This window comes from Salvia splendens, chromosome 6 (assembly GCF_004379255.2).
Source record: "Salvia splendens isolate huo1 chromosome 6, SspV2, whole genome shotgun sequence".
Lineage (NCBI taxonomy): Eukaryota > Viridiplantae > Streptophyta > Magnoliopsida > Lamiales > Lamiaceae > Salvia > Salvia splendens.
The window spans coordinates 22,647,159-22,719,247 of NC_056037.1; the positions used below are offsets into that span (position 1 = coordinate 22,647,159).

The window sequence follows — 72,089 nt, forward strand, 5'->3', positions numbered from 1 at the left end:
GGAAAACAAACTGCATGTACACACACTGCGTATATTGCACATAATACAAACGCTATACACAAAATATAAACACACACTATATACACAAAATACACACAATCACATTGCACACCCACTATACAGACAATACACAATTACATTGCACACACACACTATACACACAATATAAACACACACTATATACACAAATTATACACACCCTAGACATTTTACAAGAAAAAGCAGACAACACACACTGACACACTACACAAAATACACGCGTACACAAAATATAAACACAGAACACACTATAACCAAACTATAAAAAATACACACACTAGACACACGCTATACACAAAATAAATGCACAATACACACACATAAATTAACACGGAAAACAAACTGCATATACACACACTGCGTACATTGCACATAATACAAACTCTATACACAAAATATAAACACACACTATATACACAAAATACACACAATCACATTGCACACACACTATACAGACAATACACACAATACACGCATTAGCCATGCACAGAAAAAAATACGCACTGCACACAATATTGAATGTGTAACACACTGCTTCAAATTGCTACACAAACATATATAACAAAAGACTAACACTACGTACAAAGTATTTAACTATGCACACAACACATACCAAAAATAAATATATGCCACACACAACAAACACAGTATACACAAAATATACGCATTGGACACTCACTATATACAAAATACACGCTCTACACACAAAATACGCACAAAACACATACATTGCACGTAATACGCACGCTAAACACAAAGTATGAACACAAAATACACATCGAACACACTATAAACTAAACAAACGGACTCGATACACTAAACACACACATTATATACAAAGTATACAAATATAGAACATTTACATATGGGAAACATAACACACGAGACACAATATAAACAAAATACATGCACTATACACACAATATACACACAACACACATACACATAACACAAAATATATTCTCATGGCACATATAATATACACACTATACACAAAATATAAACAAGCACTTCAGACAAATTACAAATGAAACACACACTATAAAAAACTACATGCTCTACACACACAAAACACATAAAACATTGCAACTATACACAGACCAAATAAACTTATACACAAAACACACACGCACAATATATACACTACACATACTATACACAAAATAGGCACATTATACCCTAGACATTTTACAAGAAAAAGCAGACAACACACACTGACACACTACACAAAATACACACGTACATGTACACACAGAACACACTATAACCAAACTATAAACAATACACACACTAGACACACGCTATACATAACATAAAAGCACAATACACACATAAATTAACACGGAAAACAAACTGCATGTACACACACTGCGTATATTGCACATAATACAAACGCTATACACAAAATATAAACACACACTATATACACAAAATACACACAATCACATTGCACACCCACTATACAGACAATACACAATTACATTGCACACACACACTATACACACAATATAAACACACACTATATACACAAATTATACACACCCTAGACATTTTACAAGAAAAAGCAGACAACACACACTGACACACTACACAAAATACACGCGTACACAAAATATAAACACAGAACACACTATAACCAAACTATAAAAAATACACACACTAGACACACGCTATACACAAAATAAATGCACAATACACACACATAAATTAACACGGAAAACAAACTGCATATACACACACTGCGTACATTGCACATAATACAAACTCTATACACAAAATATAAACACACACTATATACACAAAATACACACAATCACATTGCACACACACTATACAGACAATACACACAATACACGCATTAGCCATGCACAGAAAAAAATACGCACTGCACACAATATTGAATGTGTAACACACTGCTTCAAATTGCTACACAAACATATATAACAAAAGACTAACACTACGTACAAAGTATTTAACTATGCACACAACACATACCAAAAATAAATATATGCCACACACAACAAACACAGTATACACAAAATATACGCATTGGACACTCACTATATACAAAATACACGCTCTACACACAAAATACGCACAAAACACATACATTGCACGTAATACGCACGCTAAACACAAAGTATGAACACAAAATACACATCGAACACACTATAAACTAAACAAACGGACTCGATACACTAAACACACACATTATATACAAAGTATACAAATATAGAACATTTACATATGGGAAACATAACACACGAGACACAATATAAACAAAATACATGCACTATACACACAATATACACACAACACACATACACATAACACAAAATATATTCTCATGGCACATATAATATACACACTATACACAAAATATAAACAAGCACTTCAGACAAATTACAAATGAAACACACACTATAAAAAACTACATGCTCTACACACACAAAACACATAAAACATTGCAACTATACACAGACCAAATAAACTTATACACAAAACACACACGCACAATATATACACTACACATACTATACACAAAATAGGCACATTATACCCTAGACATTTTACAAGAAAAAGCAGACAACACACACTGACACACTACACAAAATACACACGTACATGTACACACAGAACACACTATAACCAAACTATAAACAATACACACACTAGACACACGCTATACATAACATAAAAGCACAATACACACATAAATTAACACGGAAAACAAACTGCATGTACACACACTGCGTATATTGCACATAATACAAACGCTATACACAAAATATAAACACACACTATATACACAAAATACACACAATCACATTGCACACCCACTATACAGACAATACACAATTACATTGCACACACACACTATACACACAATATAAACACACACTATATACACAAATTATACACACCCTAGACATTTTACAAGAAAAAGCAGACAACACACACTGACACACTACACAAAATACACGCGTACACAAAATATAAACACAGAACACACTATAACCAAACTATAAAAAATACACACACTAGACACACGCTATACACAAAATAAATGCACAATACACACACATAAATTAACACGGAAAACAAACTGCATATACACACACTGCGTACATTGCACATAATACAAACTCTATACACAAAATATAAACACACACTATATACACAAAATACACACAATCACATTGCACACACACTATACAGACAATACACACAATACACGCATTAGCCATGCACAGAAAAAAATACGCACTGCACACAATATTGAATGTGTAACACACTGCTTCAAATTGCTACACAAACATATATAACAAAAGACTAACACTACGTACAAAGTATTTAACTATGCACACAACACATACCAAAAATAAATATATGCCACACACAACAAACACAGTATACACAAAATATACGCATTGGACACTCACTATATACAAAATACACGCTCTACACACAAAATACGCACAAAACACATACATTGCACGTAATACGCACGCTAAACACAAAGTATGAACACAAAATACACATCGAACACACTATAAACTAAACAAACGGACTCGATACACTAAACACACACATTATATACAAAGTATACAAATATAGAACATTTACATATGGGAAACATAACACACGAGACACAATATAAACAAAATACATGCACTATACACACAATATACACACAACACACATACACATAACACAAAATATATTCTCATGGCACATATAATATACACACTATACACAAAATATAAACAAGCACTTCAGACAAATTACAAATGAAACACACACTATAAAAAACTACATGCTCTACACACACAAAACACATAAAACATTGCAACTATACACAGACCAAATAAACTTATACACAAAACACACACGCACAATATATACACTACACATACTATACACAAAATAGGCACATTATACCCTAGACATTTTACAAGAAAAAGCAGACAACACACACTGACACACTACACAAAATACACACGTACATGTACACACAGAACACACTATAACCAAACTATAAACAATACACACACTAGACACACGCTATACATAACATAAAAGCACAATACACACATAAATTAACACGGAAAACAAACTGCATGTACACACACTGCGTATATTGCACATAATACAAACGCTATACACAAAATATAAACACACACTATATACACAAAATACACACAATCACATTGCACACCCACTATACAGACAATACACAATTACATTGCACACACACACTATACACACAATATAAACACAAATTATACACACCCTAGACATTTTACAAGAAAAAGCAGACAACACACACTGACACACTACACAAAATACACGCGTACACAAAATATAAACACAGAACACACTATAACCAAACTATAAAAAATACACACACTAGACACACGCTATACACAAAATAAATGCACAATACACACACATAAATTAACACGGAAAACAAACTGCATATACACACACTGCGTACATTGCACATAATACAAACTCTATACACAAAATATAAACACGCACTATATACACAAAATACACACAATCACATTGCACACACACTATACAGACAATACACACAATACACGCATTAGCCATGCACAGAAAAAAATACGCACTGCACACAATATTGAATGTGTAACACACTGCTTCAAATTGCTACACAAACATATATAACAAAAGACTAACACTACGTACAAAGTATTTAACTATGCACACAACACATACCAAAAATAAATATATGCCACACACAACAAACACAGTATACACAAAATATACGCATTGGACACTCACTATATACAAAATACACGCTCTACACACAAAATACGCACAAAACACATACATTGCACGTAATACGCACGCTAAACACAAAGTATGAACACAAAATACACATCGAACACACTATAAACTAAACAAACGGACTCGATACACTAAACACACACATTATATACAAAGTATACAAATATAGAACATTTACATATGGGAAACATAACACACGAGACACAATATAAACAAAATACATGCACTATACACACAATATACACACAACACACATACACATAACACAAAATATATTCTCATGGCACATATAATATACACACTATACACAAAATATAAACAAGCACTTCAGACAAATTACAAATGAAACACACACTATAAAAAACTACATGCTCTACAAACACAAAACACATAAAACATTGCAACTATACACAGACCAAATAAACTTATACACAAAACACACACGCACAATATATACACTACACATACTATACACAAAATAGGCACATTATACCCTAGACATTTTACAAGAAAAAGCACACAACACACACTGACACACTACACAAAATACACACGTACATGTACACACAGAACACACTATAACCAAACTATAAACAATACACACACTAGACACACGCTATACATAACATAAAAGCACAATACACACATAAATTAACACGGAAAACAAACTGCATGTACACACACTGCGTATATTGCACATAATACAAACGCTATACACAAAATATAAACACACACTATATACACAAAATACACACAATCACATTGCACACCCACTATACAGACAATACACAATTACATTGCACACACACACTATACACACAATATAAACACACACTATATACACAAATTATACACACCCTAGACATTTTACAAGAAAAAGCAGACAACACACACTGACACACTACACAAAATACACGCGTACACAAAATATAAACACAGAACACACTATAACCAAACTATAAAAAATACACACACTAGACACACGCTATACACAAAATAAATGCACAATACACACACATAAATTAACACGGAAAACAAACTGCATATACACACACTGCGTACATTGCACATAATACAAACTCTATACACAAAATATAAACACACACTATATACACAAAATACACACAATCACATTGCACACACACTATACAGACAATACACACAATACACGCATTAGCCATGCACAGAAAAAAATACGCACTGCACACAATATTGAATGTGTAACACACTGCTTCAAATTGCTACACAAACATATATAACAAAAGACTAACACTACGTACAAAGTATTTAACTATGCACACAACACATACCAAAAATAAATATATGCCACACACAACAAACACAGTATACACAAAATATACGCATTGGACACTCACTATATACAAAATACACGCTCTACACACAAAATACGCACAAAACACATACATTGCACGTAATACGCACGCTAAACACAAAGTATGAACACAAAATACACATCGAACACACTATAAACTAAACAAACGGACTCGATACACTAAACACACACATTATATACAAAGTATACAAATATAGAACATTTACATATGGGAAACATAACACACCAGACACAATATAAACAAAATACATGCACTATACACACAATATACACACAACACACATACACATAACACAAAATATATTCTCATGGCACATATAATATACACACTATACACAAAATATAAACAAGCACTTCAGACAAATTACAAATGAAACACACACTATAAAAAACTACATGCTCTACACACACAAAACACATAAAACATTGCAACTATACACAGACCAAATAAACTTATACACAAAACACACACGCACAATATATACACTACACATACTATACACAAAATAGGCACATTATACCCTAGACATTTTACAAGAAAAAGCAGACAACACACACTGACACACTACACAAAATACACACGTACATGTACACACAGAACACACTATAACCAAACTATAAACAATACACACACTAGACACACGCTATACATAACATAAAAGCACAATACACACATAAATTAACACGGAAAACAAACTGCATGTACACACACTGCGTATATTGCACATAATACAAACGCTATACACAAAATATAAACACACACTATATACACAAAATACACACAATCACATTGCACACCCACTATACAGACAATACACAATTACATTGCACACACACACTATACACACAATATAAACACACACTATATACACAAATTATACACACCCTAGACATTTTACAAGAAAAAGCAGAAAACACACACTGACACACTACACAAAATACACGCGTACACAAAATATAAACACAGAACACACTATAACCAAACTATAAAAAATACACACACTAGACACACGCTATACACAAAATAAATGCACAATACACACATAAATTAACACGGAAAACAAACTGCATATACACACACTGCGTACATTGCACATAATACAAACGCTATACAAAAAATATAAACACACACTATATACACAAAATACACATAATCACATTGCACACACACTATACACGCGTACATAAAATATACACACAGAACACACTATAACCAAACTATAAAAAATACACACACTAGACACACGCTATACACAAAATAAATGCACAATACACACACATAAATTAACACGGAAAACAAACTGCATATACGCACACTGCGTACATTGCACATAATACAAACTCTATACACAAAATATAAACACACACTATATACACAAAATACACACAATCACATTGCACACACACTATACACACAATACACAATTACATTGCACACACAAACTATACACACAATATAAACACACACTATATATACACAAAATGCACGCAATCGTATTGCGCACACACACTATACACACAATACACACAATACACACATTAGCCATGCACAGAAAAAAATACGCACTGCACACAATATTGAATGTGTAACACACTGCTTCAAATTGCTACACAAACATATATAACAAAAGACTAACACTACGTACAAAGTATTTAACTATGCACACAACACATACCAAAAATAAATATATGCCACACACAATAAACACAGTATACACAAAATATACGCATTGGTCACTCACTATATACAAAATACACGCTCTACACACAAAATACGCACAAAACACATACATTGCACGTAATACGCACGCTAAACACAAAGTATGAACACAAAATACACATCGAACACACTATAAACTAAACAAACGGACTCGATACACTAAACACACACATTATATACAAAGTATACAAATATAGAACATTTACATATGGGAAACATAACACACGAGACACAATATAAACAAAATACATGCACTATACACACAATATACACAAAACACACATACACATAACACAAAATATATTCTACATGGCACATATAATATACACACTATACACAAAATATAAACAAGCACTTCAGACAAATTACAAATGAAACACACACTATAAAAAACTACATGCTCTACAAACACAAAACACATAAAACATTGCAACTATACACAGACCAAATAAACTTATACACAAAACACACACGCACAATATATACACTTCACATACTATACACAAAATAGGCACATTATACCCCAGACATTTTACAAGAAAAAGCAGACAACACACACTGACACACTACACAAAATACACACGTACATGTACACACAGAACACACTATAACCAAACTATAAACAATACACACACTAGACACACGCTATGCATAACATAAAAGCACAGTACACACATAAATTAACACGGAAAACAAACTGCATGTACACACACTGCGTATATTGCACATAATACAAACGCTACACACAAAATATAAACACACACTATATACACAAAATACACACAATCACATTGCACACACACTATACAGACAATACACAATTACATTGCACACACACACTATACATAATATAAACACACACTATATACACAAATTATACACACCCTAGACATTTTACAAGAAAAAGCAGACAACACACACTGACACACTACACAAAATACACGCGTACACAAAATACACACACAGAATACACTATAACCAAACTATAAAAAATACACACACTAGACACACGCTATACATAACATAAAAGCACAGTACACACATAAATTAACACGGAAAACAAACTGCATGTACACACACTGCGTACATTGCACATAATACAAACGCTATACACAAAATATATACACACACTATATACACAAAATACAAACAATCACATTGCACACACACTATACACGCGTACACAAAATATACACACAGAACACACTATAACCAAACTTTAAAAAATACACACACTAGACACACGCTATACACAAAATAAATGCACAATACACACACATAAATTAACACGGAAAACAAACTGCATATACACACACTGCGTACATTGCACATAATACAAACGCTATACACAAAATATAAACACACACTATATACACAAAATACACACAATCACATTGCACACACACTATACACACAATACACAATTACATTGCACACACAAACTATACACACAATATAAACTCACACTATATATACACAAAATACACGCAATCGTATTGCGCACACACACTATACACGCATTAGCCATGCACTGAAAAAAATACGCACTGCACACAATATTGAATGTGTAACACACTGCTTCAAATTGCTACACAAACATATATAACAAAAGACTAACACTACGTACAAAGTATTTAACTATGCACACAACACATACCAAAAATAAATATATGCCACACACAATAAACACAGTATACACAAAATATACGCATTGGACACTCACTATATACAAAATACATGCTCTACACACAAAATACGCACAAAACACATACATTGCACGTAATACGCACGCTAAACACAAAGTATGAACGCAAAATACACATCGAACACACTATAAACTAAACAAACGGACTCGATACACTAAACACACATTATATACAAAGTATACAAATATAAAACATTTACATATGGGACACATAACACACGAGACACAATATAAACAAAATACATGCACTATACACACAATACACACAAAACACACATACACATAACAAAATATATTCTACATGGCACATATAATATACACACTATACACAAAATATAAACAAGCACTTCAGACAAATTACAAATGAAACACACACTATAAAAAACTACATGCTCTACAAACACAAAACACATAAAACATTGCAACTATACACAGACCAAATAAACTTATACACAAAACACACACGCACAATATATACACTACACATACTATACACAAAATAAGCACATTATACCCTAGACATTTTACAAGAAAAAGCAAACAACACACACTGACACACTACACAAAATACACACGTACATGTACACACAGAACACACTATAACCAAACTATAAACAATATACACACTAGACACACGCTATACATAACATAAAAGCACAGTACACACATAAATTAACACGGAAAACAAACTGCATGTACACACACTGCGTATATTGCACATAATACAAACGCTACACACAAAATATAAACACACTATATACACAAATTATACACACCTTAGACATTTTACAAGAAAAAGCATACAAAACACACTACACAAAACACACACTGACACACTACACAAAATACACACGTACACAAAATACACACACAGAACACACTATAACCAAACTATAAAAAATACACACACTAGACACACGCTATACACAAAATAAATGCACAATACACACACTGCGTACATTGCACATAATACACACTATATACACAAAATATAAACACACAATCACACTGCACACACACTATGCACACAATACACAATTACATTGCGCACACACACTATACACACAATATAAACACACACTATACACACAAAATACACACACTATACACACAATACACAATTACCTTACACACACTTACACACTGCACTTACTACTCTAAATCCTAAACCCAATATACACGTATATACAATTATACATTATACACAAAATATGCATTACACACTGTATACAAGATACATAGACTTTATACACATAGTTTACCCACGCTATACTTCACATACTATAAAAAAAACACAAAAATAAACTATACAGAAAAAACACAAAAATAAACTATACAGAAAATACGCACATTATACACATTGAACACAAAATACACACAACTTACAGAAAATGCACACACTAGGCATGCATACAGAAAATACACACTACACATTATACTCAAATTACAAACATCTACACACATAAAATACGCACAGTACATATGATACAAAAAAACACACTCTACACAAATATACATGTATTATAAAATACATGTGCATAACACACTTAAAACACATTATACAAAAATTACACGCATTAGACACACACTATACACACCGCATAAATTGCACAAAATACACACTATACATAAAGTATAAACACAAAATGCGCAAAATACACATTGCATAAATTATAAACAAAACAAACGGACTAAATATACTATATACTATACACTATACACTATACACTATACACTATACACTATACACTATACACTATACACTATACACTATACAGACTCGCTACACAAAGTATACACAAAGTACACACATTACTGCGGTACACACGGCGCATACTACAAATTATACACACTATATACATACACTATACACAAAATACACGCATCAGCCATGCACAAAAAAAAATACGCAATACTGAATGTGTAATACACTACTTACATTATAAAAAAAATACAAATAGCTACACACTACATATATAACAAAAGACTCACACTATGTACAAAGTATACAAATACGAAAAATATACACATAGGCAAACATACAGAAAATACACACTACATAAAACAATGAACAAGCCATAAAATACAAACAATCACTACACACAAATTAAACAGGACACACTATATACAAAATACATGCACACGGGAAATGCGGTCCTGCAGACAATACATTGGAACGATGCACAAACCAAACAGACTAATCAAACTATACGCAAAGCACATACATTATACATAAAATACACACACCACACATATTATATACAAAATACGCACATTATGCACACTCTATAAACCATACACACACATTAGACATTATACAAAAAATATAGAAAGCTACACACAAAAAATACACAATACACATGTATAGAATATACACACAAAGCACATAAACACACTATACAAATAATACACTCACTACAAAAGCTATTCACAAAATATAAACACACACTATACACACACTGCACTTACTACCATAAATCCTAGGCCCTATATCTATATACACTATGCACAAAATACTCAGTAGGCAAAATACACACACTTTACACAAAATATACACACACTTCCCACACTACATAGAAAACAAGCAGACTAAGCACACTATACACAAAACACACTTTACTTACACTATACACAAAATACACATTACACGTATACTACTAACCACATACAAAATACACGCACTATACATAATAACAAAAACACACACTACACAAAACACAAAATACATACATTGTACACAGTACAACAATACGCACAAAATACACAATGCACATTCTACAATTATTATACACAAAATAAACATGACGCACACTATACACTAAATATGCATATTTTGCACCCACCTTATACAAAATACTCACGCTACACACAAAATACGGACACTCCACACACTATTCACAAAATATTCAAACCGCACACACTATACACCAATTGTACACACACTATAAACAAAATATAAGCGGTAAACACAAAATACACAAAACGCACCCATTACACACAAAATACACATACTTCACACAATACACATGTAGGAAAAAACCACACTGCACATATTACACTATATACACAAACTATACATATTATACTTAAAATTCACACATTACACATATATACACAAAAAATAGATGTTGCACTACACACAAAACACACAATATACAGACAATAAACTATAAACATACGCGCGCGCATACACAATATAAAATATTGCAATACACAAATACACAGAGTACATGCACGGCAAACATATGTACACACAAAATATACCATAATCTAGGCAGAGTACTTCACAATAAGCTCTTTCTATAATAATACAAAAAAATAGTTAAGTAGAGAATTTACCTCGTGTTCACCTACAATAATACAAAAAAAATAGTTAAAGTAGAGAATTTACCCGTGGTCATTACTCCTCTAGAAGATTGAACCACACCTGAGATTATTGTAATGACAAAGGTCAAAACATATTCCTATAAAAAACATAGAATATTACTATAATTCACAGTATATAACTATAACAAAAATCAGATACCAAACTTCTTTTGTCTTACATCATCCGCTTTTCTTGACACCTCTCGAATGGTCTCATGCAAACCATTTAAATAACAAAGATGTCAAAATAGCTAAATTGGCAATTAAAACCAGCGAGATGTAGATGGAAAATCTTGAAATAGTTAATTTGTCAATAGCCTAGCTGCCAAGGCTGAGAAAGCTTTGGCTGCATCCATCACATCAGGTGTTCCATCATTAAGGGAATGATAAAATGACTGATAAATTATCAGATAATTCGACTATTAGTTTCAGTTACCTACATGGAAATATATTCCGTAATTACTACAAAATCAACTAATTTGGCTTACCTATTGTTTGAGCCAATAGATGCATGGTTACTCAAGGTACAAAAAAGATGTGTTCTTTACTATGGTTCGTACAACGAATGTTCTTTATCCAGCTTTTAGACCTGAAACATGATAGAAGACAATAAAAAAATTAAAAAATGGGAAAGCGCAGAATAAAAGGCTAGAAAGTAAACAATATACTTCTAAGCACAAGGAAATGATATGATACGATTTAGAGGTTAAACAACAGTTCTTAACTGAAATAAAGGTAGATCATACCTTCAACAATGTCAGTTAGACTCAAGCATCCAGACTTGTGCATTGTTGAAGGGTTTGGGTAAGGACTGCCATTGAATTAGGTTTCTTCTCCTTCAATTTCTCCTACACATCGTCAGCCAAAATAAGCTTAGATGCATTTACAAGATCAGGGAGTGACTGGACATAAATTATATCTTATACTAATCTCTAAGAGCTATAGGTATCAGGTACATTCCAAGTTACATTGCAAAATTATCAGGAAAGACAATGTTCAAAACAATAGTAATAACTATGCATTAACTTACCACAACTTCCTTAGCTTAATAAGATTTTGAATACAGGTTGAGATATTAAATTTTGTAAAAAAAAGAAATTCAATCCAATTCAAAACAATCAGAACCACTTGCCATAGACATATAGCTCAAAAATTCATAACAAGAAATAAAAGTATATCACATAGACAATTAACACATCAGTTACCTTCTCAACCAAGCAAGGAAGAAAGATGGGTTGCCTCTGCTTCTGTCATAGGTGTAGCCCTCATTTTTCAACAGATCCAGAAGCCCAGGATGAAATTTAAGTACCTTATCAAAGTTACAGAAGCTCAAAAGTTAAGAATTATCAGAAGATGTATATACACCGGCTATAACATCATTAGAGAGCTAGATATTAGAGAATCAATAAAAATTTGTAATTTTAGCAATTCCACAAACAAGCAGAATAAACAAATGTTCTAATATTGAGAATACTCATCAAATATGCTACCACTCATTTCCTTTTCAGTGAATTCAGTGAGCAAGCACACAGGCATACTTAATTCAGTGAATTCAGTGAGCTTTAATTCAGTCAGCAAAGCATACAGGCATGCTGACAAAAAAACAGGCAGATTAATAAAATCCTATTTACCATTAATAAGCATGATGTGTTGGATTCACAAAACCTCACAAATTAAGAGTATATCTAAGACTTCAATCACCTCCCTTCCCATGGAGGAAGAGCCTGTATATCATAAACAAATCGAAGGTTAAAAGAAAATTTCAAGTTACACAATCAAAACTAGAATTTATGTTGAAAGAACCTTCTGCAACATCTCAATGCCATCAATTTGACATCATAATGTTTGAGAAGTAAGCAAAGTCACTTACTAACATATCTATAAATAATGTAACATATGATCACATGCAAAAAAATTATATAAGCCACACAGATGCCAAAACAAGTCCAACACTAATGGTCTAACAATTTACCCAAACCCAAAAGCTGAAAAAAGTTCTAAAATGTTGTATGAAGGCCTCCTCTGTGGTATAGAAAAGCTAATCCCACAAAATTAATAAAGAAATCTTAAAAGAGAAACGAAACCTCAAAACGAAAACTGAAGATCTTGAATGTGCTCTATATGCAATTCTTCGAATTTGAATCTGCAAACAATAATCATTTCCCTGTCATCCTGCGAGAGTAACACTGAGTTAATAATCTACTTTTTTGGCATAAAATATACGGGCACTGTTTGCAGCCTGCAGCTACCAAAATATTTGCACCTTATTGCCCTAAAAAATAAATCTGTACCAACCTTGCTGATCAAAACTCGTGACTGAATATCGATGTCTTGAACAGACAAGATGGATTCTTCCATGGATCCCTTGTTAGGTGCAACTCTCTAAATAAACATACGAAGGTGCATTTATACTTCCATGCCAAGATTCGCGGTCACCATGACCATTTTGTTTTGCTGTCTTTAGGATGCTTTCTGCCGTGATGCTTAACAAAACATATCCACCAGATTCATAATTATCTGCAATGGATATGTGACACGAGAAAAATCAATAAAATGATATGGAAAAGTAAAATAAAATAAAATATTTTTTATTAAGAGATAAGTGAGTTAATGGAAAGTAGCATAATACCTTGAAAAGCTCAATATGACTTCAGTTGTTTGCTAAATAGCTAAAGCAGAACCTTGTATATCTCTCAAATTCTTGGATACCTATAATGGGAGAGATATAAAATAGATGTGGTGCAATCTAGCAGCTAAAAGAGTCAGCAAGCCTCGATCAAGTAATAAAAATTATGGATGTCCATACCGTTTCTTGTCGACAAACCCTCAGTACATTAAAGTATGCTTCAGCCACTTTACGAACATTTGCTGATTTATCCTAGCGTCTGTGAGAACAGCTGAAATACATGGTAGTGGTAGACACAACAAAAGATGAGGTCAACAATACTCAAAACAGAAGTTCGAAAAACACTATTTTCCAAATCGACTACAGACCATTTTATTGGGATGAGCAGAGCCAAGTATCTAAGGTACTCAATGACCACTCACGCATATGTACAGCTATTGGCTTTGAGGAATTCGGAATTTGTTAAATGATCCCAAGTATTTATAATATTGGGATTGTGAATCTCAGTTAGTTAGCGCAAGAGACTCTTAATAAACCAATAATTAATAGTATAAGAGAGCACCAATTGTGGATAAAGTAGCAATAATCAAATTTGCGTTAGTGTCGTGTAGACGCCCTTTTATAGCTCCAAATAGATCTCCTAAAACAAGAAAGAAAAGAGGGCACGTCATGTAGATAATTATTTACTCCATATACAAAATTTGAGACTAGTTTTTTCAAATTTTCGACTGACGTACCAGTTCCAGCCAGCAGAACACGTTTGTTCACCTCTTCCAGAATTTTGGTCACACTTTCAATAGATTCCAAGCGGACCTAGAAGAAGATAAAGTCAGATTGATGGCATGCCCTCTTAAATCATTCAAAGATTTGATGATTAACAAACATATACTCCATATAACAAACCTTCCAATCAGAACTCTCTAAAAGAAAGTGGGGGTGATCTTTTCACTGATATCTTCACATGGAAGACAATCCATGCCACCAGTCACCGCAGATGATGTAGAATAAGCTACTTTAACAACCTTCTTTGGAGTGCAGATGCCTGCAAAGAGTAATATTAGTAAATTTGAATTGAAGAACAAACTTATATTGGGAAAACTGACAGTTTTACACCAAAAAGAATTTACCTCGTAGTAAAGCAGGTTTAATGCAGAAATGCCTTTATATCTTCAAGAAAAGCAAAAACCAGTAAATTCCTCCAGATGCAGTTAATTCCTGGATGCAGCACCTGAACATTTTTCTCATTCCAGCTAGGAATAACACAGTAAAAGGATCAACATCTCAACAGATGGATCCAAATTCGTTTGTTATTCAATCAGACACAATAGCTGAAACAAAAAACTTAGTAGCAAGATAACAATTTTGAAAAAGCAGCCCCATCTGCCAATGCAATTCATAAAAAAGAATCACAGTAAGCGCAATACTCTAACATCAAACAACCAAAGACAACATGTAGTAATATCTAGCATATTTAGAAAAGACCAATAAATAAAGGAGTATATAAATATTCACCAGATGAAGCAAAGAGAATATCAAGAAAAATAAAAATAAAAAGGCATGATATGAGGATTAATCTACTACTTAGATACTATTTCGCTTCAAACAATGGCAAAGGAATGGATAAAGATTTATCTTGAAAGCAAAAGAAAAATTCAAAACAAGCAGATTTCTTGATTCCATAAACTTGTAAATAATGGACAAATAATAACTAAGACAGAACATTACCATGTACTTAAGTTGCTAAATCTATAAAATATTTAAGTATATTAACTAACCAGAAAATAGAAAAACAAACAATTTCTTAAACAAGAGCATATTAACTAACCAGAAAATAATTCCTCATGAAATACAAAGGAAGGATAAAATTATATTGAAAATGATCATCTATGAAATGATCATAAGACACCAATTGACTTACAAAAAAAGTGGGCTACAATGAACCCACAATGCAAAACCATAAATTAGGGGGGGGGGCATACAAACACTAAGAGTGAAGCACCTACATAGATCTCCAAAAGTTAAAACAACTATCAATCGATTAAGTAAGACTATGCAAATGCTTTCAAACTATGCAACATAACTTTCTTACAGAAGGAAGATTCACTACATCAATAATATAAGAACAATACATAATTAAAAGAAAAAATAAACAAGATAAAACATATCAAGATATATTACATTTGTGAGCTTGATCAAACATTTAACAACCAAATCGCAGAATTTCTGGTTTCTGATTGCTAGAGACTCATTTGATGCTGGAGAAGGCCATCTTAATGGATTCAAAGGTCTTAACAAATTTATAAGCACAACAAATGATGAATTATGCTATGCATTATCCTGCACGTGCAATCCGGCCCCACAACAACAATTATATTCACAAGAAGATAGGAGAAAAACTAGCAATGCTTGCCTCATAAGTTTTATAGTGATAGTTACCAGAACCTTTAACATCAGAGCATCATCCATCCGTGGAACCCTATCATCCAAAAGCCATAGCAACAGTTTCGTGTAAGATGAGACTAGTACTCTCCTTATCTCCATAAGCAAGCCTCTTGTTCTAAAAAGTCTGCAACAAAAGCAATACCAACTTCAGACCTCAATTAACACACAAATAATAAAATCATGACATGACTCTTCAATTTTAGGCGCTATAAGTTTTTTAGGTCAAAATAATAATTGCCGTATTCACCGGGCATGAAACTAGTTAATCGGCATCATTCTGTATTTCTTCCATTGTGCTGCCTTTGGGGTCAGCAGTTGCTTAAGCCAATTCATGGCACACAACTTTCATCCCTTCAACAACATATTGGCAAAAAAACAAAAATAAGTTTCTCAAAAGATAGCTATAATTGCCCAAATAATGTAGAAATGACATTGGACAAACAAAACAGAATCAGAGATATTGTCAGTAGAAAAATTATGAAGAAAAATTAGAAAAATAGATAAACAAAGTTCCAATTCAAGCAATAAGAACATTACTAATACAATTTTGAAGAACAAATAATTATATGAGATCATGTGAACATACAAAATGTAAAGGTTATGCAAAGGTCTTAACAGATACACAATTTTTAAAACATTTTTAGACATCACTAACCAACATCAACCACTTAGTTTGTACAAACTTTCTAACTAAAATCCAATACTAACCAACATCAACCACTTAGCAATGCAGTCTTGTTAGATCTTTAAAATAAAAGGTCAATATTTGCTTCCTTAGTTTGTACGAACTTTCTAACTAAAATCCAAAATAATATTTACACAGTTAGCTAGTTAAGATGTCCTGAACAGATTAAATGTGATTCGAACACTACTGATTCCCCATAACTAATATTCATAAACTATCACACTATTTGGTTCTTTGGACAACTTTTTTTTAAAAGCATTCCATTAGAAAATATATCTTTACCATAATTTGGGAGCAGAATATGTTTGTATGACTTGTTTCATCAGTTCCCGCATTTTTCTCGAACTTTTTCAATGTTATGTCCAGACTGCAGTCCGAGATAATAAGACATTGGTTACTGCTTGAGATATTACATTTTGAGAAAAAAAAAATCAATCCAATTCAAAACAACCAGAATCTTTTGCCATAGACTTACAGACAGAAAACTCTTAACAACAAAGAAAAGCATATCACATAGACAGTTAACATATCAGTTACCCTCTCATCCAAGCAAGGAAGAACGATGGTTGCCTCTGCTTCTGTAACAATGTAGCCCCTCATTTCCCAAAGATCCAAAAGCTCGGGAAGAAATTCAAGTACTTATCAAAGTTACAGAAGAACAAGAGTCGAGAAAGGATACGAGATAGTTTAAATATGATAGATAAGAATTATAAGGACATAAGTATTCACTGGCTGTAACATCATTATAGAGATAGATATTGGAGACTCGATAACAATTTGTAATTTTAGCAATTCCAGAAACAAACTGAATAAACAAATGTCCTAATAACAAGTGTCCTGAGAACACTCATAAAATATGCAACCACTCATTTCTTTTTCAAAAATATCATTTGATAAATTCACACAGCCAAGCACATGGGCATGCTAACTAAAAAAACAAACAAATTAATAAAATCCTATTCACCTTTAATAAGCATGATGTGTTGAATTCACAAAACCTCAACACAAACCACTTTAAGAGTATATCTAAGACTTCAATCACCTCCCTTCCCATGGAGGAAGAGCCTGTATATCATAAACAAATCGAAGGTAAAAGAAAATTGCAAGTTACATGATCAAAACTAGAATTTATGTTGAAATAACCTTTTGCAACATCTCAATACCATCAACTTGATTTTTGAAGTCAGCACTTAAGAGCCTCCGATGCAGATCCTCTCGAAAGTATTTCATGACATCATTCTTTTTGAAGTAAGCATAGTCCCTTACTAAAAATCTATAAAGAATGTAACATATCATCACATACATAAATATTACATAAGCCACACAAATGCTAAAACAAGTCAACACTGATGGTCTGCTACTATTTACCCAAACCCAAAAGCTGATAAAAATTTGAAAAACTTGTATGAAGACCTCCTCTGTGGTATGGAAAATCTAATCTCATTATAGTAATAACTAAAATCTTACAAGAGAGCAGAAACCTCAAGATCTTGAATTTCCTCTACACGCAATTCATCTAATTTGAATTTGCAAACAATAATTCTTTCTCTGTCATCCTGCGAGAGTAACACTAAGTCAATAATCTACTATGCAGCCTTAAAAGCTACAGCATTGTGTGCAGCGTTATAAAAATAATTGCACCTTGTTGCCCGAAAAAATAAATGTGAACCAACCTTGTTGTGACTGAATGTTGATGTCTTGAAAAGACAAGATAGATTCTTGCCTGAATCCCTTGTTAGGCACAACTCTCTAAATAAACAGGACATCAATTAACAAATACATTATGGTTTAGAAGAAATATATTAACCACAAAAAACATACTGAAGGTGCATTTCTGCTTCCATGTTGAGATTCGCGGTCGCCATTTCCATTTGGTTTTGCTGTCTTTAGGCTGCTTTCCAACGTGATGCTTGACGAAACAAATTCTCCAGATTCATAATTATTCTGCAATGGATATGTGGCACTAGAAAAATCAACATAATGATATGAAAAAGTAGAAAAACAATATAAATTTTTTATTAGGATATGAGTGATTTAATGGAAAGTAGCATGAAAAGCTCCATATGGCTTCAGTCGTTTGCTAATATCAGCTAAAGCATAATCTTGTATATCTCTCAAATTTTCGGATACCTGTAAGGCGAGAGATATAAGATAGGTCTAGCGCCATCTAGCAGCTAAAAGAGTTAGCAAACCTCAATAAAGTAATAAAATTTTTGGATGTTCATACCGTTTCATTTCCACAAACCCTCAATATTTCATTAAATCATGCTTCAACCTCTTTACGAACATCTGTTGATTTATCCTAGAAAGGTATCCAAGAAATATCCTGAGACATAAAGTTGGCACAAACAGCTACCTGAAGAATAACAACTTTGAATAACAAAATACCATAATAGCAGATGTAGTGGGTTCGATTAGCTTGATTGCATCATGAAACTCAGCTAATCCAGCAAGTTGTCTTGATAGCCAATCAAATTGCGCCCCTCTGCGCCTACTTTAGCCTGTGAGAATAGCTGAAATATATGGTAACGGAAGACAACAACAAACGATGAGGTCAGGGATCTCAAAGCAGAAGTTCGAAAAACACTATTTTACAAATCAACTACGGACCATTTTATTGGGATGAGCAGCACAAGGCCAAGTGTCTAAGGTACTCAATGTAAACTCACGCATATGCTTTCTGTTGTCGCCAAGCCATTTCAAAACATCTAAAAGAATGCCCTGCATGAGCCACATTCATGTAAATGATCAAGCCTTCACAAGAGCTATGTACATGACAGAAGAGTTACAATATTGTGATTTAAAGGTATAACTATTGGCTTTGAGGAATTCTGGATTTAATAAATTGATCCCAAGCATTTATAATATTGGGATTGTAAATCTCAGTTAGTTAGCGCAAGTGACTCTTAATAAACCTATAAGTAATAGTATAAGAGAGTACCAAGCTTAATTTCTGCTGTCCCATTGTGGTCCCAAGAGCACCAATTGTGGACAAAGTAGCAATTATCAAATTTTTGTTACTATTGTGTAGACTCCTCTTTAGAGCTCCAAATAGATCTCCTAAAACAAGAAAGATAAGATGGCACATCATGTAGATAATTATATACTCCATATACAAAATTTGATAGTTATTTCAAATTTTCCACTGAACATACCAGTTCCAGTTCACCTCTTCCAGAATTTGGTTACACTTTTAATAGATTCCAAGTGGACCTAGACAGAAGATAAAAGTCAGATTGACGGCATGCCCTCTTAAATCATAAACATATTTGATGATTAACAAACATAAACTCCATATTACAAATCTTCCAATCAGAACTCACTAAGCCTTTTAACAAAGTGGGGGTGATCTTTTAAACAGTATCTTCACGTGGAAGTTCATCCATGCCACCAGTCAGCACAGATGTTGTAGAACAAGTTACTTTAACAACCTTCTTTGGAGCTGCAGATGCCTGCAAAGAGTAATATTTGTAAATTTGAATTGAAGACAAAGCTTATATTGGGAAAAATGACAGTTGCACTACATAATTAAAATTTAAGAAAAAAAACTAGATATAACACCTTTGGAGCTTGATCAAACATTTTAACAACCAAATAAGAGGACTTCAGGTTTATGGGTTTCTAATCGCAAGAGAATCATTTGATGCTGAAGATGGACGTCTTGATGGATCCAGAGGTCCTAACAGATTTATAAGCACAAGAATTGATGACGTACGTTCTGTGTTATCCTGCACGTGCAATCCAGCCACACAACAGCAATTATATGCACAATAAGATAGGAGAAAAAACAAGCCAAGCTTGCCTCATAAGTTTACGGTGATAGCTACCAGAATCTTTAACATCAAAACATTCAAAGCTGTTAAAATTTGACTTCCATCATCCATCTCCGGAACCCTATCATCCAAAAGCCAGAGTAACAGTTCCATGATGAGACTATCAGAGGACTCTCCTTAAATGCATAAGCAAGCCTCTTGTTCTGAAAAGTCTGCAACAAAAGCAATAACCACTTCAGACCTCAATTGACACCAAAATAATCAAAACCATGACATGACACTTTAATTTTAGGCATTATTACTTAAAACGTCAGACTAATTACCTATATCATAGTATTCAGGACATATTTACAAGATCTTGAAAGGCACCAGTGAGGCGGAAGTCAAAAGTCTTCACAACCTGCATGAAAAGATACCAATTGTGAGGACCTCACGGAAACAATGCCAAAGAGGTATGTCAAAAATAGCATAACAATGTCTTATTCGCCACGCGTGAAACTACCCTATCAGCATCTTTCACTATGTCAAACTAAAATCAAAACTCTTATTTACACAGTTAACTCTAACGGCTGATGGGTGTCGGATCTATTCCAATCACAATTAGAAAAGGAAACAAAACATAAAGATGACATTTGTTCAATGTATACATCAACGATCAGCCCATGGAATGAAAAAGTCAAATAACTACTCAAAAAGACATCTATTATCATTTTTATGGGCATTGTAATTTAAAAAATAATAGAACACAGTTTTTGACTAACCCGGTTTACAGGCAATAAGATGCAACAACTGGCCGAAAAAATGGCTCTCGGATCCCTAGCAAAGTTGCCCAGTGCTTGAATAATTTTATATGCAACAACATTTTTTTCCTTTTTTCCTTTTTTTTCATTTTTTTCCCTTTTTCCTTTTTTTCTTCTTTTTTTCTTTTTCCTTTTTCCTTTTTTTCCTTTTCTTTCCTTTTTTTTAGGAAGGGTTATCAGGCCCTTAGCAAGATTGCCTAGTGCTTAAATAGCTTCAGCTGCAACAACAATGTTTTTTCTTTTTTTTTCTTCCTTCAATAATGTTTACATTTGTGACAACCTGCAAAATTCAAAAATGTTGCACACAGGCAACACCCATTATTTGGTCACGATATTAACACCAACACTATGTTCTGCATAAAATCATGAATAACATGGATTGAGTTATGGACTTTTGGTCCAGGAAACTATAGCATACCTTCTTCAATGTTAGATAACTTTCTGAAAAAATCCGCAGGAGCATTCTTTTTGGTGGATGCATGTTCGGTTAGTTCAGCAACAGCCACTTTCCTCTCACACCATTTTGAAGCTTTCGAAAAATAAAGTACAAAAATTATGAATAAAAGCCTACAATAAATTATTTTTTGAATAATTTTAATAGGTAAAAGACAGAGATAGGCCACTTACCACCGCTTCCCAAAATCCAGACTTCTCCAAAGGCTTTAATATATCAACTGGATCGATAAGGTCCTGAGGTGCTGATAGGGAAGATATCTTAGACTCATAAAAGAAAGCCAGAAATTTAAGCCTCTAAGATAAAACAACACGCAGGTATAATATCAGTACCATTTACAAAGGCAGCTTCAATTCATTAAAGCTTAAGATGGTTGGTCAGAATCAGTGATGCACATAAATTACGTTTCACACAAAACCTAGAACCTAATCAAGGAATGGGTTAGGCAAGGGGGTAGACAGATTCTACGAAAGTAAAAGACATCACTGTATTACCTCAACCTTTGGCTACGTGGTGACTTGACAACATTGGCCAGATGTACACTAAAGCCAAGTATCTAAGGTACTCAATGTACACTCATGCATATGCTTTTTGTTGTCACCAAGGCTTTTCAAGACATTTGAAAAATCTGAAAGAATCCCCTGCACGAGCCACATTCGTGTAAATGATCAAGCCTTCACAAGAGCTATGTACATGAAAGAAGAGTCAACTATTGGCTTTGAGGAATTCGGGATTTAATAAACGATCCCAAGCATTTATATTATTGAGATTGTAAATCTCAGTTAGTAAGCACACGTGAATCTTAATAAACCTATAACCTATAGTATAAAAGAGTACCTAGCTTGACTTCACAACTGGATATCCCATTGTAGTCCGAAGAGCACCAACTGGGGACAAAGTAGCAATTATCAAATTTTAGAACTGTCGTGGATACGCCCTATAGAGCTCCAAATAGATCTCCTAAAACAAGAAAGATAAAAGGGCACATCATGTAGATTATAATATACTCCACATAAAAAATTTGATAGTTATTTCAAATTTTCTACTGAACGTACCAGTTCCAGTTCTCTTCCAGAATTTTGGTTACATTTTCAATAGATTCCAAGTGGACCTAGACAGAAGATAAAGTCAGATTGACGGCATGCCCTCTTAAATCATAAACAAATTTGATGATTAACAAACATATACTCCATATTACAAACCTTCCAATCAGAACTCTATAAGCCATTTAACAAAAAGGGGGTGACCTTTTCACTTATATCTTCACGTGGAAGTCCATCTATGCCACCAGTTAAGTTACTTTAACAACCTTCTTTGGAGTTGCAGATTCCTGCGAAGAGTAATACTTGTAAATTTGTATTGAAGAACAAGCTCATACTAGAAAAATGACAGTATCACATCATCAATAGAATAAGAACACTACATAACTAAAATTTATAAAAAAAACAAGATATAATACCTTTAGAGCATGATCAAACATTTAAAAACCAAATCAGAGAACTTTAGGTTTTAGGTTTCTGATCTGAAGATGGACATCTTGATGGATCCAGAGGTCTTAACAGATTTATAGGCACAGCAAATGATGACGTATATTTTGCGTTATCCTGCACGTGCAATCCGGCCACACAATAGCAATTATATTCAAAAGAGAGGAGAATGCTTGCCTCTCATAAGTTTACAGTGATAATTACCAGAATCTTTAACATCAGAACATTCAAAGCAGTTATGATTTGACTTCCATCATCCATCTCCGGAAGCCTATCAACCAAAAGTCAGAGAAACAGTTCCTTGATGAGACTATCAGAGTACACTCCTTAACTGCATAAGCAAGGCTCTTGTTCTGAAAAGTCTGTGACAAAAGCAATAACCAGTTCAGGCTCAATTGACACCCAAATAATCAAAATCATAACATAACTCTTCAATTTTAGGTGTTATAAGTTAAAAGGTCAAACTAATTACATACATCATAGTATTCAGGACATATACACGAGATCTTAAATAGGTACAAGTGTGGCTGAAGTTAAAGTCTTCACAATCTTGTAGAAATGATAACAATTGCGAGGATATCATGGAAACAATGCCGAAGAGGTATGCCAAAAATAGCATAACAATTGTCTTATTCTCCATGCATGAAACTAGCCTATCAGCATCTTTCACTATGTCAAATAAAAGCCAAAAAACTTATTTAACCAGTTAACTTTAACTGTTGTTGGGTGGCGGATCTATTTCAATCCCAATTAGAAAAGGAAATAATCGCAAAATATAAAGATGACATTTGTACAATTTTTACATTAACAATCAGCCCCAAGTCAAATAACTACTCAAAAACACATCTATTATAATTTTTATGGGCATAGAAATTTAAAAAATAATATAACACAGTTCTGGACTAACCGGTATGAAGGCAATAAGAAGCGACAACTGGCCAAAAAATGGGCTCTCGGATCCCTAGCAAGGTTGCCCAGTGCATGAATAGCTTTAAATGCATCATCAATTATTTTTTCCTTTTTTTCCTTTTATTTTCTTTGTTTTCCTTTTTTTTCTTTTTTTAACTAGGATTCTCAGTCCCATAGGAAGGTTGCCCAGCGCTAGAATAACATCAGCTGCAACAACAATGTTTTTTTCTTTTTTTTCCTTTCTTCAGTAACATTTACATTCGTGATAACCTGCGAAAATCAAAATGTTGGGCAGGCAACACCAATTACATTTTCATGATATTATCACCAACAATATATTCTGCGAAAAGTCAAGAAAAACCTTAATTGAGTTGTGGGCTTGAGGTCAAGAAACACCATAGCATACCTTCTTTAATGTATGACAAACTTTCTGAAAAAATCTCCAAGAGAAATCTTTTTGGTGGAAGCAAGTTCGGTTAGTTCAGCAACAGCTTCTTTCCTCTCACGCCATTTTGAAGCTTTCTGAAAATAAAATGCAAAAAATATGAATATCTTGATGGATCCAGAGGTCTTAACAGATTTATAAGCCCAGGAAATGATGACGTATATTCTGCGTTATCCTGCACGTGCAATCCGGCCACACAATAGCAATTATATTCACAAGAGGAGAGGAGAAAAAACAAGCCATGCTTGCCTCGAATAAGTTTACAGTGATACTTACCAGAATTTTTAACATCAGAACATTCAAAGCAGTCAAAATTTGACTTCCATCAGCCATCTCCGGAAGCCTATCATCCAAAAGCCAGAGAAACAGTTCCTTGATGAGAAGAGTACACTCCTTAACTGCATAAGCAAGGCTCTTGTTCTGAAAAGTCTGTGACAAACGCAATAACCACTTCAGGCTCAATTGACACCCAAATAATCAAAATCATGACATGACTCTTCAATTTTAGGCGTTATTAGTTAAAAGGTCAGACTAATTACCTAGCAACGTTGCCCAATGCATGAATAGCTTTATACGCAGTAGCAATTTTTTTTTTTTCCTTTTTTCTTTTTTTTAGATGAGTTCTTAGGCGCTTAGGAATGTTGCCCCGCTCTTGAATAGCTTCAGCTGCAACAATGTTTTTTTCCTTTTTTTCCTTCCTTCAGTAACATTTACATTCGTGATAACCTGCAAAATTCAAAATGTTGTGCAGACAACACCATTTACATTTTCACGATATTATCACCAACAATATATTATGCGAAAAGTCAAGAAAAACCTTAATTGAGTTGTGGGCTTGTGGTCAAGAAAAACCATAGCATACCTTCTTTAATGTATGACAAACTTTCTGAAAAAATCTCCAAGAGAAATCTTTTTGGTGGAAGCAAGTTCGGTTAGTTCAGCAACAGCTTCTTTCCTCTAACGCCATTTTGAAGCTTTCTGAAAATAAAATGCAAAGGATACATTAAATTATTTTTTGAATATTTTTCATAGGTAAAGGACAGAGATAGGCCACTTACCACCGCTTCCCAAAATCCAGACTTCTCCTAAGGAGGCTTTAATATATTAACTGGATCGACAAGGTCCTGAGGTGCTGATAGGAAAGACATCTTAGACTCGTAAAAGAAAACCAGAAATCTAAGCCTCTAAGGTAAAACAACACGAAGGTATAATAGCTGTAACATTTACAAAGTTCTGGACTAACCGGTTTACAGGCAAATAAGAAGCGACAACTGGCCGAAAAATGGGCTCTCGGATCCCCAGCAAAGTTTCCCAGTGATTGAATAGTTTAAATGCATCAGCAATTATTTTTTCCTTTTTTCCCTTTTTTTCCTTTTTTTCCTTTTTTCATTTTTTTTCCTTTTTTTCTTTTTTTTACTAGGATTCTCAGTCCCATAGGAAGGTTGCCCAGCGCTAGAATAGCATCAGCTGCAACAACAATGTTTTTTTCTTTTTTTTTCCTTTCTTCAGTAACATTTACCTTCGTGATAACCTGCAAAAATCAAAATGTTGGGCAGGCAACACCAATTACATTTTCACGATATTATCACCAACAATATATTCTGCGAAAAGTCAAGAAAAACCTTAATTGAGTTGTGGGCTTGTGGTCAAGAAACACCATAGCATACCTTCTTTAATCTATGACAAACTTTCTGAAAAAATATCCAAGAGAAATCTTTTTGGTAGAAGCAAGTTCGGTTAGTTCAGCAACAGCTTCTTTCCTCTCACGCCGTTTTGAAGCTTTCTGAAAATAAAGTGCAAAAAATATGAATAAAAGGCCACAATAAATTATTTTGACTATTTTTCATAGGTAAAGGACAAACATAGGCCACTTACCACCGCTTCCCAAAATCCAGACTTCTCCAAAGGCTTTAATATATCAACTGGATCGATAAGGTCCTGAGGATCTGATAGGGAAGATATCTTAGACTCGTAAAAGACAGCCAGACAGAAATCTAAGCCTCTAAGGTAAAACAACACGAAGGTATAATAGCAGTATCATTTACAAAGCTAGCTTCAATTGATTAGAGCTTAAGATGGTTGGGCCAGAAACAGTGATGCACATAAATTGCGGTTCACACAAATTCTAGAACCTAATCAAGGAATGGGTAAGCCAAGGGGGTAGACAGATTCTACAAAAGTAAGAGACATCATTTTATTACCTCGACCTTTGGCTACGTGGTGACTTGACAACATTGGCCATTGTAAAAGAGTACCTAGCTTGACTTCTCAACTGGATGTCCCATTATAGTCCCAAGAGTACCAATTGTGGACAAAGTAGCAATTATCAAATTTTAGAACTGTCGTGTAGACGCCCTTATAGAGCTCCAAATAGATCTCCTAAAACAAGAAAGATAAGAGGGCAAATGATGTAGATAATAATATACTCCATATACAAAATTTGATAGTTATTTCAAATTTTCCACTAAACGTACCAGTTCCAGTTCACCTCTTCTAGAATTTTGGTATTATTTTCAATAGACTCCAAGTGGACCTAGACAGAAGATAAAGTCAGCATGCCTCTTAAATCATAAACAAATTTGATGATTAACAAACATATACTCCATATTACAAACCTTCCAATCAGAACTCTATAAGCTTTTTAACAAAGTGGGGGGTGATCTTTTAACTAATATCTTCACGTGGAAGTCCATCTATGCCACCAGTCACCACAGATGATGTAGAATAAGTTACTTTAACAACCTTCTTTGGAGTTGCAGATTCCTGCAAAGAGTAATACTTGTAAATTTGAATTGAAGAACAAGCTCATATTGGGAAAAATGACAGTATTACAACAACAATAGAATAATAACACCACATAATTAAAATTTATAAAAAAAACAAGATACCTTTGGAGCATGATCAAACATTTAAAAACCAAATTAGAGAACTTTAGGTTTTAGGTTTCTGATCTGAAGATGGATATCTTGATGGATCCAGAGGTCTTAACAGATTTATAAGCCCAGGAAATGATGACGTATATTCTGCGTTATCCTGCACGTGCAATCCGGCCACACAATAGCAATTATATTCACAAGAGAAAAGGAGAAAAAACAAGCCATGCTTGCCTCGAATAAGTTTACAGTGATACTTACCAGAATTTTTAACATCAGAACATTCAAAACAGTCAAAATTTGACTTCCATCAGCCATCTCCGGAAGCCTATCATCCAAAAGCCAGAGAAACAGTTCCTTGATGAGAAGAGTACACTCCTTAACTGCATAAGCAAGGCTCTTGTTCTGAAAAGTCTGTGACAAACGCAATAACCACTTCAGGCTCAATTGACACTCAAATAATCAAAATCATGACATGACTCTTCAATTTTAGGCGTTATTAGTTAAAAGGTCAGACTAATTACCTAGCAACGTTGCCCAATGCATGAATAGCTTTATACGCAGTAGCAATTTTTTTTTCCTTTTTTTCCTTTTTTCTTTTTTTTAGATGAGTTCTTAGGCGCTTAGGAAGGTTGCCCCGCTCTTGAATAGCTTCAGCTGCAACAATGTTTTTTTCCTTTTTTTCCTTCCTTCAGTAACATTTACATTCGTGATAACCTGCAAAATTCAAAATGTTGTGCAGACAACACTATTTACATTTTCACGATATTATCACCAACAATATATTATGCGAAAAGTCAAGAAAAACCTTAATTGAGTTGTGGGCTTGTGGTCAAGAAAAACCATAGCATACCTTCCTTAATGTATGACAAACTTTCTGAAAAAATCTCCAAGAGAAATCTTTTTGGTGGAAGCAAGTTCGGTTAGTTCAGCAACAGCTTCTTTCCTCTAACGCCATTTTGAAGCTTTCTGAAAATAAAATGCAAAGGCTACATTAAATTATTTTTTGAATATTTTTCATAGGTAAAGGACAGAGATAGGCCACTTACCACCGCTTCCCAAAATCCAGACTTCTCCTAAGGAGGCTTTAATATATTAACCGGATCGACAAGGTCCTGAGGTGCTGATAGGAAAGACATCTTAGACTTGTAAAAGAAAACCAGAAACCTAAGCCTCTAAGGTAAAACAACACGAAGGTATAATAGCTGTAACATTTACAAAGTTCTGGACTAACCAGTTTACAGGCAAATAAGAAGCGACAACTGGCCGAAAAATGGGCTCTCGGATCCCCAGCAAAGTTGCCCAGTGCTTGAATAGCTTTAAATGCATCAGCAATTATTTTTTCCTTTTTTTCCTTTTTTTCCATTATTTGCTTTTTTCATTTTTTTTCCTGTTTTTCTTTTTTTTCTTTTTTTCTTTTTTTTACTAGGATTCTCAGTCCCATAGGAAGGTTGCCCAGCGCTAGAATAGCATCAGCTGCAACAACAATGTTTTTTTCCTTTTTTTCCTTTCTTCAGTAACATTTACATTCGTGATAACCTGCAAAAATCAAAATATTGGGCAGGCAACACCAATTACATTTTCACGATATTATCACCAACAATATATTCTGCGAAAAGTCAAGAAAAACCTTAATTGAGTTGTGGGCTTGTGGTCAAGAAAAACCATAGCATACCTTCTTTAATCTATGACAAACTTTCTGAAAAAATCTCCAAGAGAAATCTTTTTGGTGGAAGCAAGTTCGGTTAGTTCAGCAACAGCTTCTTTCCTCTCACGCCATTTTGAAGCTTTCTGAAAATAAAATGCAAAGGCTACATTAAATTATTTTTTGAATATTTTTCATAGGTAAAGGACAGAGATAGGCCACTTACCACCGCTTCCCAAAATCCAAACTTCTCCTAAGGAGGCTTTAATATATTAACTGGATCGACAAGGTCCTGAGGTGCTGATAGGAAACACATCTTAGACTCGTAAAAGAAAACCAGAAATCTAAGCCTCTAAGGTAAAACAACACGAAGGTATAATAGCTGTAACATTTACAAAGTTCTGGACTAACCGGTTTACAGGCAAATAAGAAGCGACAACTGGCCGAAAAATGGGCTCTCGGATCCCCAGCAAAGTTGCCCAGTGATTGAATAGCTTTAAATGCATCAGCAATTATTTTTTCCTTTTTTCCTTTTTTTTCCTTTTTTTCCTTTTTTCATTTTTTTTCCTTTTTTTCTTTTTTTTCTTTTTTTTACTAGGATTCTCAGTCCCATAGGAAGGTTGCCCAGCGCTAGAATAGCATCAGCTGCAACAACAATGTTTTTTTCTTTTTTTTCCTTTCTTCAGTAACATTTACCTTCGTGATAACCTGCAAAAATCAAAATGTTGGGCAGGCAACACCAATTACATTTTCACGATATTATCACCAACAATATATTCTGCGAAAAGTCAAGAAAAACCTTAATTGAGTTGTGGGCTTGTGGTCAAGAAACACCATAGCATACCTTCTTTAATCTATGACAAACTTTCTGAAAAAATATCCAAGAGAAATCTTTTTGGTGGAAGCAAGTTCGGTTAGTTCAGCAACAGCTTCTTTCCTCTCACGCCATTTTGAAGCTTTCTGAAAATAAAGTGCAAAAAATATGAATAAAAGGCCACAATAAATTATTTTGACTATTTTTCATAGGTAAAGGACAAACATAGGCCACTTACCACCGCTTCCCAAAATCCAGACTTCTCCAAAGGCTTTAATATATCAACTGGATCGATAAGGTCCTGAGGATCTGATAGGGAAGATATCTTAGACTCGTAAAAGACAGCCAGACAGAAATCTAAGCCTCTAAGGTAAAACAACACGAAGGTATAATAGCAGTATCATTTACAAAGCTAGCTTCAATTGATTAGAGCTTAAGATGGTTGGGCCAGAAACAGTGATGCACATAAATTGCGGTTCACACAAATTCTAGAACCTAATCAAGGAATGGGTAAGCCAAGGGGGTAGACAGATTCTACAAAAGTAAGTGACATCATTTTATTACCTCGACCTTTGGCTACGTGGTAACTTGACAACATTGGCCATTGTAAAAGAGTACCTAGCTTGACTTCTCAACTGGATGTCCCATTATAGTCCCAAGAGTACCAATTGTGGACAAAGTAGCAATTATCAAATTTTAGAACTGTCGTGTAGACGCCCTTATAGAGCTCCAAATAGATCTCCTAAAACAAGAAAGATAAGAGGGCAAATGATGTAGATAATAATATACTCCATATACAAAATTTGATAGTTATTTCAAATTTTCCACTAAACGTACCAGTTCCAGTTCACCTCTTCTAGAATTTTGGTATTATTTTCAATAGACTCCAAGTGGACCTAGACAGAAGATAAAGTCAGCATGCCCTCTTAAATCATCAACAAATTTGATGATTAACAAACATATACTCCATATTACAAACCTTCCAATTAGAACTCTATAAGCTTTTTAACAAAGTGGGGGTGATCTTTTCACTTATATCTTCACGTGGAAATCCATCTATGCCACCAGTCACCACAGATGATGTAGAATAAGTTACTTTAACAACCTTCTTTGGAGTTGCAGATTCCTGCAAAGAGTAATACTTGTAAATTTGAATTGAAGAACAAGCTCATATTGGGAAAAATGACAGTATCACAACAACTATAGAATAATAACACCACATAATTAAAATTTATAAAAAAAACAAGATATAATACCTTTGGAGCATGATCAAATATTTAAAAACCAAATCAGAGAACTTTAGGTTTTAGGTTTCTGATATGAAGATGGACATCTTGATGGATCTAGAGGTCTTAACAGATTTATAAGCCCAGGAAATTATGTCGTATATTCTGCGTTATCCTGCACGTGCAATCCGGCCACACAATAGCAATTATATTCACAAGAGGAGAGGAGGAAAAACAAGCCATGCTTGCCTCGAATAAGTTTACAGTGATACTTACTAGAATTTTTAACATCATAACATTCAAAGCAGTTAAAATTTGACTTCCATCATCCATCTCCGGAAGCCCATCATCCAAAAGCCAAAGAAACAGTTCCTTGATGAGAAGAGTACACTCATTAACTGCATAAGCAAGGCTCTTGTTCTAAAAAGTCTGTGACAAAAGCAATAACCACTTCAGGCTCAATTGACACCCAAATAATCAAAATCATGACATGACTCTTCAATTTTAGGCGTTATTAGTTAAAAGGTCAGACTAATTACCTAGCAACGTTGCCCAATGCTTGAATAGCTTTATACGCAGTAGCAATTTTTTTTTCACTTTTTCCCTTTTTTTACTTTTTTTTCTTTTTTTTCCTTTTTTCTCTTTTTTTTCGAAGGGTTCTCAGGCCCTTGGAAGGTTGCCCAGCGCTTGAATAGCTTCAGCTGCAGCAACAATGTTTTTTCCTTTTTTTCCTTCCTTCAGTAACATTTACATTCGTGATAACCTGCAAAAATTGTGCAGACAACACCATTTACATTTTCACGATATTATCACCAACAATATATTCTGCGAAAAGTCAAGAAAAACCTTAATTGAGTTGTGGGCTTGTGGTCAAGAAAAACCGTAGCATACCTTCTTTAATGTATGACAAACTTTCTGAAAAAAATATCCAAGAGAAATCTTTTTGGTGGAAGCAAGTTCGGTTAGTTCAGCAACAGCTTCTTTCCTCTAACGCCATTTTGAAGCTTTCTGAAAATAAAATGTAAAGGCTACATTAAATTATTTTTTGAATATTTTTCATAGGTAAAGGACAGAGATAGACCACTTACAACCGCTTCCCAAAATCCAGACTTCTCCTAAGGAGGCTTTAATATATTAACTGGATCGACAAGGTCCTGAGGTGCTAATAGGGAAGATATCTTAGACTCGTAAAAGAAAACCAAAAATCTAAGCCTCTAAGGTAAAACAACACGAAGGTATAATAGCAGTAACATTTACAAAGTTTTGGACTAACCGGTTTATAGGCAAATAAGAAGCGACAACTGGCAGAAAAATGGGCTCTCGGATCCCCAGCAAAGTTGCCCAGTGCTTGAATAGATTTAAATGCATCAGCAATTATTTTTTCCTTTTTTCCTTTTTTTCCTTTTTTTGCTTTTTTCATTTTTTTCCTTTTTTTTCTTTTTTTTCTTTTTTTTCTTTTTTTTACTAGGATTCTCAGTCCCATAGGAAAGTTGCCCAGCGCTAGAATAGCATCAGCTGCAACAACAATGTTTTTTTCTTTTTTTTCCTTTCTTTAGTAACATTTACATTCGTGATAACCTGCAAAAATCAAAATGTTGGGCAGGCAACACCAATTACATTTTCACGATATTATCACCAACAATATATTCTGCGAAAAGTCAAGAAAAACCTTAATTGAGTTGTGGGCTTGTGGTCAAGAAACACCATAGCATACCTTCTTTAATGTATGACAAACTTTCTGAAAAAATCTCCAAGAGAAATCTTTTTGGTGGAAGCAAGTTCGGTTAGTTCAGCAACAGCTTCTTTCCTCTCACGCCATTTTGAAGCTTTCTGAAAATAAAATGCAAAAAATATGAATAAAAGGCTACAATAAATTATTTTTTGAATATTTTTCATAGGTAAAGGACAAAGATAGGCCACTTACCACCGCTTCCCAAAATCCAGACTTCTCCAAAGGCTTTAATATATCAACTGGATCGATAAGGTCCCGAGGAGCTGATAGGGAAGATATCTTAGACTCGTAAAAGACAGCCAGCCAGATATCTTGACAGTGATAGTTACCAGAATCTTTAACATCAGAACATTCAAAGCTCTTAAAAGTTGACTTCCATCATCCATTGGGGATTACTATCATCCAAAAGCCGGAGCAATAGTTCCATGATGAGACTATCAAGAGTACTCTCCTTAACTGCATAAGCAAGCCTCTTGTTCTTAAAAGTTTGCAACAAAAGCAATAACAACTTCAGACCTCAATTTTAGGCGTTATTAGCTAAAAGGTCAGATTAGTTACCTACATCATAGTATTCAGGACATATTTACATGATCTTGAAGAGGCAACAGTGAGGCTGAAGTCAAAAGTCTTCACAACCTGCTAGAAATGATAACAATTGTGAGGATCTCATGGAAACAATGCCGAAGAGGTATGTCAAAAATAGCAGAACAATTGCCTTATTCGTCAGGCATGAAACTAGTCTATCAACATCTTTCACTATGTCAAACTCCTAGATTAAGATGTGATTCGAAGACTACCGATTCACAATAATATTCAGAAATTATCACACTATTCGGTTCTTTGGACAACGTTTTTCAGAAGCATCAATGAACAAATCTGAGCAGATATTTCAAGGACATGCCTATCTTTTGAAAAAGCATATTCTATGATTTCCAAAGCTTCATTTCCCAACACCAGTATAAGCCCGTGGCATTGCAGTCTATCTGTGTGGATTTCAGGAAGGCCATAGTTCTCCATGAGAGAAAAACAACATAAATTAGTAGAAAGTTAACACATCTATAAATTATTAAGAGATAATGGGTTCAGGAAAAATAGCAAATCATTTTGTATAGTGGTGTTGATTATAGACAATTAGTAATTTAGTACATAAAAGTTTGAATACCGATTGAAAGTTGGGATGCCCATGGATCTTGATAAGTCCCCACTTGGCTCAGCTGGATCAAACCTGTGTGCATTAAAAACTAATTACCATAACCAAAAAGGAAAGGAACAATGAAGTCATTAATGATGTTTCCCTTCAAGTTTATGAATATATAAATCATCCCAACAGTTTACAATGAATGTCTTGTCAAGACAACAACTTGGAACAGATTTGAGTCCAAAGACATTCTTTCCATCATTTAAGTATATTCTAGAGTATACACATATAACAGCAAGTTCAACAAATACAAGTTGTTCATAACCGCTAAAAGAAATTTTAGATGTAGCATGCCCTCCATGGGAAATGAGCCTTAGAGTGAACAAAATCATGATGGATAAATTAACCTAGGAATCTAGTCATTAATAAAAGCAATACCTAAATATGTAGACACTCTTCCAAACTAGAAAAAACCCTATATATACCAACACAGAAACAAATCACGATACTTCAATTCAATTTACAATTCAATTAGGGAGAAAGATGAGAAGAAAAAGGAGAAGAAGGAGAAAAGACCCACGATGGGAGGGCGGACGGCGACGGGTTCGCGCAGTTGGCGGCGGCGGCAAGGCCGCGAGTCAGCAGCCACGCGACGCTGCCCACGAATCCGGACCAGTGACCTGCTGCAGGAGACGACGGCGTCTGATGATGGCGAGTAGCAGCCGCGGCGGGGGACCAAACTCCGAGACAGCCAAGTCCTCAGCTTTCTTCTCCGGGCAAGCAGGCCGGCGGCGTGAAATCTGCGAGGGCTATGACTCTTGGTGTGGGGAAAACACGAGTCAATTCTGCCAATTGAGATAGAGATAGAGATAGAGATAGAGATATGGAGATGGAGAGATTTAGGGTTTCTAGGCAATTTTAATTTATGGAGTACTACTCTTATTTGGGTTTATTTGTATTGGAATTTTAGTTTATGGAATGTAAATTGGGCTTTATTTGTTTTGTAATTGTGTTCGATTTTATGATTTGGAAGCATTTATAAAAATATATACTAGAGTTCTAAATTGGGTGGTATGGCTATCTCATTATATTTATGTTTTAAAAATTAGGTTTTAATCTGGACTATTTTTTATTTGACTTTGTATAAATATATTTCAATTTAAATTCTTTTTTGTAATTTAATTTATATATTATTACTTTGCATTTTATTTGAGTCAAAATTAGAATTATGCTAAAGAACTTAATTTGTTCAACTGAACATTTATTCATCATTACAATACTTCTCTAAATGAGAACACAAATATGTAATTTTTTAATTTTCATCTTATATTTATTCAACTAAAATATTTAATATTTTATCCATCCCATAAAAATAAAGATACATTTTTTTATCCAGACACAAATAAATATATCTCATTTTTGTTTATAGAAAATTCTCTCAAACTCATTATCTATATATATATCAATTTATTTACTTATTTACGTCTTATTTAACTTGATGAATTCAATAACAAAGTAGGAAGTTTTCTAGGCCAAAAAACAAAATTGAAGGATTATTGTTGAATTAGTAGGCAACCAAATCTATATATGTGAATTTGTAAATCTGAAAAAATCTATATTTCACACTTATATAAGAAATTGTATGACATGTCAAATATAGGAGTAATACAAAGTGACGTATTTTATTTTAGAAAATGGTGTGTGGCTAAAGAATAAACGGCCTGAAGTGATCGCCAACATAGCAAATATTATTGTAACATCCCAAACTTTTGTGACTCTTTTAATACGTTATTGGAATTTATGAAACTTTTGTTTATATGTGATTAAGTGAGTTGCGTGAAATAAATTGTCGTGGTTAATGTGAATGCCTGAGTTTTTATTTTTTTTCCAATGAGGGGAAATAATTAATAGGATCATGCATTTATTCTTTCTCAAGTCAATTCATTGAAAAATTCGGCCCTCCCTAATTATTGAAATAGTACTTCTTTTTGTGGATTTAATTAATTGTTTTGGGACATTATTCCAAATTAAATCCAAACCAATGGACCTTAAATTACACTACATGAAATTCGAACTCCATCCTTTTATCCTTGGGAGTTTCGAAAATCTCCAATAGGAGATTGGATTATTTTTCATTTGATTTAATTGGTGCTTTATTGACTCTCTTCTTTTGAATTTAATCCAATTAAATCATGTTATATTTTATTTCTTCACCCCAAAATAAATAGAGAGTTGGGATTTTTGCCTTGGCTACTTGAGCCTAATTTTTTTCGGCCCCCTCCAATAAATTTTGGAGAATATTTTATTTGTTTCCTAATTTTATGGGAGCCCTTTTCCTATAAAGAAATTACCTAATTTAAATCCTATTCTATTTAATTGGGGATTTAAATAATTTCCTTGTGCTTTCCCCCTCAAATTTTCATCCACTACACTATTATTTCCTACTTGGAGATTTAATTTATTTTTGTTCCCTTGTTTATGGAATATTCACCTTTATTTCCTAATTTATGAATATTCTCTCCAAGTAAATATTGCTATATTTCCTTGTAATTAAATCAGCAAATTTTGGAATTAATCCCCTCAAAATACACGCCTACTTTGTGATCTAATTGTGGGATTTTTATTTAATTTATTCCTCCCACAATTTAATTATTACTTGGGTGTGAATTAAACCTAGTACATAAAATAGAATAAATCCTAACCCTAGCCACTATTTTTCACACGCCTCCCTCTCCCTCATTCTCTCCTCACACGTTTTCCCTCTCCTCTCCACTCTCCCATCTCCAAAAATCTTCCATTCAAGCTTATTCTTGCATCCATTGAAAGTACCTTCGAGAGTTTCCGACGGATCGCTTCGTTCTTCTCTTCTACCGATTGGTTTTTGTAAAGGAAGGTATAATTGCACACTTTTTCTTCTCCTTCTCTTTTGAACCATGTTTTGAGTCCTACATGCATGTAGAGAGTGTAGGTTTGATAGATCGCAAGTTTTAACGGGAGGGAAATTGTGTGTTCGTAAGAACTTGTTTGATTTTTACGTTGTTGATTGGAATTAGGGATGTCAATCGGGCCAACCCGTTCGGGTTCGGGCCAACCCGTTCGGGTTGTCGGGCCATTCGGGTACGGGCTATTCGGGTTATAATTTTTTCGGGTTATAAAAGTTCGACCCTAACCCTAACCCTTCGGGTTTCGGGCTAACCCACCGGGTTATTCGGGTTAATACGTATTTTTAATTCTTTTAATATTTTCAAAAATAATACGTATTTTAAATTTTCTTTAATTATATACATATTTTTAATTAATCATTCAACAATGAAATACATATTTTTTATTTTCTTTAATATTTATAAAAAAGATTAAGTTATTTAAATTTAAATAACTTATTCATTACATAATTATTTACAAAATATCTATAAATAGTATGTTTATGTTTATGTATTTAAAACATAAATCAACACTTTGTTTCAAAATTCAAACATAAATCAATTCGTAGAAATTAAATAAATTTTTCATAACGTGAGAGGTGCATCGTAGATGTAACAAAAATATTTTGAATTGTTAAAGAGTGAATTATCAAGATGCTAGCTAATTGGAGTAACTCTAAGTTTTCTTGAATTATGATTGGTCAAATTTAATTTATTCCAGCTGTAAATAAGTCAAATAATAATTTATCTTTGTTTTAAGAATCATCAAAGTACGCATAATTCAATGAGGAAGCGGCGTCAAAACACTTTGCACTATTATATTGGAAATATACTAAAAGAAAGCTTTTATATACGAGTATTTATGAATCCATGAACCACATGGTGATTTTTTTCGTGATCTTATATAGTCGGTTGACGTATTTGGATTTTGCATGGTTTTAGAGGGTTGTTTTGGATGATTTTGATTATATTTCTATATTTTGGTATGTTTATATGTTTGTTGAGAAATGATAGAAAATTGATTAGAAAATGTACACAAAATATGTGGATGTGCAACAGACTTGTTTGAGTCAATGTTTCTCGCGATTTTGAAGTCTGATAAACCTCTAATACATATCATCCTCTTCGTCTTCGAAAGAGCTTCGCGTGGATATATTACACGCCTCAATCGGAGCTTTGTAGAGAAAGTTATGACCGTTACAAAAACTGCTCGCTGTGCAGAAGCCTTCAACCCGACGGGCCAACCCGTAACCCGAACGGGTCAGCCCGCCTAACCCGACAACCCGAATGGGTCAGCCCGAATGGCCCGATTTTAAATTCGGGCTGTGAAATTACAACCCTAACCCTGTATTTTTATCGGGTTATTCGGGTCGGCCCGCGGGTTCGGGTTACATTGACATCCCTAATTGGAATCATGTGTATTGGATCGAAATATTTGTGAATAATATGAGGTTGTATGCAAATATGTGTATGAAGATCGTGTAAGCATGATTATGTGTTTTCGAGCATGAAAAATCGGTGGTTGTGTTGTGGAAAAATCCCGAATTTGAACCAGAAATCTGTGATACACGACCAGTGACTTATGATCTATATTCGACCCATCAAACGAATGAATTTTGCTACGAAATTTTTACTGAGTAAACTTCAAGGTGTTTTCTATGTCTCGTGTAAATTTCAGCCTGTTTCATCAAAAAATGAACTTTTAATAAATTTTTGAAGTTGACTGCGCAAATCTGCCAGAAACGTGAGTTCTCGCCATGAATGTTTCGTTTTCTGTTTGACTGACCAAATGACCTTCGATTGATGTGATTCTTGAACTATATGAAAATTTGAAGTGTCTTCTGAGTCGTGTTAAATTTTCACCCTTTTTGGGCATCGGATGAATTTATGGTGAATTTTTCAAATGAACTGCGCAATACTGTCGGAAATTGTATGCTACGACCAGAGAGTTCAATATGTGATATGACTGACTAAATGACGTGATTTCGGTGTGCAAATTTTCATGTATGAACTTGAATGTGTATTCTGTATTGTGACCAAAATTTAGCTTCTTTTGAGGTCGGGTGAATTTATAGTGATTTTAACAAAACGGTCGCGCAGTTCTGCCAGTTTTCTGCCTTGTTAAAATAACACTTATTTTCAAGTCTAAAAGTATTGTATGATGCATGTATGTCCAAGGAACGTGTCTAAATGATGTGATCACGTGTGATAAATTGAAATGTGTTACGATGTGTTCTCCCATCTTTGTGACGTATGTTGGGTCGGGGATTTGAGAAAAACGACGAGAGAATCGATAGGACATGCATAGTAATATGTTGTTGGGGGAAACTAATTGTGTTGTCTTTGACGAGGGTGTTGTGTAGTCGTGAACTCGAGGATCGAGAGTTGCTAAGTGGGTTGTGAATTGCTAAGAGAACGAGGTGGGCTTTCTTTTCAAACCTCTTTATTTTTCCGAAAATACTATGTGAAGTTATAAGGGTGGTTTAACTTGTTATGTCATGCCATGTTGTTTTGTTATGAGATTGTGTGCCTGATGCCTAGTTCGTTTGAGTTTACTCCGTTAGGCTATATGGTTGTGTTGTGAAACGAATTCGGGTCTGAGTAGGGCCGCTAACCCTATCAGGCTGTGTACACTGGTGGGATCGTGAGCCGTCCTTGCAAGTCGGCCGGTCTCGTGGGCGAATAGTGTGGCCACACTTTCGTCGCACTGTGGTTGTGATTGTTGGATTGATGTGAAAAGTGGGGAGATAAATTGTCTGGCCAGACTTGAATATTTTTGTGTTTCTCGTGATATTTTCCTACTACATAAAACTCGAGATCACTGGTATGGATGACATAACTATTATTAAAATATTTTCGGCATGAGCCCATTGAGTACAACAAGTACTTAGCCCTGCATATTATTTTCTTATGTGCAGGTTGAGCGGGATGTTGCGGTGGATGTTGAGCTGGCTTAAGTATTTAGGATGCGTTGTGTCGTCATACATAGGCGTCGTCCTTGACTCTCCTTAAACCGTATTTTCCGCTGCTATAATTTGAACCATGACTCAAGACTTAATCTTTCCTTTATGTTTTATGTTTGAACATGTATGGTGGTGATGAGTTTTAAACAAGTGTTTACGTTGTCTTTTGAGAACTTTATTCTTCGAGATTTAAGTTAAGTGTTTGTTCTACTTTTGTTATTGGTTGTTGTATTTCTTAAGTCTAATTTTTCTCGTTGTCCTTTTTAAAAGTATTTTACCTTATGTCTTTTCAAAAAAAAAATTATAACCTTAAACTCTTTAAACTAAGTTGTTTTTCTTCTTTTAAGTTAATCAAGTTGTTCTTTTTAAATTGTTATCCATGCATGTCGGTCACGATCGCCGCGTTGTGGTACCCCTTGTATGTGCGGTCGTGACAATTATACTCCTATAATATTTATTTAATTATTTAATCAAAGTCATGACATTACATGTAGTACTATTTAATTACGTAAAAAAAATTGTATTCCAATCAACCGGATTATAAAAATAGTAAAAAGTGACAAATTTTGTGGGACAATATGACAAAATTTAAGGGTCCATAGGAGTAAAAATTTATCAGGTGTCACAATTAAATGAGTTGTTGGAAATCTGTTACAATTATAGTTTCTTCAATTATTTGAGGTTTTGAGAGGGGTTGAGAGGTTGAGTGGCGTAGATGGTAAAGGTTAAGTTTTTTATCTTGATTTCTTTGTGTGTGGGAGTTGACGAGGAAGTTTGGAAGATAGCAACATATATAGTATTCCAGTGAAATTATATTTATCTTGGATTAAAACTGCATTGTTTATCAATGAAACTAATTTATTTTTTAAAGAATGAATTACTTATAGTATCAATGAAATTATAACACATAAATTAATGCACAATTGGTAAGCATGACAGGATTAGTGTTTAATGATTTGTAATGATGCGTCATAGTGGTATAAGTTATAAATAAATTGATATACATGGGTATTAAGTTAGGAACAACTTTCCATAAAAGGAAACTATCCATATTTTTAAGGGACGGACTAAATTGGGAAGTGCACATATGAGTGACTAATAACCTCACGCATTGATTACCTTAATTTTAGGTTTTGTTAACCAAAACTGTCATTTATTTCCATATTATCAGTATCTAATAAAGTGTTACTCCCCCATCTCATAAAAATTTGAGCAAATTGATGTGGCACGAAAATTAATGTAAAATTGGTAAAATAATATAGAGGAGGAAAATGTTAATTAAAGTACTGTTAGTGGATAGTGAGATCCATATTATTAGTAGTGTTTAATAGAGGTACAAATTATAAATAAGTTGATGTATGAAGGTAATAATTGGGATAACTTTCTAAAAATAGAATGCACATATTTTTATGGGCCATAAGAAAATGGAAAGTGCATAAATTTTTATGGGACGGAGGAAGTATATACACTTTTTTTATGGGACGGACGAACATGAAAATTGCACATATTTTTATAGGACGGAGGAGTATATACTCCCTTTATTCAACAATAGGGCATATTTTTGATATCTTATTCTAATTATTACATTTTCTGAAATGGAAATATCGTTATTTCCACTTTATCCTTCATTTTATTATATTCATTCTCTACTCAATTTTTTATTTTAATATATCTTTATTAAAATCAATGATTTCTCATAAATCCGTTATAAACCTCACGACCTTCATTTTCTTTTTTGCTTTAAAAATAGAAAATTCTTGACAAGAAATCAAAGAATATCAGCACACAAAAGACAAATTCGATCAAATTCGTCTACCTTTTTCGTGGGACTCCCGCCGCCAATTCCCGAAACCTCGAGATAGATCCCTGTGCCACGTGTCCAAGTTTCATTGCATTTCTAGTTGCCCTCATTCGTCGTCGCTGTCCCATTTGGCCTCGACCATCTCGAAGGCAACGGCCTCTCGGATGATGGAAGCTGAGCACTAGACATCGCCTTTGGGATGTTTTTTTTTCAAGTTCTGAAAGTGACTATTAACACATTAATAAGTATGTAATGTCCATTTTAGGTCTTGTGAATATCAGAACAGCACTAACTGCAGAATCCGGTCTTACCACTTCACATTATGTTGTGTCTTAGCACTACATTCAATGTAAGCAGCAGCTCCAATCGATTTCTCCAAGTCATCTCCATGTGCTGTTGTGATGGGCACTGCTCCAGGCAATGACGGACCGGCGGTGGGGTCGGGTGGGGTCAGCCTACCCCACCGCCGGTCCGTGAATACCTTCGAGAACCTCCCAAAATCAATCGTCGACGCAGCACTGCACCGGCTCCTGCTGGGGTTTGGTGCCCTGTGCACCGCGGAAGTCATGCATAAACAAATATATCAGATCTACAGATCTATTTTACCGATTATGGGATTAATTAACTACATGTTAAACATTCAAATTGCATGCTAGAACACATATATTTCTTGCTAAGGAATTAAACCCTAATACATGAAAATACTACGGTTTAGAATTAGCGAACTAATTCTCCAAAGAATCATCGATTGCTTGCGCCTTCTCCACGTGATGTTCTTCGTACTCAACCACGAACCTTCTAATTTGTGTCCTGAACTCAGATAGTGACCTTTGAGTGGCCAAAGCTTATCATAATCGAAAAGGGCTTGATTAGAAAGAAGATAGAACTTCAATATGTGAAGAATTGAAAATTCCCACACAGGTGAAAGTAGGTCACGAAAATTATGAGAGAATTAATTATTAATCTCTTTTCTAATCTCCTTTTATATTGAGTTATAAGGGCCAGATTAGGAATCCATGCAGGTTGGACTTGGACCAAACCTATTGGACTTTTACTAATTAAATTGAGCCCCAATTTAATTCAAATCCAGACAGAATATTGTTATCATCCACTATAGTATAATAATATTGATTGGTCGTCCAATCCCAAATTACGAGTAATGGGGGCTTTACCTCTTTAATTTATTATTTCCCGTGTTTAAGATATAAATATCCATTAATTAATTTAAGTCTGCTATTTGACTTTAATTAATTTATATATTTTTTCTAGAGTTGTCTAGTTCAAAATCTTTATTTATTATTCTGGAATAAATTTCAACCGACCGAGTTTCTGAATAAAAAAACCTTATTCAAACACCTCTTGATGATACTATCAAACTGGACTCACCCAACACACGATTCATTACAATACTAGCACCTCTAGACATTGATCACCACTACCCAAGATATCAGGATTCTTGGATTGCGAAAAATCCGCACCATTTGATAAATCAAAGTAGTGCATAATCAATATCGTATGCTCAATATTATGCCAACAATGATTAAGAAATAACAATCACCGAGACCTCGTCTTTCAGTAAATAACAAGAAAGACTTATCTCAACTGTTAGATCGTTCAGTGCTATACCACACCATTGTCGTTTATTTCATAAGGTAAGGAAACATGCGGACTGAAACTGCAACCTTTCACGATAGGTAGCCAAAGCCTATCTAGGTTGTGAAATTCTATTTCTCTTGTAAAAAGGACCGATCTGTGAACATCGTTCACGACTAGTCTACTATGTAGAAGAATTAGACTTGTTTGCTTATTATGAAGGGGTTGGCAGCGGAAGCGTGCATAAATTTCCGATCACATGAATTTGATCTATGTAGCAGATTATTCAGACAAATTCTATTCGCGCAATTATCACCTGTATCATGCTCATAACTTGAATTAAAACATGCTTTAGCATATAAAATCCCTAAAACATGCTTACTACGGAATTAGCCAATTTACCTCGTTGATTCAATCAAGAATCGATGATGGCTTGCTCCGTCTCCACATGAAGATCTTCAATACAAGACCTCGGATCTTCTGACTGGTGTCCCGGACTATACACTGATATTTGTGTGGGCAAATCTCACCAACGTACTAGGACTCGAATAATGGAAGACAGAAAATGCTCACGGAGGAGGCACAAATTTCGAACTCTCTCTCTCTAGAGGGGGACGAAATTTGTATGTAGAAAAAGTGTTTTCTGTCTCCTTTACTCTCCTATTTATATTAAGTCACAAATTGGGCTCAGTCAGGGATCTAAGGAAGAATTGGATTAGGCCTCACCCAATTAGCTTTTTACTAATTAAATTGAACCCACAATTTAATATAAGCTTATACTGGAATATTACAAGCAGCCACTACAGAAGTAATATTGCACTGCCTTTCCAAATCCGAAATTACAAGTATTCCGGGTTTCCTTTATTTGCGTTCAATTCATTTCCCGCGCTTAAGATAGAAACATCCATTAATTAATTAATGTCTGCTATGGACTTAATTAATCAACATATTTAATCTCCAAGAGTGGACTTAGTAAGAAACTCTTATTTATTATTCATAGAGTAATCAAACTCCAACTAGCTAGGTTCCGAATAATAAAACCTTGTTTCGAGCTCCTCTTGTGGATGTTATCAAACGAGACTCTCCTCGCGCACGATTCAACGTAATAGCAATCCTAACACCGCTAGATAATGATCACCACTACCCAATATACCTGGATCGTTGGGTTACGAAAAACCCGCACCTTTGGTAAGCCAAAGTAGTAGATACTCAATATCGTATGCTCAATGCTAACGTACATTGATTAAGAAATTATTATCAAGACCTCGTCTTTCAGTAGATAGCATAAAGACTCTTATTGCTGTTAGATCCATTCAGTGCTATACCACACCAACGTCATCTTATTTCAATAAGGCTTAGAAATAATCGGACTGACATTGCAACCTTTCACGATAGGTAGTCTAGGCCTATCTGGGTTGTGAAATTATTCTTTTTCTTTGTTCAGAACTGACCGTGTTATCTTAAAGTGGACGATGCCCACAACCGGTCTACTAGAACAAAGACTTAGACTTTGTTGCGTTCTTATACATTTAAATATGCAATAAACAACCATTAAATGTAAAACATAACAACATTATGACAAAAATAATCTGTTTTATTCATTCGAAAATAACAAGTAGAGTTTTACAGTATCCAATCACTCGAAAGGTGATTTCTAGTATACAAAACCCTAACAATCTCCCACTTATACTAAAAAAAGCTTTCGAGTATACAAAAAAATAGTGCACATGTCTAAATTTCTCCCACTTATACTGAAAGTGAGTTGAGGTCTTGAATGAGTCGAACTCTCATCCCTTCAACGTGGCATTCGAATGGTTTCACCGCCAAAGCCTTTGTAAAAGGATCTGCCAGGTTGTTCTCTAACGCAATCTTGACCACTTGTATGTCTCCTCTCTGCACTATATCCCTGATATGATACTTCCGCTCTATGTGTTTGCTCGCTTTGTGAGCTCTTGGTTCTTTCGAGTTTTCCATAGCACTAGAATTGTCACAATAAATGGTGATGCTCTTGGGCAGATTCGAAACCACACCTAAATCCATAAGGAAGTTCTTGAACCATACAGCCTCTTTTGCAGCCTCCGAAGCAGCCACATACTCGGCTTCCATGGTCGAGTCCGCGATGCATTTCTGCTTCACACTCTTCCAAATTACGGCTCCACCTCCTAAGGTGAACACATATCCTGAAGTAGATTTTCTCGAGTCCTGATCAGCTTGAAAGTCTAAGTCAGTATATCCCAAAGGATAGAGCTCGGCTGCATTGTAAACTAGAGCATAATCCTTAGTCCGTTTAAGGTACTTGAGTATGCTCTTTACGGCAGTCCAATGTCATTGGCCCGGATTCGACTGATATCTTGTCACCATGCCAACAGCAAAGCAAATATCAGGTCTAGTACAAAGCATATCATACATGAGACTTCCAACTACCGAAGCATATGGAATCCTTCTCATTGCTTGTATCTCAAACGGCGTTTTAGGGCACATCTCTTGAGATAACTGGATGCCATGTCTAAAAGGTAAGAAACCTTTCTTGGCGTCCTGCATGCTAAAACGACTAAGTACTGTGTTGATGTAAGATTCTTGAGATAAGCACAACATCTTCTTTTCTCGATTCCGAAGAACCTTGATCCCGAGGATGTGTCCCGCGTCTCCCATATCCTTCATCTCGAACTGGTTCGACAACCATGTTCGTACTGATGACAACATCTTTTTATTGTTTCCTATTAGAAGAATGTCATCTACATATAAAACTAAGAACACCACATTCCCCTTATCAACTCTCTTATACACACAGCTTTCACTTGGGCACTTTTCCAAACTTGCGAACAGTTTGATCGAAACATTGGTCCCATGATCTAGATGCTTGCTTGAGGCCATAAATGGCCTTCTTAAGCTTCCAAACCAAGTGTTCTTTGCCCTTTATGGCATATCCTTCGGGTTGTTCCATGTAGATGGTCTTCTCAAGACTAGGGGTGAGCAAAAAAATCGGAAACCGAATATCCGAACCGAATCAAACCGAAATTTTGAAATTCGGTTCGTTTTTTTCGATTTTTCGGTTCGGTTCGGTTTTAAAAATAAAAAAATTTCACTTTTTCGGTTCGGTTCGGGCGAAGAAAAAAACCGAAAAACAAAAAAACTGAATTATATATATATTCTATTAATTTAATATATTATATTATATATAATATATATTCTTTTAATATATTCTACTATATAATATATATTATATGTATTATTAATTTTATATTATATATAAATATTCTATTAGTATATATAAAATAAAATAAAATACACATATATAAATATATATTTATACTATATTTATTTTTTTCAGGTTTTTCGGTTTTTTTCAGGTTTTTCGGTTTTGTTTGGGTTTTTCAGTTTTTTAAGTTCGGTTTTCGGTTTTTCGGTTTCAGTTTTTTGGTTTTTCGGGTTCGGTTCGGTTTGGATTTTGAACTAAATTCGGTTTTTCGGTTTTGGTTTGATTTTGGCAAAAAACCGAACCGAAACCCGAATGCACACCCCTACTCAAGACCACCGTTTAGAAACGCAGTCTTGACGTCCATCTGCCATACATCCCAATCCATATAAGCTGCAATAGACAATAGTATCCGGATCGATTTGAGCATGGCCACTGGAGAGAAGGTCTCGTCATAATCGACGCCTTCCTTATGGGTATACCCCTTGGCCACTAGTCTTGCCTTAAAGACTTTAACTCGTCCATCGGGTCCACGTTTACGTTTATATATCCACTTGCTCCCAATAGCAGTACAGCCTTCAGGTAGGACGGACAAATCGTAGACGTCTTTGTCTATCATAGATTGTAGTTCCGTATCCATTGCTTTCACCCATTCGCAATGATCGACATCTGCCTGCGGCTCTGCAAAGTTCCAGGGATCTAATACATTGTTATCCGAGGAGTGATCCATAGATTCTCCAAACCAATGTATCTGTCGGGCTCATGCGAGACCCTCCCACTGCGGCGCGGCACTACAATATTTTTAGTAGAAGTTGAAGTTTCGGGAATTGTTTGTACACTTGGTACTTGTTCTTGGTTAATAGAACTTGTGACAAAAGTTAACTCATCAAGAGCCACTTCATTGCTGGGTTTATGATTCATTACATAGTCTTCCTCCAAGAATGTCGCGTGAGCACTCACAATGACTTTCTTGTCTTGGAAACTAAAGAATTCATAACCTTTCGTCCCTTTGGGGTTTCCTATAAACAAACATACCTCCGTCCTTGATCCTAGCTTATTTGGATCCTTTTCCAATACATGAGCCGGGCAACCCCAAATCTTGAGATGTGCTAGATTGGGCTTGCGCCCAGTCCAAAACTCATAAGGAGTAGTAGGTACGGATTTTGATGATAAATTGTCTAAAATATGGCTTGCAGAAAGCAAGGCATGTCCCCAAAACGAAATAGACAGACGTGCATAACTCATCATCGATCGAACCATATTTAACAAGGTCCTGTTCCTTCTTTCAGCCACGCCGTTCTGCTGGGGCGTGCCCGGCGCAGTCAGTTGGGATTCAATTCCCGACTCCGATAAGTAGTCCAAAAATTCGGCACTGAGGTATTCGTCTCCACGATCAGATCGTAGGATTTTGATATTCTTTCCATGATACTTCTCCACAAGAGTCTTAAAGTCTTTAAACTTGTCAAAAGACTCTGACTTGTGACGCATCAAATAGACATATCCAATTTTCGAGAAGTCATCAATAAATGTGATGAAGTATCGAAAACCACCTCTTGCCTCCGTAGACATTGGTCCACATACATCGGAATGAACGAGCTCAAGTACTTCCTTGGCCCTATTGCCCTTAGCCTTAAAAGGCCTCTTGGTCATCTTGCCTTCTAAGCATGACTCACACTTATGAAAAGGTTCCTCCTCTAGACCTTTAATAAGATCTTGTTGAACAAGAGAATGGATCCTCATTTCATTTGCATGACCAAGTCTAAGGTGCCATAAGTATGTTTCGTTCATTGAACTTGAAGGTTCCTTTCGTTTCTTTGAAATTTTCGATGTTGTATTGAGTTCTGATTTGCGATTATTAAATTGTGTAGAAGTGATTGTGTACAGATTGTTTTCCATGATACCACGACAGATATAAGAACCATCTTTCTTAATAACGCAGTTGTCATTAAAAGAAATCGAATATCCATCATAAACCAATTTAGAAACTGAAATTAAATTTCTTCTAATAGAAGGTATCAACAAAACATTCTTCAAAATAAAAAATCTATCACTACTAAAACGCAAATAAATGTCTCTCACTGCAACGACCGCCACTTTAGTAGCGTCTCCCAGCTGGACTTCGATCTCACGATCATGTAGCCGTCTTGTCACCTGCATTAAGTCAGGATCAAAACAAATATGATCAGTGGCTCCTGTGTCAATAACCCAAGTGCAAGTAGATGTCAAAGTCAAACATGACTCAACTACTAAAGCTTGGTGCATACCTGTAGCCTTGCCCCTTTTAGGACAGTCTGGCTTCCAATGCTCCTTTTCTCCGCACTTGAAACACTTCCCCGAGAGCTTCTTATTTTCCCTTTTCTTTTTCTTTCCCTTAGCCACTTTGCCCGATTCTGAGTTCGGTGCCTTCCTTTTTCCTTTGCTAGGCTTGAAGCCAGAGGAACGAGGTGCCGAAGTCATCATGGCAGCCTTAGCCTGGACCATAAGGTCCTCTGCTGACTGAAGTTCAGTCAATAGTTCTGCCAATGTGTAATTCCTTTTGTTCATCTCAAAGTTGAGCTTGAACTGCTGGAAGCTAGGGGGAAGACTTTGAAGGATGATTGTTACTTGGGACTCGGGATCGATCGTCCCTCCCAACACCTCAATGTGGTTGAGGTGGCCCGTCATCTCGAGGACATGGTCCCTCATAGACGAGCCCTCCTTCATTGTCTTCGACATAATACTCCGAAAAGCTTGAGACTTAGCCGTTCGATTCTGAGTACCAAAAAGATTCTTGGGATTCTGCATAATTTCAGTGGCAGTTTCCATGGCAGAATGCTGATGCTTGAGTACTGAAGACATAGATGGCAACATGTAGCACTTAGCCATCTCATTCGCCCTATGCCACTTTCTATGTGCATCTCTGGGTCCTACCGCAACGTTAGCCGCCGGTACTGGAGGTCGCGGGGTTGTGAGCACAAAGTTGTACTCTTCAGCTGTAAGAACGATGTCCAAATTTTGTTTCCATTCTATGTAATTTTGGCCCTCGAGTTTGTTTTCTTTGAGAATTGCAGAAAGAGGATTGAACGGCATATTGACGATTTGATTTGCACTGCAAAACAGAGTATTTTACTATTGTCATAAACTTATGTAAGAAGTTTGATTAGATTAACCATAAAACTTTTCAAAATCTTACAACTGTAAAATTAAAATTTGTACCCTCTAGAGGAAGTCAATACGCATTAAAATCTTAGAATTATACTAGTCACAACACCGACGAATAGTCCAGAGACCACAGAGTGGCATGGCCGCCTAATGTTGCCTAAGCAAGACCACTGAATTTAGCATTACAGAATCTCATTTCTACAACATACTCCCATAACAATGCTTATGTGCTGCTAACAAGATCAAGCTATCTGTTAGGATTATTGTCCCCACAGAGCAGGTGGCGAGTTCATACCATTTATCTTTCAGAAGTCCGCCATATGAACTTGCTATTTCTTTAGATTATTGTCCCCGCAGAGCAGGTGGCTATAATATTAGAAAAAAAGGCTTCATAAATTGCAGACCTATTGGTGGAGACCATATACAAACGTTGAGTTCGTAATTATAGCTTAGATATTTGGGTTATGGTTTTTCTTTAATTATCCTTAGCCTTAGGGCAGAGAAAGGCTTGATTAAATTCTATTGGTATTTAATTTACTGGATAATTAAATCTTTTATTAATTGGTATCTTCCTTTAGGAAATTATTGTTCTAGAATATAATTCTTATTCATGTCCACTATAAGATATGTCTAAAATAAATAAATTATTTAATTCTTAATAAGACATGAAAAATTAAATTCAAATTAATTCCATTGTTCAAGATTAGGAAGAGATATTTCATTATTTAATGTATTCATACATATCTATCCTTTTTAGGATCTTAGATATAAAAATATTAGGAAACTATTAAATTATTCTTATCCATATCATCTAGGAATCAAAATAATATTATTTATTTTCATAGATATAGAAAATAATAAAAATATTCCTTAAATCTAGATAAATATTAGGAAACTATTAAATTATTCTCATACATATCATCTAGGAATTAAAATAATATTATTTATTTCCATAGATATAGAAAATAATAAAAATATTCCTAAAATCTTGGCAAATCTTCCAAAAAGATTTTATTTCCATTAAATAATAATATTTTAATGATATCTTTTAACAAAATAATTAAATAATCATTAAAATAATCCTTCATCGTTATCTCATCGTACGAGGTTCGCACGAACGATGAACGACGAAGATCCGACGAGTTCGTCGTCGGAACACGACGCACGCAGCGTCTCGGCCACCGACGCGCAGGTGGCGCGCCAGCGCCTCGGCCAGTCGAGCCATCGGGTGTCGCCGCGTCTCAGCCAATGGAGAGCGCCCGTCTCGGTCTTTCGGCTCGTCGGGTGCCGACGCTTCTCGGCCAGGCGCGCATGCGGCGGCGCGCGCCTCTCGGCCAGCGTCTCGACGTCCAACTCGGATGTGTCGACCGTCGGGTGCCGACGCTTCTCGGCTGTCTCGGCACGTCGGGTGACGCGGTCCTCGGCCAGCAGCGCGCACGATGGTGGCGCTGCTCTCGGCCAGTTGCTGTCGCCCGTCTCGGCCTATCCGATCGACGATGCTCCCATCCCAGCGGCACATGGCGCGTGACTCGGCGCGTCCGTCTCGGCCAGTGGCTCGGGACTCCGTCTCGGACCTTCCGCCTAGGGATGGAGTTCCCTCGCATCTCGGTGTCTCAGCCGGTTCTTGGTCGAACCGCCGCACCACGCCAGCATCCATGTCGGTCTTGACGCAGGTGCGTCTGGGGCGTGCGATCTCGGCCTGCGACGCGCACGAGCCCTCACTCGTCCGTGCGTCGCCCCGTGATCGCGAGTCCCCGGCTCCCACTGTCTCGACATCCCTACCTCGATCGCGCGTGGTGCGAACCGTCTCGGCGCGAGCGCCGACGGATTGCACGTCTCGTACGATCGAGCAATTCAAGTTCTTTGATTTGAGAGTTCTTGAGTTCATCATGCATAATAAATTAAACAAAACACCAAGAACATGCTTCGCAATCAAATTGGACATGCATACATGAATTTCGTGAAATTTAAATCCAAATAATCAGAGCCAAAGATTGGCTCTGATACCAATTGAAGGGGTTGGCAGCGGAAGCGTGCCGAAATTTCCGATCACATGAATTTGATCTATTTAGCAGATTATTCAGACAAATTCTATTCGCGCAATTATGACATGTATCATGCTCATAACTTGAATTAAAACATGCTTTAGCATATAAAATCCCTAAAACATGCTTACTACGGAATTAGCCAATTTACCTCATTGATTCAATCAAGAATCGATGATGGCTTGCTCCGTCTCCACGTGAAGATTTTCAATACAAGACCTCGGATCTTCTGACTGGTGTCCCGGACTATACACTGATATTTGTGTGGGTAAATCTCACCAACGTACTAGGACTCGAATAATGGAAGACAGAAACTGCTCACGGAGGAGGCACAAATTTCGAACTCTCTCTCTCTAGATGGGGACGAAATTTGTATGTAGAAAAAGTGTTTTCTGTCTCCTTTATTCTCCTATTTATATTAAGTCACAAATTGGGCCCAGTCAGGGATCTAAGGAAGAATTGGATCAGGCCTCACCCAATTAGCTTTTTACTAATTAAATTGAACCCACAATTTAATATAAGCTTATACTGGAATATTACAAGCAGCCACTACAAAAGTAATATTGCACTGCCTTTCCAAATCCGAAATTACAAGTATTTCGGGTTTCCTTTATTTGCGTTCAATTCATTTCCCGCGCTTAAGATAGAAACATCCATTAATTAATTAATGTCTGCTATGGACTTAATTAATCAACATATTTAATCTCCAATAGTGGACTTAGCAAGAAACTCTTATTTATTATTCATAGAGTAATCAAACTCCAACTAGCTAGGTTCCGAATAATAAAACCTTGTTTCGAGCTCCTCTTGTGGATGTTATCAAACGAGACTCTCCTCGCGCACGATTCAACGTAATAGCAATCCTAGCACCGCTAGATAATGATCACCACTACCCAATATACCTGGATCGTTGGGTTACGAAAAACCCGCACCTTTGGTAAGTCAAAGTAGTATCGTATGCTCAATGCTAACGTACATTGATTAAGAAATTATTATCAAGACCTCGTCTTTCAGTAGATAGCATAAAGACTCGTCTTGCTGTTAGATCCATTCAGTGCTATACCACACCAACGTCATCTTATTTCAATAAGGCTTAGAAATAATCGGACTGACATTGCAACCTTTCACGATAGGTAGTCTAGGCCTATCTGGGTTGTGAAATTCTTCTTTTTCTTTGTTCAGAACTGACCGTGTTACCTTAAAGTGGACGACGCCCACAACCGGTCTACTAGAACAAAGACTTAGACTTTGTTACGTTCTTATACATTTAAATATACAATAAACAACCATTAAATGTAAAACATAACAATATTATGACAAAAATAATCTGTTTTATTCATTGGAAAATAACAAGTAGAGTTTTACAGTATCCAATCACTCGAAAGGTGATTTCTAGTATACAAAACCCTAACATATTATACATTTAAAAGTTAGAGAAACATCTTATAAATGCATAAGCAAACACCAATGCGATAAAATTACTTCTTCTCGTCTTAGGTTAAAAGTGGATTGTAGAATTTATTGTATACAAGCAATTCTATCCGTGCAAAATGCTCGAAAATATGCTTTTCAGTATACCAATCCTAACAACTCCACCCCACGCTATGGCTGCTTCGTCTCAATGGAAGAGAAATGAGGATGAGAATTAGAAAAAAACATAAAAAGCTTCATGAGAAAATTGAAAAAGAGGAAAAATTGCAGAAGTTTGGAAGAGACGATGATGGAGAAGAAGCAGCGCAAAGCTGTAGTTTGGTTTTAGTAAACCTAGGGAATTTTATTTAATATAGCAATATTTTATTTATTTTTTAAGTGTAGACGTAAATAATACTAGTAATACTAAATTCAAAATGTGTAAAATATTAAAAATATAAGAAAAAAATAGCACAAGACATAAGAAATATTCGTCAAGATAAACTTCACAACCATCCTTTTTCATCTTGGATATAAAAATATAAGAAAAAATAGCACAAAAAGGAACACTTTCATAATAATTTCTCCATTTAGTCTCCATTTTTGCAATAATTTCTCTCACATTTTCTATATTTCTATGTTCATCAATTAATTTATCAATATTAACCATATCACGCAACATAATATTAGAAGTAGGATAGTAACAACCGGACATGATATTAGTCATATTGTTAAATGTTTGCAAAAGAGGAACCAATATATCAACAATCTCCCAATTCTTCTTACTAATGGCAATAATACTAGATTTTTCTTCTTCTTCCAAATAACGTATTATTATTGAAGAATAAGGTTTTGCTTCCATCAACATTTTATAAGTTGAAGACCATCTAGTTTTTAAATCAATATAAGGAAGTTTGAATTTCATTTTTGCATTTTTCACCATCCTCCTATATTTTTGCAATCTAATCGATGAAAATATAATATAAAGCAAACAATCTCTTATAAGGTCTATATGAAGTCTAACACTTTTCATTCCACCACATACGCAAAGATGTAAGATATGACAAACACAACGAATATGGAAAAATTTAGCATCAAAACTTGGCTTCAATTTTTTTTGAAATAGTGTATAGCTTTGCCATTTTTTGAAGCATTATCCAATGTAATAGACATGATCTTATCACTTATTTCCCAATAATTCAAAGAATACATGATATATAGATAGACCATCATGTGGATGCTCAAGTGATGAAAATTCAATTATTTTTTTTCTAACAAGAAATTTTCATTTACCCAATGAGCCGTAACACATAAATAGTACAAACCTTGTTTCCCAAGTCATATTAGTATCCTTAATTAGAGTGCTAGCGTACATCCAATCATGTGTTGCGCTATGGCACGAAAAATGCAATATTGTAAACACAAAATTGCTAACTCAATACTTAATTGCTAACTACAATTAAATAAGAGCCCTTAGATATTCAAATCAAGGGCCTATATCATCAGCCCCATCAATAAGGGTATTAAGGTCAATTTACAACAAATTAGTTGTAACTAACTGTCGAAAAATATCACACAACTTTAAAACGCATATAACTTTCTCGCTTTAAATTATTTTTTCGCACAACATATATCAAATTAAAGATAATTTCATATGGATTCTAACGAGATCTCACTAGCTTGCATATGTTCCGATGTCAAAATTTGAATTTTTTTTTGAAAATTTTCAATTTTTTCGTACAGCAACAAATGTCAACATATTATATAAAATATGTCAATATAATACATGTAGAATGTCATTCTTAAAGCAATATGGTGACATAAGCAATGTGTTGACATTCTCAAATCATTATGTTCATATTTTCAAAACACTATATTGACATTTTCATCCAAAACCCTAATTTGGTAGTTATTTTTATCTTTTCGATTTAATTAATAAAAACAAAAATTACACGTGGCAAATTTTAGACCACTAGATTTCTAAAATCATATGGTCTTAAATTAGTTATAGTTAGCAACTAGAGAGTGAGTTAGTAATTGATCACTCCCATATATATATCATTAGGGTCCAAGTGACCCTTAAGTGTTAAGTTCAAATGTATTTCCAGCCTTAGGATTAAGTTGATGGACGGTTTAGATTTATAATGTACATCCTTCTCCGTATTACATTATTAAGCCTTCCGAATTACATTATAGAAGTATATTTGGAACATCAACTAAATCAGACGGGTTTCAAAATGGAAGCTCCGAAATAAGTGCCAATTAATTTCAACCAACCTCCCACATTCCCCTCACTCTCGATTTCTCACTCCAAAGCAGCCCAATCGACCAAAAAACCTAGTTCCCTAAAAATCTCAAACATTCAACCCTAGTCTTCATGTTATCACTACATTCGTTCACTCTCAATTTATCATTGCTGACCCCAGGCGACGGTGGCGACGGGACAATCGACCATAGCCTTTATAATCGAAGCGTCCACGGTGGCGGGCGGTCATAGAATCGACCCAAGACCCGGCCGGGTACCCATGCTGCCAGTCGCCCTGGTGGCCCGTCCAAGGCGTGAAAGAGTCAGAGCGTTCCACCCGACCGAGTGACTTTTGGTCATCTCATCCACCCGGCCGGGTAGTGCACAAAAGGAAGCCGGACTCCAGAGACTTTCACCCGGCCGAGTGATTTAACACCCTAATATTCACCCAGCCGGGCAGAGTGACGCTGCCTAGATTTTGTGGGCCTTTTCCTTTGGAATTGGGCCTAAACTATAAATACCCATTTTTCCCATTTTATTCCTTAGTTTTTGGTGAAATCATATACTTGAGAGATTTGTTCCTCTTGAAGTGGGTTTTCATCTAATTCCTAGATTTAGGTTGCTTGGTTCATCAATTCCTAGTGAAGTATGGATCAAGTAGATGTATGCTTTGAGGATTATGGTTACCTTGAAGATCTAGACATGAATGCATGTTAGTTATGATGTAAGTGCCTTAGCTTGCTTCATCAATGACTTTGTATTCCAATTTCCACACTATCCAATGTTAATCCTTTTTGTTTTGTCTTAAATTCATTAGTTCTTGTTGAAAATCTACTTTACCAAAAATATTTGATCAAGAATCTACTATTTGGTTTTTCCTTGGGTTAATAGATCATGAATTACATGGATCCATATCATCTCTTCAAGGGCTGAAATGGGAGCTCCTAACACTCAACACTCCTGAATTTCGTCACTCACACACTTGTTCTTAGTTTAGTCTAGCAGTATGGTGGTGTTAGTTTTATCAGCTCTATCTTTTGGTTCTGTAATTCCGCTTCGAGAAGAAGCGATGAAACAATTTCTACTCCTAGTTCTGTTTACTTTTAGTTTATGCTTGACGTTCAGACTTGGATGTGTTGATTCAGTGATTTCAGTTTATTGATCAATGTTTTGTGGAAGTTTGTTACCGTGGATGAACTCTCTGATTGGTGTTTGATTCCCGATTCATGACGCGCATCTTAGATCAAATGTTTTGCTGCTTTTATCCTGCTGAATCTACTCTGTTGTCTATGAATCTGGCTCAGTTATGAAGTAATCATGGATGGAATGCGTTAGGATGTTTAAATCTGCTAATTAGCAACATGGTAGTGTAGATCTGAGTATGTTTGCGTTGACCGAAGATGCGATTGTGTTTGATTCGCTTCTGTAGTCGTAGATCTGAAGTTTTGTTTCATTATTTGCATGAGCATGTAGGTCATTTTGTTTACATACTGATAGTCGTTGTTTTCCGCGTTGATTTGGAGTTATGCATAAGATTTATAAGTTTTGCCTCCTTGTGAAGTTTGTTCTTATGGAAGTTTCTGCAGATCTGAATTACCCTGTTCCTTGATTTGGTTGTAGAAGAAGATGAGTTGTTAGTAAAGTTTGCTTTATCATACACTTTTCAAATTTCTGACTCTAGTTACTTTTATGCTGTTTGGCTATTTCAGGAAACCGTCGTACAAGAAACAATGTAGAATTAGTTGATCAGTTTAGTTTAGTTAATCGCTCAGTTTGTCATACCCTTAGTAGTCCCAACTTAACCCCCTGTAGTGAAGCGTGGCCGCAGTCATTCCCATTCGTGTCCGCAACCAATGTTAAACAAATCATCTCAGTGGGATCGATCCTTACTTCCCTATACAGCTATACTAGTTAATAGTTCTATGGGTTAAGGTTTTGAAAGTGCTTTTTGAACTCTCACTCAAGTCGGATCTAAGTCAATTTGACCAGTCTGAATCTCCACTGGATCCACTCACCGACATTTTGCAGGTAGAAGACATACGTCTGGCCTGCTGCATCAGTTTGACGATTTAACTTGAGTAATCTAAAACGACAGAAGAACATAGAGAAGAGCGACACAAGAACGAACCTTTCAGAGATTTACTAAGCTAAACTGATCAACTCATTCTAATCTATAAACTTGTACGACGGTTTCCTGATATAGCCAAACAGAATAAAAGAAAACCAGTGTCATAAAGCTAAAAAGTGTACGATAAAACAAAACTTTACTAACAAACTCATCTTCCTCAAACAGCCAAATCAAAGAACAGAGTAAATGAGATCTGCAGCGAATTTCATCACAACAAACTTAGCATGAAGGAACAAACTCTCAAGACTAACACATAACTCCAAATCAAAGTAAATAAAAGACTACTGCTAACACGTAGACGAACTGACCTACTCATACTCATGTAGAATTTGAAACTAAACTTCAGATCTACGCCTACCATACTGCAAATAACCAGATCTAAACTTCCTAACACATTCTATCCACTATTTCTTCGCAATCAAAGAGGATTCATAGACACCAGATCAAATCCAACAGAATTGATAGTAGTGAAACACTTGAGCTAAGGTATGCAGCCTTAATCATAAATTAAACATAGATCAGAGAGTTCATGTATGGTAATCAAGCTTTCAAAGTAAAACAAGATCATTAAACTAAAAGTACTGAATCAAAACATCCATAGTCTGCGGCATCAAACGTAACTAAAAGTGAACAAAACCAAACATAAATTGTTTCATCGCTTCTTCTCGAAGCGGAATTACAGAACCAAAAGATTGAAGTGTGATAAAACCAGCATCAAACCACCACCAAACTAAACTAAACTAAGAACCAAGTGTGTATGCGACGGAATTCAGGAGTTTTGAGTGTTGGGAGCTCCTGTTTCAGCCTTAGGAGAGAGCTGAAGTCTGTTGAATGCCAAGAGCTGGAAGCTGCCTCCTTCCTCTTTCTGTATTTTCATTTATAGGAAGGCGTGAGGTTTTGATCCCTAGGGTGCTCCTGCTGCATGCCATGTGATCTGACTTGAGCCGTTTGCGCAACAAATTTGACTCCTTCTCTTTGATCCGTTCGTCCTCCCAGTTGATCAGTTCATTCATTGAATATGGCAGACTTTCACACACACCTGGCTCACATTTGCACGTTATATCACAAAAATAGGTGTAGTTTTATCACAGAACATATGCATGAAACGAGCCTTATCAAACTGCTCACACTTAAAACATACTTGTCCTCAAGTATGAAAGACAAGAAAAAGAAAGAAGGCAAGTTTCAATGCATGGTTCTTATTCGAGACATTATAAAAATAGACATAAAGCATGTAAAAGCTCTTGGAAAAAGGAAACACAAACATACTGAAAAATATTAACACATAGAAGGAAAGAATGAACTGGTTTACACTTTTGGCAATTGTCCCCACAAGCTTAAGGTCAATCCAATTGTCTACAGTCTCAGATTCATTTCCCTCCCCTGTCTACCTCATCAGCTTGTCTGTTTGTCAATATGGCTTCTAACTTTTCCAATTCTTAGATTCACTCAGTCACTCAATCCTCACCAGAATTGTTAGGACCATTCTCTCATGCTTTTTGCTATACTATTGATTCTGCGAGAATCACCAACTTAGGACAGTTCCTTAAGGTCTTTGATCAGGTTGTAATGGGGCTGAAGGGATGTTATTTGAGATCGGGTGAGAGTCCTTAGGGCTAGGACAACCTCCCTATTTATTCTCAACTTTTTGTGAACATGTGAATTTAGGAATAGAACTAGGACAACCTCCCTATTTATTATGACTATTTCCCAAAAAGTGATCATATTTTTTCTTTGGAATAAGTGATCATATTTTTTCTTGGCCATTCTAGCTCTATATATCATTTTTTTCTATCCCTTATTTTCGGGTCAGGATACATGATTCCTGCTCTTTTGCTTTTTTTTTCTTTCTAAGATTTCTCTTTTTGCGGTTTCTCTTTTTTTTCTGGTTCAAGTTGCAATGCACACCTTCCCTTTTTGTTTAAAAGCTCATTCATCTTTTTTTACTTTTCTACCATATATCCTTCTCATTTTTTCGATTCCTTCACCGGATCAGCCTATCATTTCTACCCCAATTTGGTGAGTTGCCTTAGCTTTGCCCCTCTGTTCACATGTAGGTAAAATATTGGCTTACAAGGGAAAGGTTAAGTGTTTAGGCTTCAAACGTGCAGACTAGGGGGTGCCCTTACAATGAAGCTAGTCATGGTTCGAAAGAATTAGGCTCAACTGGTTACTTCCTAGTGCCTTCAGTCCTTATTGCCTTCTGTCATATTTATCATAGCATCAATGGTAGCCACTCTATTTATCTATCAATAGAAAGTTTTCTACTCTAGCCCTTTAACTCACATTTTAGAGGGCTTCACAGAGGATCTAGACTAAAGCATTTCCATTGTTCTTACTTCATCCAAACAAATTTCGGTTTAATGAAAGAGAGAATCTCACAAATCAACATGTATCCTCCCTTCAATCACTCTTACTAAGGGAATCTTGCCTTTATTTTCCTAAACCAGTTCATCTTAAAAACACATAGGTGTTAACTAAACATGCATGCTTCAAAAACACTGACTACACTGACTTTTCCCCCTTCCCACTTCATTTCAGCTTGCCCTCAAGCTAACTTGATGAAGTGGAAAACAAGGTGGGCAGTGTTTGGGCAAAGAAGAAACATAAACTTCTCACACTTAGGCCAAGCAGTGGGCTAAGTGGGAGAATGCAACACAAAACACATATACATCAAAAACCATGCCAAACATATATACAGATAAAACTTCTCACACTAAGACCAAGAAGTGGGCTATGTGGGAGAAGGACGACACAGTAAACTAAAGCCAAACAAAACATGCTATACCCGAAAAGGCTAATTTCATGCATTAGTTAAAGGGTGGAATTCATGCATTTACGGGATCTAACGCATTTTTTAAGCCAGATATGTAGAAGGTTTCGCCATGTCCAGGAAGAAAAGAGGACAATTGCATGGTGGAAGGAAATTAACGATAAAGTGAGCAGTATGAAGGAAAAATGACTTGACGGAGGAGATCACAAAGCTGAAGGGCAGAATTGAGATTTCTGCGAAGGCTTCTAGAAGATCACCTTCGCACCTATAAAAACTTTGGAAAAACTTTTATAAAGGGGAGAGAGGCTTTCGGCTCTCAGCTCACATATACACTTCTACACACTTGAGAATTCCGGGAATAGGTAGGGGTTTCGGGTTTTACTTTCCATTAGTTGTTGCGTAACACCGTCCTCACGTGGGGCGAAGATACAATTTACTGTTTTAATTTCATTTTGCTGCTATGAATTTCACCGAGCTTCACTGTTCGAAGCACGGCTCTGTTTTCCGTCGAATTATCGTGATCTATGCAATTCCTGTTTTCTGCTTTGATGCTGTTGAATTCGAGTATGGATGGTATTTGTTTTGAGTTTGTCGTTGTTTACTGATCTAGATTCTTTTCGCGCTGATCTGTAGAGTCGGAGTGGAGCAGTGGTTAGTTGTTGTGATCGGAACAGATTAGTCAAATCGGAGTTTATGGAGTTGATTTTGTTTGTGGTTGGGTCCGGATTGCTTGGATCCGGAGTGGAAGTGTACGAATGTGGATCTGAAGCAGAGTTGTCTAATTGTGCTTGAGTTTGATGTCTCGTTTCTGTGTTTTTATTTCCCTTCGTCTAGTATATGTAGATCTGTTTTATTTCCGGCTAATCGTAAGTTTCCAACGTCTAAACTATTACATTCTGTTTGAATCTGAATATTTACTCTGTTTGCTTTATGTTCGCGTTTAAATCAGGTAATGAGATGTACGTCGTTGTTAGTTAAATCCTTAGTTTGTTATCTGCAGCTTTATTTCCGTACTTGCTGTTTCTGGAAGATGGTCCCCACTGCACGTTGCTTTCTGTTATAGCTGTTTAAATGATAATCCGTGTCTGCATGATGTTTTCAATTTCCTAGGTCTAGTGTTAGATTTTATCCCTAGGTCTAGTAATAGTTGCCTCAACCCAAATTTGTGTGGCAGCAGCCATTCACCTTTCCAGAGTCTTTTGAATGCATTCTTACGCGTCCATCTTCATGAGTTCGATCCCTACTTCCCTGTACTAATTCATAGTATAGCGGGTTGAGGGTTTTTGAACGCGGAATTAGTGTGTCCGATGACCGAGACTTCCAGAATCCTCTGAGTTCCTAGACCTTGTGATCTAGCGGATTTTTTGGATCTGAGAGCTTGACCTAGCACAAAAGCACACACTGTTTCCTTAGGAAGTTTCAAATGGCGCCGTTGCCGGGAATGGATGGCGTAATTACGAGTGTGTTTAGAAGATTTTGGCATACATATTTTTGATTTTTTTCCCTTTTCTTTATTTTCAGTTTATGAGTAGGGGCTCACGGTTTGGACAATGGGAACTCATCTGGGTGGAGGAACGATCAGTTTATTTGGCAGGTCAGAGACACAGCATCTACGGTCACCACCAGATCGGGATTATCTACGGGAGATCCATTTCCGTTTGGTTCAGAAAGTGACGAGGATTGGAGTTCGTCAGGAAGGGAAGATCCCACGTCGTCTTCAGAAACAGAAACAGAGGAGGCTAGGATCAGAGACATGGCACACGTAGTCGATCCAGATCCGGAGATCGGTTCGCTCACTGCCCATCTAGATGGTGAGCCAGCCCAAGCAATAGTCATGAATCCGCGTCAGAGAGCCATCGATATTAAAATGAATGTGCTAGGCATCCTACCGACGTTCTCTGGGCATAGGAACGAGTGTCCATATGAGTTCCTGAATGAGTTCAGCAAGCTGTGCAGTATTCAGAAAAGGCCCAACGATACAACAGAAGAGGATTATCGCCTACGTGCAATTCCATTTGCTCTCAAGGGAGAGGCTAATACATGGCTGCTAAGACTGCCTCAGGATTCCATTTGTACGTGGAGAGATTTCAAGTTGGAGTTCCTGGATTACTTTTTCCCTTCGAACAAGACGAACGCCCTCAAGAAGGAAATCGTGGAGTGTAAGCAGGAGTACGACGAGTCTCTAAGTCAATATTGGTCGCGGTTTAAAGGATTGCTAGATGCTTGCCCGAATCATAGGATGATTGAGGCAGAGCTTTATTATCTGTTCTATGAAGGAGCAAACCCCGAGTCAAAGGATCTGATGAATTCCTCGAGCAGGGGAAATTTTACAAAGAAGAAGGGAAGTGAAGCAAGATATATTTTGGGAAAGTTAATAGAGGCTAAGAAGGCGTACGACAGCCCAAGGAATATTATGAGGAGAGGGTCAGCAAATGCTCTGAGGGAGCAAGATGAGGAAAGAGTCGAGGCGAGGATAGATAGGCTCGAGAAAGCACTTTTGAATGCAATCGTGAAAACCATTCCGCCAGCCTCACAGGAGAAAGAGAAGCCTCAGGTCCAGGAGAAATTTCACCCCAGCAATACTGTGGCCCTCAAGAGGGAAATTACCAGGCCCAGGTGAATGCGATGGGGAGTTGGAATCCGGATGGGAGTTGGAACCCCGGGAAATAGAAGGATGCACCATTGGGAAACCATCCAAATTTTAGATGGTCTGATAGCGATCCGGACCAACCACCTCCACAACAGAACACCCAGTTTACACATCAACCAGAGAGGCAGACTAACTGGTCTGGAAGAAATCAGGAGGGGCAGAACAACTGGAACAACCGGAACTAGGGAGATCATTCTAATTGGGGGAACAGGAATCAGGATCACCAGGGGAACCCTTATGTACCGCCGCACCAAAGAAACTATCCCGGAAATTATCAGAATCCCCTAACCAATTACCAGGAGAACAAGGGGCCAGGAAATCATTACAACAATAGTTCAGGAGGTCAGGGAAACTTTCGCCAAAACCAAGGTAGTGGACCAAATCTGTGTTCAGGATCAAGTGCGGGCCAATCAAATTCAAGCCCCCAAGGAATCTAGATGATATGGTGAATGATCTAGTCAGTTCTCAGCAACATATGCAAAACAACTTGCAGTCCAACAATGACGTGGTGCATAAGCTTCAGGACGCTCAGTTGGAGCAGAAGGCAGCGATGGACATGCTGGCCAAGCAATTGTCCCAGATGCAACTTCCTTGAACGAGATACGAGGAAACGAAGGAAAGATTCCTGCCTCAGTAAGGCAACCGGATAGGGCTAATATCAGTCAAATCACTTTAAGATCTGGGCGAAGTTACGAAGGTCCAGTGTTGAGGAAGATTGAAGAAACACCTCCCGCGGAAGGCAAGGAAGGGAGAGACTCGGTTCCTGAATCTGAAAATTCGAAGGTAAGGAGTTCCGTGAGAGGAGATGACCTTCGGGAAGGTGATCTGGGGAGACCGCTACCAAAAATAGCTGAACCATTTTTCCTAGACCCAGAGCCGGAAGTGGAAAATGAAGTAGTGAGGAAGGAATCGAGAAAACTTTTAGCTGGAGGTTCTACAAGTGCAGAGAAACAATTGAAACCGTTCCCGCACCAATGAGAGTCTAAGAAAAAGAAGGATGAACCAGTCGATTTTATGGATATCTTTGGGAAGTTAGAGATAAACCTACCGTTCTTACAGGCTTTGAAATTGCCGGTATTCAGCAAGTTCATCAAAGAGTTTATAGCTAGAAAGACATGGTCTAGTGGGAAGATTTTGATTGTGGAAAATGTGTCCGCGGTGATTCAGAAACGGAGGATGCCTTCGAAATGCACTGACCTAGGTATGTTCACCTTACCCATTTCCATCGGTGATGTCAGAATTGAGCATACTATGTGTGATTTAGGGGCGTCAATAAATGTTTTACCGCTTTCCATATACAAAAAGTTGGTAGGAGTAGGGATGGTAGATACAAAAGTGGTAATCCAATTGGCGGATAGGTCGTGCATTTGTCCTGAGGGAGTTTTAGAAAATGTTATCGTCAAGGTGCATGATTTTCTGTATCCTGTTGATTTCCATGTTATCAAAATGAGTGACAATGAATCTGCTGAGTCTAGCGGCGTACTTTTAGGAAGACCTTTCCTGCGAACCGCTAAGACCATTATCGATGTTTTTGATGGGACCATATGCCTGGATTATAATGGGGAAAAATATACATTTAGCATAGATGAGGCAATGAAGAAACCATTAGATGTTGAGAATTTACATGCTATCGATGTTATTAACCCCCAGGTCTAGGAATATCTTGACACCGAATTGATGCATGAGTAGATTGACAATTCAGAGTTGAGTCACTCTATCGGCAAAGAGGTAGATGGATGGTGTGAGGCAATGCACACAAGGGAATTATCGGATGAAGAGCTAGCCGAAGCTATTTCAGAATTCTGTGCGAATCCAGAGTCAGCCAGGTCAAGGGGATTAGTCCATGTGGTTAGTATGGAAAATTCTTCCAGGTCTAGAATGGGAATGACAACTGATGTGAAAGGGAAAAATACCTTGCCCCAGGAAGCTAGTACCCCCAAGAAGGAATTGAAAACGCTTTCGCTAGGGCTCAAGTACGCCTATCTGGAAGAAAATAAGACATTTCCAGTAATCATCAACATCGACTTGACCGAGGAATAGGAAGGGGAGTTACTGGAGGTAATCAGAAGGAACAAGAAGGCAATAGGATGGAGTCTCTCAGACCTAGTAGGGATCAGTCCGGATCTTTGCATGCATCACATCAGGTTGGAAGAAGGAGCTAAGTTCTATAGAGATCCTCAACGTAAGCTAAATTCAAACATGAGGGAGGAAGTTCTGAAGGAAGTCTTGAAGTTGCTATCCCTGGGTATCATCTACTCCATCCCAGATAGTGAATGGGTTTGTCCGGTTCACATGGTACCCAAAAAGTTAGGAATTCAGGTAATTAAAAATGATAAGAATGAATTGGTGCCCACTCGACTTGTCACTGGGTGGAGGATGTGTATTGACTACAGGAAATTGAATGAAGCAACCAGGAAAGATCATTTTCCATTACCCTTCATTGATCAGATGCGAGAAAGGCTGGCTGGAAAACAATATTTTTGTTTCCTTGATGGATACAGTAGGTACTTCCAGATCTATGTAGATCCCGAAGACCAAGAGAAGACTACGTTCACGTGCCCCTTTGGCACGTATGCTTATAGAAGAATGCCATTTGGACTGTGCAATGCGCCAGGCACTTTTCAACGCTGCATGATGAGTATCTTCTCAGATCTACTAGAGGATTGTATCGAGATTTTCATGGATGACTTCACCGTATATGGGAACTCTTTCGATTCTTGTTTAGCTAGCCTAGACGTAGTGTTGAGAAGATGCCAGGAGAAGAATTTGGTCCTTAACTTCAAAAAATGTCACTTCATGGTACCCGAGGGAATCGTCCTAGGGCATGTAGTCTCGAAGAAGGGCATACAGGTGGACCAAGCAAAGGTCGATGTGATTTCGAAATTGCCTTACCCTACGAATGAGAAGGAAGTCAGGGGATTCCTAGGGCATGCAGGTTTTTATAGGAGATTCATAAAGGACTTCGCGAAGATTGCTCAGCCGCTCACCCACTTGTTGCACAATGATGTTGATTTCTTCTTCGACGAAGAGTGTAAGAAAGCTTTTCAATTATTGAAGGATAAACTAGTATCTGCCCCTATCATCAGGGCACCCGATTGGAGTCTGCCGTTTGAAATAATGTGTGATGCAAGCGACTTCGCCGTGGGGGCGGTACTAGGTCAAAGGATCGATGGAAAAAGTTACATGATTTTCTATGCCTCGAAGACACTCAACCAAGCTCAGAAAACTATGACACCACGGAAAAGGAAATGATAGCAGTCGTGTATTCATTCGAGAAATTCCGACCATACTTACTGGGGTCGAGGGTGATAGTTTTTACCGATCACGCAGCTATCAAGTACTTGCTGGCGAAGAAAGAATCCAAGCCAAGGTTAATCCGTTGGGTATTACTCTTGCAAGAATTTGATTGGGAAGTGAGAGACAAAAAGGGGACAGAGAATAAAGTGGCCGACCATCTGAGTCGGATTTTTCAGGGAGAGACGGTGGAAGCTATACCTGACGCATTCCCAGAGGAACATCTGTACTACATAGGAAAATCTCCTACACCTATCAGTTGGGAGGAAATAATGGTGATAACAGGTACAGGAGATGCTGAGAAAGGAAAGTGTCAGCTGAACGCTGAACCATGGTTCGCAGACCTAGCAAATTACTTGGTAACAGGAGAGGTGCCCAGTTCACAAGAAATTTCCTGGGCCCAGAAGATGAAGCTTAAAAGCGAGGCAAAATATTATTTCTGGGACGATCCTTACTTGTGGAGGATGGGAGCTGACCAGGTAATCAGGAGATGTATTCCCGAATGGGAGCAAAGGGATGTGCTTAATCATTGCCATGCGCTGGCGTGTGGAGGTCATTTTGGGCCAAGGAAGACTGCGAGGAAAGTCCTAGACAGTGGATTTTATAGGCCTACATTACACAAGGACTCTTTTGAATTTTGTCAAAACTGCGAGAGATGCCAGCAAACTGGGGGAATTTCAATGAGATATGAGATGCCGCAAATCCCAGTAATCGTCTGCAAAATCTTCGACGTCTGGGGGATGGATTTCATGGGCCCATTTCCATCTTCATACGAGAATACATACATCCTTGTGGCCGTAGATTACGTTTCAAAGTGGATAGAAGCCAAGGCTACCACGTCTTGTGGAGCCAAGGAGGTGGTTAAGTTTCTTAGAGCCAATATTTTCAACAGGTACGATGTGCCCCGAGCTATTATATCTGACCAAGGGGCGCATTTTCGTAACCGAACCATAGAAGCTCTCATGAGGAAATACGGAGTCCACCACAGGCTTTCTACCCCATATCATCCTCAGTCTAATGGACAAGCGGAGATCTCAAACAGAGAGATCAAGACAATATTGGAGAAGACGGTGAATCCGTCAAGGAAGGATTGGAGCAAGAGGCTCGGCGACGCATTGTGGGCGTACATAACAACATACAAAACACCTATTGGAATGTCGCCCTACAGGCTGGTATTTGGCAAGATGTGCCATTTGCCCGTGGGTGTGGAGTATAGAGCGTATTGGGCGGTCAAGAAGATCAATATGAAATCCCAATCTTGCGAGGAAGAGAGGAAACTGCAGCTTCAGGAGCTGGAGGAGTTGAGGCTTGAGTCGTATGAGTCCGCGATGTGGTATAAGGAGAAGACGAAGCTTTGGCATGACAAAAACCTCCGGGTCAAGGAACTACAATTGGGTCAGAAGGTGCTCCTTTTTCAATCTAGGCTCAAGCTGATGCCTGGTAAGCTGAAGTCCAAGTGGATTGGGCCATACACAATTGTTAGCCTTCGAGCGAATGGAGCTGTGGAAATCCAGGGAAGTACCTAACACTCTATTCCTTTCCTTGTTAATGGTCATCGAGTGAAAGTTTTTAGGGATAATTCTGAGTTGTGTGTGGTGGAGGAAGTGCCACTACGCGCACTCTCTATTATCACGTAATCGGTCTAGTGAGTAGTGCTCTCGACGAATTCCCGGGTCAGGTAAATGGGAATGCATTTTGAATCTATACACTGAACCAGGGGATCTCGAGATTACTCAATTGAAAGTGTAAATAGTTTAATTGCTTTTCAAAAAGTAAAAAATTACAAAAAAAAATCTAATCTTCTAAAAATATTTTCGAAACACCAGACTTCTTAGGGAAATTGTTTTGTCACATGTGAATCCTCGACCTGGGAGTCTGGCATTTCATTTTTTTGTTTTTTTTCTAAGTGTGGTATTGCGCAGAGTAGCGTTTTCATGGGGCGGTGAGATTTTCGGCCCAGAAAGTTTGAGAGGGAAGTTGTGAAATTTCGAATTTCAAATTTTAACTTTATGGGTAGGCGTACGGTTGCTTACATCACGCCTGCAACCGTCTGCAACCGTTCCCATCCCTATCTAAAATATCAATTTCCCTTCTTTTCTTTTATTTTTCAAAACTTGAACTCTCTCTCTAACTCTAAAAATCCCCCAATTCCTCTCTCGCAATACCCACAGTTGTCTAACCCTAATCGAAAAATCCTTCCAAGTTTTGTGAAATTTGCAGATTCTGAACATGGAGAACACACCGGAAACTGGACACCCCATCACCACCGCAAGTTCCGACGCGGCGGCTTTTATGGCAGATTTGACGAAGAAGTGTGGCAGTGCCGAGGAGGCGATGAAGGCCTTCGCTCTCTTCACGACAATGATGGAACAAGCCAAGCCTTCCACAACAACAACCGCACCACCACCACCGCCGACGATTCCAGAAGAGTCGACTGCCAAACCCGCGATTTTGCATGCACCAACCGGAGAAGGATGCACCGGTAGGTGAAGACGAGGAGGTTGAGGCCGATCTGGCAGAGGATCTTGTGCAAGTGAAGGTTGGTGACCAGAGGACGGCACTGGTGTTGGAGGGGGAAACCCCTGTTTTTGCAGAAGGTGTTGATGAGGGGGAAACCCTAGTTTGTGATGATGAGGCTGTGAGGGGGAAACCCCTGAAAAGTTTGTGGGCAGTGAAGCCCGTGTTTCTGACCAGTTAGTTACTGAGGGGGAAACCCCTGTTTACATTGAGGGGGGACCTCTAGTCTGACAGAGGGGGGAGGCCTCCGTTACTAATGCGATTTCGGTGCCCGAAGAATGTGGGCTAAATTTGGTGGTAGATCTGGTAGAGAATCAGGAGGACGCAGACTCGCTGGTGGATAAAAGGGAGGCCAGGCGTAGGGCCCGTAGGAGCTTGAGGGAAGAGATAAATACCCTCAGAGGCAGTATTACCGAGCTTGTGGAGAGGTCATCCGCGCAGAATGAGCGTATGACGGAAGCTGTCAAATTGATGATGATGATGACCCAGTGGCTGAAGGAGAAGTTTCCCGAGCCACAGAGGAAATTGCCCACTGGACCCAGCAGCGTGTCCAAGCAGCAAGGGCAGGGAAGCTCATCCATCCAGCAGCCCCCACCAGCGTCAAAGCCCCTGATGGCCCCGTCTGCATCGAAGCCCTTGTCTGTGAAGAAGAATGTGTGGAGACAGAGTGAGAAGGAAGAGGAGAAGCCAGTGTCGCCGGCCAGGAAGAAAGCGAAGGTCACCCGCCCCTATGTTCCACTCTAGTTTGGCTCCCGCGGGGGCCAAACCCCGAATTGAGACCCCTAATGACCAAGTAACTTTTACCTTTCAGTTTTTCCTTTCATTTTTTTATGTTTATATGTTTGCCGTTTGTGTCTTCTCCCACTTAGCCCAATCTTTAGTCTAAGTGTGAGAAGTTTGTGCTTCTTTTGAGCATGTTTTAGCTTTTGTTCTGTAGTAATTTCTTTCACTTAGACCGTTGCTCGGTCTAAGTGTGAGAAGTTTGTTTTACTTGTGCTTGTTTGTTATTTTGTGTTGTGCTTTTTGTGTTTGTTTAGGTCTGTTATTCCTTCCCTGTTTCCCCCCTTCACTGGGATAGCTTGGGGACAAGCTTGAGTGAAGTGGGAGGGGGATGGAGTTAGCGAATTTTTTGTTGAGTTTTTGTTAATGTGAATAGGAGTCTTTAGGTCTAGGTCTTTGTGTGTCGCATGAGCTAGTGAATACAATACGGCAAGATTCCCTTAGTAAGAGCAATTGAAGATAGGATGCATGTCAACTTTGAGGCCTTTTTCCTTAATAAGCTGAATTCGGTTTGAATGAAGTAAAGACGATAGAGGATGCCTTAGATAACCTAGTTGTGAAGCCCTACTATAAATGTGAGT

The 72,089-nt window shown here is 36.5% G+C and overlaps 1 long non-coding RNA gene across 9 annotated transcripts; it reads right to left on the reverse strand.

Annotated features, from left to right (window-relative positions):
- Positions 1-13,394: 13,394 nt before the first annotated feature.
- On the reverse strand, positions 13,395-36,988 carry LOC121807660. Of its 9 annotated transcripts, XR_006051905.1 has the most exons (72): positions 36,632-36,988; positions 36,076-36,138; positions 35,472-35,549; positions 35,106-35,369; positions 34,896-35,011; positions 34,455-34,759; positions 34,270-34,343; positions 34,073-34,189; positions 33,721-33,944; positions 33,458-33,610; positions 33,212-33,356; positions 32,935-33,081; positions 32,793-32,851; positions 32,520-32,697; positions 32,194-32,264; positions 31,986-32,101; positions 31,553-31,849; positions 31,368-31,441; positions 31,172-31,287; positions 30,731-31,035; positions 30,546-30,619; positions 30,350-30,465; positions 30,021-30,213; positions 29,758-29,910; positions 29,512-29,656; positions 29,239-29,386; positions 29,098-29,156; positions 28,825-29,002; positions 28,499-28,569; positions 28,291-28,406; positions 27,867-28,154; positions 27,682-27,755; positions 27,486-27,601; positions 27,163-27,349; positions 26,900-27,052; positions 26,585-26,700; positions 26,177-26,448; positions 25,474-25,631; positions 25,242-25,386; positions 24,985-25,112; positions 24,838-24,893; positions 24,620-24,742; positions 24,277-24,423; positions 23,956-24,026; positions 23,747-23,857; positions 23,290-23,608; positions 22,852-22,928; positions 22,583-22,740; positions 22,317-22,483; positions 22,079-22,207; positions 21,911-21,968; positions 21,697-21,815; positions 21,366-21,476; positions 21,144-21,268; positions 20,983-21,057; positions 20,577-20,885; positions 20,429-20,504; positions 19,720-20,311; positions 19,038-19,122; positions 18,318-18,421; positions 18,071-18,194; positions 16,756-16,856; positions 16,532-16,670; positions 16,366-16,441; positions 15,809-16,268; positions 15,632-15,711; positions 15,298-15,519; positions 15,087-15,174; positions 14,634-14,726; positions 14,208-14,311; positions 13,749-13,850; positions 13,395-13,591 (listed from the first exon to the last, which is right to left on the reverse strand). It is a non-coding gene; the product is annotated as an uncharacterized LOC121807660 (long non-coding RNA). The 9 variants fall into 9 exon arrangements; XR_006051909.1 differs by lacking the exons at positions 13,395-13,591; positions 13,749-13,850; positions 14,208-14,311; ... (5 more) ...; positions 16,366-16,441; positions 16,532-16,670 and adding an exon at positions 16,517-16,531 and having other exon boundaries at positions 16,713-16,856; positions 36,632-36,987; XR_006051908.1 differs by lacking the exons at positions 13,395-13,591; positions 13,749-13,850; positions 14,208-14,311; ... (6 more) ...; positions 16,532-16,670; positions 16,756-16,856 and adding an exon at positions 17,948-17,965 and having other exon boundaries at positions 18,065-18,194; positions 36,632-36,987.
- Between the last annotated feature and the right edge of the window lie 35,101 nt (positions 36,989-72,089).